The 72089-nt window shown below is 40.4% G+C and overlaps 1 protein-coding gene and 3 pseudogenes across 1 annotated transcript; 1 reads left to right on the forward strand and 3 right to left on the reverse strand.

Moving 5' to 3' along the window:
- Positions 1 to 12755: 12755 nt before the first annotated feature.
- Positions 12756 to 13345, reverse strand: LOC122487333 (annotated as a pseudogene).
- A 3088-nt stretch (positions 13346 to 16433) lies between these two features.
- CARTPT (CART prepropeptide) lies at positions 16434 to 19071 on the forward strand. Its single transcript, XM_043587834.1, has 3 exons — positions 16434 to 16965; positions 17410 to 17493; positions 18545 to 19071. Exons 1-3 carry the CDS (start codon positions 16807 to 16809, stop codon positions 18650 to 18652), a joined length of 351 nt encoding a protein of 116 aa, XP_043443769.1. The 5' UTR covers positions 16434 to 16806; the 3' UTR covers positions 18653 to 19071.
- Positions 19072 to 34799: 15728 nt separating this feature from the next.
- LOC122487426 lies at positions 34800 to 35117 on the reverse strand (annotated as a pseudogene).
- A 26220-nt stretch (positions 35118 to 61337) lies between these two features.
- LOC122487478 lies at positions 61338 to 68190 on the reverse strand (annotated as a pseudogene).
- Between the last annotated feature and the right edge of the window lie 3899 nt (positions 68191 to 72089).

A 72089-nucleotide genomic window follows, 5' to 3' on the forward strand; every position in this document is an offset into this window, starting at 1 on the left:
AATCCAGGCCTATCTCAAGAAACAAGAAAAATCCCAAATACAAAATCTAACAGCACACCTAAAGGAACTAGAAGCAGAACAGCAAAGGCAGCCTAAGCCCAGCAGAAGAAGAGAAATAATAAAGATCAGAGCAGAAATAAACAATATAGAAACTAAAAAAACTGTAGAGCAGATCAACGAAACCAAGAGTTGGTTTTTTGAAAAAATAAACAAAATTGACAAACCTCTAGCCAGGCTTCTCAAAAAGAAAAGGGAGATGACCCAAATAGATAAAATCATGAATGAAAATGGAATGATTACAACCAATCCCTCAGAGATACAAACAATTATCAGGGAATACTATGAAAACTTATATGCCAACAAATTGGACAACCTGGAAGAAATGGACGAATTCCTGAACACCCACACGCTTCCAAAACTCAATCAGGAGGAAATAGAAAGCTTGAACAGACCCATAACCAGCGAAGAAATTGAATCGGTTATCAAAAATCTCCCAACAAATAAGAGTCCAGGACCAGATGGCTTCCCAGGGGAGTTCTACCAGACGTTTAAAGCAGAGATAATACCTATCCTTCTCAAGCTATTCCAAGAAATAGAAAGGGAAGGAAAACTTCCAGACTCATTCTATGAAGCCAGTATTACTTTGATTCCTAAACCAGACAGAGACCCAGTAAAAAAAGAGAACTACAGGCCAATATCCCTGATGAATATGGATGCAAAAATTCTCAATAAGATACTAGCAAATCGAATTCAACGGCATATAAAAAGAATTATTCACCATGATCAAGTGGGATTCATTCCTGGGATGCAGGGCTGGTTCAACATTCGCAAATCAATCAACGTGATACATCACATTAACAAAAAAAGAGAGAAGAACCATATGATCCTGTCAATCGATGCAGAAAAGGCCTTCGACAAAATCCAGCACCCTTTCTTAATAAAAACCCTTGAGAAAGTCGGGATAGAAGGAACATACTTAAAGATCATAAAAGCCATTTATGAAAAGCCCACAGCTAACATCATCCTCAACGGGGAAAAACTGAAAGCTTTTTCCCTGAGATCAGGAACACGACAAGGATGCCCACTCTCACCGCTGCTGTTTAACATAGTGCTGGAAGTTCTAGCATCAGCAATCAGACAACAAAAGGAAATCAAAGGCATCAAAATTGGCAAAGATGAAGTCAAGCTTTCGCTTTTTGCAGATGACATGATATTATACATGGAAAATCCGATAGACTCCACCAAAAGTCTGCTAGAACTGATACAGGAATTCAGCAAAGTTGCAGGATACAAAATCAATGTACAGAAATCAGTTGCATTCTTATACACTAACAATGAAGCAACAGAAAGACAAATAAAGAAACTGATCCCATTCACAATTGCACCAAGAAGCATAAAATACCTAGGAATAAATCTAACCAAAGATGTAAAGGATCTGTATGCTGAAAACTATAGAAAGCTTCTGAAGGAAATTGAAGAAGATTTAAAGAAATGGAAAGACATTCCCTGCTCATGGATTGGAAAAATAAATATTGTCAAAATGTCAATACTACCCAAAGCTATCTACACATTCAATGCAATCCCAATCAAAATTGCACCAGCATTCTTCTCGAAACTAGAACAAGCAATCCTAAAATTCATATGGAACCACAAAAGGCCCCGAATAGCCAAAGGAATTTTGAAGAAGAAGACCAAAGCAGGAGGCATCACAATCCCAGACTTTAGCCTCTACTACAAAGCTGTCATCATCAAGACAGCATGGTATTGGCACCAAAACAGACACATAGACCAATGGAATAGAATAGAAACCCCAGAACTAGACCCACAAACGTATGGCCAACTCATCTTTGACAAAGCAGGAAAGAACATCCAATGGAAAAAAGACAGCCTCTTTAACAAATGGTGCTGGGAGAACTGGACAGCAACATGCAGAAGGTTGAAACTAGACCACTTTCTCACACCATTCACAAAAATAAACTCAAAATGGATAAAGGACCTCAATGTGAGACAGGAAACCATCAAAACCTTAGAGGAGAAAGCAGGAAAAGACCTCTCTGACCTCAGCCGTAGCAATCTCTTACTCGACACATCCCCAAAGGCAAGGGAATTAAAAGCAAAAGTGAATTACTGGGACCTTATGAAGATAAAAAGCTTCTGCACAGCAAAGGAAACAACCAACAAAACTAAAAGGCAACCAACGGAATGGGAAAAGATATTCGCAAATGACATATTGGACAAAGGGCTAGTATCCAAAATCTATAAAGAGCTCACCAAACTCCACACCCGAAAAACAAATAACCCAGTGAAGAAATGGGCAGAAAACATGAATAGACACTTCTCTAAAGAAGACATCCGGATGGCCAACAGGCACATGAAAAGATGTTCAGCGTCGCTCCTTATCAGGGAAATACAAATCAAAACCACACTCAGGTATCACCTCACGCCAGTCAGAGTGGCCAAAATGAACAAATCAGGAGACTATAGATGCTGGAGAGGATGTGGAGAAACGGGAACCCTCTTGCACTGTTGGTGGGAATGCAAATTGGTGCAGCCGCTCTGGAAAGCAGTGTGGAGGTTCCTCAGAAAATTAAAAATAGACCTACCCTATGACCCAGCAATAGCACTGCTAGGAATTTATCCAAGGGATACAGGAGCACTGATGCATAGGGCCACTTGTACCCCAATGTTCATAGCAGCACTCTCAACAATAGCCAAATTATGGAAAGAGCCTAAATGTCCATCAACTGATGAATGGATAAAGAAATTGTGGTTTATATACACAATGGAATATTACATGGCAATGAGAAAAAATGAAATATGGCCTTTTGTAGCAACGTGGATGGAACTGGAGAGTGTGATGCTAAGTGAAATAAGCCATACAGAGAAAGACAGATACCATATGGTCTCACTCTTATGTGGATCCTGAGAAACTTAACAGGAACCCATGGGGGAGGGGAAGGAAAAAAAAAAAAAAAGAGGTTAGAATGGGAGAGAGCCAAAGCATAAGAGACTGTTAAAAACTGAGAACAAACTGAGGGTTGATGGGGGGTGGGAGGGAGGAGAGGGTGGGTGATGGGTATTGAGGAGGGCACCTTTTGGGATGAGCACTGGGTGTTGTATGGAAACCAATTTGTCAATAAATTTCAGAAAAAAAAAAAAAATAAACATTTAAAAAACCCTATAAGGTCTACCACTCTCTGTTGCTTTGTACCTGGCCCTCTTTGGGCCTTTCCTTACTTGTTGTCCCCCATAGACACCTAGATTTACAATCTGTAAACTGGAACAGAGCAACTGATCCAAATGCCCAGTTCGGTGAATTAGGCACCGGAAGGGCCATACTGATCATTGAGAGTGAGATACCTCCATCTTATACCTGGGGAGCTTTTAAAGCACCCTTGCCTGGGCACCACCCCAGGCCAATTGAATCAGAATCTCTGATGGTGGATATTGTTTGAAAAGCTCACAAGGTGGCCTAATTAATTTTCAGCCCAGTTCAGAAACTCTTTTTAGGGTTTCCTAAATAACACTCGTACCTTGGGTCTCTGCCAGAGAAATGGGCTTAGGAAGTCTGGAATGCAAGATTGGTTTTCACTTATCTCCCAGCACCTTTTGGGCAGCTCATTCACTTGTCTTGATTTACTCATATGTAACTGAGACTTTAGGGCATTTATGTTCATGCCTCTAGAGCTTGGATGTGTTTTTACAAAATCCCGGAGAAAGAATAGACAAGAAAGAAAGAAAGAATTATATCAGAGTTTCCCTTTGAAAAGCTTGGACATCAAGACTATCAATCATATGGCAAATATTAAGGAAACAGGTAATGGCATTTTGAAGCTACTTGCTCTTTTTTGTGTGCCTGTGCTTTGGAAAAAAAAAAAAACAATGATAAAAAAAAAGTACAACAAACTTGACAGGTTCCTTTGAAGACTTTTTCATCCCCCGAGGAAACATTTCATTAGCAAGCCCTGGGAGAGATTGGTCTCTGTGGGTATCTGACGGCTGCCATGGGCAAAGCTATAGTTGTAGTCCATTCCAACCTCTCCCCCCACCCCTAGCAAAGGCTGTGTCCATCAGCGATGCCTTTATCCAGGGCTACCCTGGTCATCAGTGCAAATGGCAGAAAATGACATTTGCATCTGGGCAAAAAGCATCATAAATGCTAATAGCTGTGGCTTGTCAGGGTCTCTCCTAGTCAGTGAAGCGTGGTGGGTTTGTATCTGCATAGGGTGAGATCTTTGCTTTTCCCCTAGCCAAAGTGCCCTCAAAGCCTTGTTTGATTTTCTGGGAGAAGATCTCCAATGGGATGCACAGGAGGACCTCAGTCCAGAGTTCACAGTCTGTGTAATGAAAGAGAGTTTCAATCACAATGGGAAAATCAAAACTTGCACTTGGAAACTCAGCCTGACATTTTTGCAGCTTCCAATAAAAAATGATTTGGTTTGTCAGGGAACCATGGGGATCTTGACCTTTAGGGAATATCCTTTTATACTTGAAAATTTTCTAGATTTTAGTTTTTCTTTCTCTTTTCCCCCCTCTTTTCTCACCTCCTCTTCTAAAACAATGATAAAATTGACAAAGTAAAATGGAAGGACTAGCAAATAAGAATATACTGGGTTTTCGGATAATTTAGGTTCCGCTTCCTTCCCACTTGCTTGTGGATCCGGATCCAGTTACTTAAATGATCAGTTTTATCACCTACAAAATGGGGAATACATCCCCCTGTCCCATTATCCTGTCCAAAGTGGATAAAAGTGAGTCTTTCATTAAGGTTTAATTACTATTAAGCTTACTATTTGGGGGGCTTATCTCTGCACGTCAAGTATTCTTGGAAAGGCCCTTGGGGCGTGCTCATAAGACTTTAATTGAGGGGACAGTGGAGATCTCTGTTGATCTGAGCATGACTGGACTTCATCTTTCCATCCTGGATCACCTGTCAAGCTGTTTGTGTTTTATGAGAGAGGGTATTAACATCCTGAAAATACCTGGTCTTGGAGTTTTTGGTGGGCATCATATGCACCCTGAAACCTCACCAGATGATGCAAAGAGCCCCTAAGCAGTGCTTCTTAACCAGGGGTTTATATCAGAATCACTTGGGGAAACTTTTTCAAGCTAGCTGAGCTCCAGTGCCCTCCTCCACAGATTTTGGGGGTATAATATAAGCATATGTAGCTTGGCAAACAAAAATTTCTAGTTGATTCTGATACTTCTTCCTCAGGTTGGGTACCACTTCTCTAAGGATAAATTAAAGGGTCTGTCTGGCTTCACCTCTGATGCACAATGTTCCAGAGATAGCCTGTTTGGAAAATGTCTTTCACCTGATGAGTTGAGATTGAAGACAGAGGAGTAGGGGCATCAGCATTTCTGCATGATGCCTCAGGGTTCCCCTGAAGAAGGAATAGCATGGCTATTTCCTTGCCAAGAACAGTTTCGCCTTCTTTTCCACCCAAACAATTCTACCCTTCGGGTCTAGCTCATATTATGACCCACCTTTTTTATTGCCCCCAGCCTAACAAGCTTGTCTTTCTGCACTTTTAATTCACTCATTATCTGGATGATTTATGTGACAATTCAATTAGCAACTGATGGCCTAGCTTCTGTTTCACTTGAATGCAATTTGTCTTGTATTGCTATTTAATTTTTCTCTTATCACTGTCGAGCAGAAATAGCACTGATCTCAATTTTCATTCTGGCTTTACTTCTAGCTGCATAGCCTAGGCAAGATATTTAACCTTTCTGGGCTTCAGAGCCCATTTATAAGATTCTCTTTCTTATCTCACCACTCAAGCTTAGGTTCTTGAACAATTCTTGTTCATTTACTTTTATTTTTGTTGACAATCATTGTGATAGACACTTTCTAATATGGTTCCCATTAATCCCCGACTCCTGATATTCACTTCCTGCCTGTTAGAGTGGGAAGGACCCAGTGAATAGAATATGGCACAAGTGATGAGATGTCACTTCTCTGGCTTCTTGCCAACAACCACTGAGTTATCTTGGAAGTGGATCTTGATTCAGTTGAACTTTGAGATGACTGCTGCCCCCGTCAACACCTTATGATTACAGCCTTGCACTGACCCTCAAAGAGATGATTTAGCTAAGCCATGTCTGGATTCTTGACCCACAGAAATAGTGAGATAATAAAGACATGTTGTCTTTAGCCACTAAATGTTATGCAGCATAGATGACTGGTCCTATCTATGAGATGAGTTGATGGGTATGGTAATCTATCTACCTGAGTTGGCCTGGGTAAGCTAAATTATGCTGCAGTAACAAATGACCCCAAAAGCTCAGTGGCTTACATCTGCAAAGTTTATTCCTTCCTCACACTATATGTCTACTGAAGGCTGGTAGCTGTGTTCAACATTTTCTTCCCTCCAGAACTCTCCATAACAGGCTGACAGAGCTACCTCTTTCTGGAACATTGCCAATCAGCATGGAAGGGGAAAGAGAGCAGTGCAAAGTATGCTTTGGTTTTTAAAGTTTCCACATGAAAACAATTCCTCATACTTTTGCCTGTATTTCATTGGCCGAAGCAAGTCACATGATGTTGAAAAGGCTATGTTTTTGGTGGAGTCCAAAGTATAGTCCTTCCTGGAGGACTAAGTTTTTGTGAATCATACACAGTGTAACACATAACATTGCATAGTGTGTCAGAGGGAGCGGGAGCCACAGATAGCCCTGATGTTTGTCACAGCCTCAGATGAATGGGCATACAGGCCTTGGGGCCTATACGAAAGGAGAATATGATTGAAGATCTGTGTTTTCTAGAGAAGGGTTGAAAATTAAGGGAGTATTGGGCACTGAGGAAAATTGAGGTGTTTTTTTTTTAAGTATTCCCATAATCATTATTATCTCCATAAGGTCCCCCTAAAACAGTGAATACTCTATGGCAAATGCAGCTTTAAGACATCCCCCAGTCTGTACACCTCTTCTGATTGGATTGCCTTTCCTAAGATCTTTAACCTTCTTTTGTATAGAAATAGAAGAGCTTCATTTGTCGATAATCCCATTCATAAAGTTAAACTGGATTTCCAAACAACTGTCTTCCTGCAGTCAGTTGTTAGGAGAGGAAAACTTGACAGATGACCTTGAGCAAGTCTGCCATTCTCTGGGCTTCACTCTTCTCAAAGTTCCACTCTAATCTCACCTTCCGGTGTAATAACCACAGTCCGTGTGGGCTTTCCGAAAATATTAGGGGAGCTTAAGAAATGATTGCTACCCCATCCATCTCAGAGAACTTGTGAGGCTGGCTTTACAGAGAAAGTTTTATGGGAAGTGCAGAGATCTGAATGTCAATATATCGAGCTTGCAGAGCAGGAGAAGCTGGACCTGACTTAGCTGGTAATCCAAGCCCACATGATGGATCTATTGTTAAAACCAGAACCAGATTAAACTACTTCTGATGCACAGTAGAGAAATGTCAGGGCCAGAGATCACCTGAAAAATAAAGGAGAGACTCACTGAGGATCCTTCTTCCTATAAAATATACTTTTGCCCTCAGGCCCTGCCTCTTTGGATCATGCCAGATGTTATTGTTTTTCTCCTGAGGTTATAGTTTATGTCAAAAGGAATAGATTTCACTTTAGTGATTTCTCAAGGAGGCATAAAGTCCCAGAATCATGATTGTAAAAGTGACCTTAAATGCCATCTAAGCCAAGCCCTGCCCAGCACAGGAGTCACTTCTTCATGTCTGTGATCTGAGACTGTTGATCAGAAACAGGTTTTAAATTTCCCAAGATTCTTTAGGATTTGATCCTATCCCAGTTTTCTTTCCATATTGCACCATAGGGAGTGTGTGGGAAAAGCACTGAAGAAGTCTATAACGAGGATGTGGAAGCAATACCCTTCCTTTTTAAAAAAAATATAACTTACTGTCAAATTAGCTAACATATAGTGTATACAGTGTGCTCTTGGCTTCGGGAGTAGATTCCCATGATTCATTGCTTACATGCAACATCCAGTGCTCATCCCAAAAAGTGCCCTCCTCCATGCCCATCACACATTTTCCCCACTCCCCCCCCCCCCCAAATCAAACCTCAGGTTGTTTTCTATATTTAAGAGTCTCTTATGGTTTGCTTCCCTCTCTGTTTGAAACTATTTTTCCCCTGCCTTCCCCCATAGTCTTCTGTTAAGTTTCTCAAATTCCATGTATGAGTGAAAACATATGATATGTCTTTCTCTGCCTGACTTATTTCACTTAGCATAATACCCTCCAGTTCCATCTACCTTGCTGAAAATGGCAGGATTTCATTCTTTCTCATTGCCAAGTAGTATTCCATTGTATATATAAACCACATCTTTATCCATTCATCAATGGATGGACATTTAGGCCCTTTTCATAATTTGGCTATTGTTGAAAGTGCTGCTATAAACATTGGGGTACATGTGCCCCTATGAATCAGCACTTCTGTATCCTTTGGATAAATTCCTAGTAGTGCTATTTCTGGGTCATAAGGTAATTCTATTTTTAATTTTTTGAGGAACCTCCACACTGTTTTCCAGAGCAGCTGCACCATGCATTCCTACCAACAGTGCAAGAGGGTTTCTGCACATCCTCTCCAACATCTGTGGTTTCCTGAGTTGTTAATTTTAGCCACTCTGACTGGTGTGAGATGGTATCTCAGTGAGATTTTGATTTGTATTTCCCTGATGATGAGTGATGTTGAACATCTTTTCATGTGTCTGTTGGCCATCTGGATATCTTCTTCTTTGGAAAAGTGTCTATTCATGTCTTCTGCCCATTTCTTCACTGGATTATTTGTTTTTCAGGTGTTGAGTTTGGTAAGTTCTCTATAGATTTTGGATACTAACGCTTTATCCGATAAGTCATTTGCAGATATCTCCTCCCATTCCATCGGTTGCCTTTTAGTTTTGTTGATTGTTTCCTTTGCAGTGCAGAAGCTTTTTATCTTGATGAGGTCCCAATAGTTCGTTTTTGCTTTTAATTCCCTTGCCTTCAGAGACGTGTTGAGTAAGAAGTTTCTGTGGCTGAGGTCAAAGAGGTTGTTGCCTGTTTTTTCCTCTAGGGTTTTGATGGTTTTCTGTCTTACATTTAGGTCTTTGATCCATTTTGAGTTTATTTTTATGGCAATACCCTTCTTCTTAGTGACAGACCAAATTTTGCACTTGGCAAAAAATCTACCATTTTGCAACTAAAATTCCCTTAATTGTTGGAGGAAATGTTGAGAGAGGCCAGAGCTTGTACCCCAGAAATCCTACTCTGAAAGTGACTACCTGTGAAACAAATTTCCCCCTCTCTGGCATACTTTTTTCTTAATATGAGGGTGATAATGGTGTTTCTAAATAGTAAATTGACAGTGCTTTTAAACTGCTTGATGAATTTATTCTGTAATAAGTGTGTAATTGTTTGTATGGTCACCTAGTTAGTGTCTAAATATTATCTTTCATTTCATAGCACCTAACTTTCTCCTTCTCATCTGTGTATCGAGCACCATGTTAAATACTGGGAATACCAAGAGTATTCGAGGGTTTTTTTTTTTTTTTTTTTTTTTTGTCTAGCAAGTGAGATAGACATATGATAACATAATATAATGCATGTTGGGTGTTTTAATAAGTATTGTTTAAAGATTTATGGAAACAAATGTAAGGTAAACCTGTTGGTATGATTGCTAATGGATGAAGAAGGTGTCAGATAAGATAGGTCTTGAAACATGAGCTGTTTAGATGTTCACAGCCTGGGAAGGACATTCCAGGTGTAGAGAAGGGAATGGACAAAGGCAGAGGTATGAACATGCAGACGTGTATGGTAGTCTGTTCTAGGTACATGTTAACACTGCACTTCTTAGTCCCTTTTACGTTGGTGGAGCCATGTGACTAGTTCAGGCTAATGAGTTACAAACAAGTTAAACAGCACTTCTGGGCCAGAGCTGTTAATAGATTGTTCAAGATTACCCAGAGCTCTTCTTCCCCGGACTGCTCACCGCCACCGCCCCCCCCCCCCCCCCGCCCCCGAACACAACCAGCAATGTCAGACATGGTGGCTGTTTGGTCATTCTAGGTCCCCGAGACCATGATGAACATAGCACTTCATTAAACCCGATGCAGATGTGAGACGAGTGAGAAATAGATCTCTTTTTTGTCATGTCACTAAGATTTGGGAGGTGTTTGTTATAACAGCATAACCTAGTGTATTCCTCTCATTTAGTGCAAAGGTAAGAAATAAGTGTGGTGTATCTGCCAAATAAAATATAAGATGCCTGATAGAACTGGTTGGAAGTGGAGGAAAAGGAGATTGGAAATATGGGCGAAGATCAAACTATGAGAAACTCTGACACCATGCTGAGAAGTTAATTTAAAAGTATAGGCAATGAAAAGCCATTGAGGGATTCAAATTACTCTCTATTAGGTCATATAGTTCATCTCTTCGGGCATCCCAGTCTACTGCTTTAGTTCTAATCCTACACTTGTTGCAAGTTTAGGAGCTCTGAATCCAGAAAAATTAGAGGAGAAGATGGGATACCTCTGGCATAGGGAGTGTAGGTTAGGTGTGCCGTTCTTTCTGCTGCACTCCAGCTGTGTGGTGCAAAAGAAACCTGAGAAAGGTTTCTTTGTCCTGGAACAAGTATCCTTTCATTACTGATACCTCCCTATATCTGACACGGGCTACTTCTCTTAGACTAGACCTCTTAGGTAACAAAGCTTGCTTTTAGTGTTAGTATTTAAAAAATGGAAACCTTTGGGTTCATCTATGCTTTTTGTTCATTTTGGATAGAAATTTAGAATGATCTATTGCTACTCTTAATTTCCTTTTTCTGCTCTACTGTTCCTTTCCAGTGCTGTTTCCCCATCTCTTACATTCTCTATGTATCCTACCCTCCAACATCCCAGACCATTCAGTTTCCCCAGATGTCCTTGACTCCATGACTATGTGTACATTGCCTATTTACCCCCAAGGCCCCAGAGTGGGATGTTAGTTATTGTGGAAATTCTACACACCCTCTTAAGACCCAGAAACTCCTATGCTATTTTTTTTTTCATGAAACTTCCCCTCTCTAGTGGGAATTGATCTCTGAGTTCTTGGGGCTTTCCTTTCTCTAGAAGGACCCTGACCTCAATGAGATGTTACATTATGGGTATTTATGGATATGATCAGACCCAGAGATCAAGGGCAAGAATTGTTCTTGTTTAGTCCTCATAGTGTACTTAGCAGTGCTGTGAACATATTGAACATTGATATTTTAAAAAAATTGGTAGCCTTGCAAACCATAAGAGACTCTTAAAAACTGAGAATAAACTGAGGGTTGATGGGGGGTGAGAGGGAGGGGAAAGTGGATGATGGGCATTGAGGAGGGCACCTGTTGGGATGAGCACTGGGTATTGTATGGAAACCAATTTGACAATAAATTTCATATTAGAAAGTAAGAAAAATAAAAAAAATAAAAAATTGGAAGCCTTGAAATTGACAGTTTTTAAATTGAAATCTTTGAAAAAATAATGGAAAGCCTTGTCTTATTTCTCTACTTTATTCCTTCTGAGGCTGTCTCTAAAATACATAGTCTTTCATATGTCTCCAGCACCTCCCAGTTTAGCATCAACTCCAAGTGTGCTTCATTTGCAGATTGTTTTCTTCTATATAGTGATAAAGATGTTTCATTAGAACAGAATGACATCAGTTCCTTTGGAAGGCTTTGGATTGAAAGTCAGTAAATACAAGATGAATGTCAATGGAAACTCATTTCTCTTCTGGAGATAGGGAAGGTGGGGGAGCAGATAATGTAGAAGTGAAAAGTGTGCCACCCATGAGATTATAAATGTGTACCAAAGAGAACAGAGTGATGTTTAACCTGGAGGGAAGTGCAGTGAACATAAGTAAAGAGAAACACTTTTAAATACAAATATCTAAGAGGTCAGTGAAACTGAGGATTTTTTAAATTCCAATATAATTAATATACAGTGTTATATTAGTTTCAGAGGTATAGTGTAGTGATTCAACAACTCTATACATCACTCAATGTTTATCGTGATAAGTACTTTCATTGCCCTTCACCTATTTTATGTACCCCACCCACTCACCTCCCTTTGTTCTCTGTAGTTAACAGTCTGTTTTGGGGTTTGCCTCTTTTTTCCTTCCCCCCCCCTTAAATTCCACATATGAGTGAAATCATACAGTATTTGGCTTTCTCTGACTGACTTATTTCACCTAGGTTTATACTCTCTAGACCCATCTATGTTGTTACAAATGACAAGAACTTATTCTTTTTTTATGGCTGAGTGTGTGTATCACATCTTCTTTAACCGTTCATCTGTTTTTTTTAAGTTTATTTATTTTGAGAGAGAGAAAGCAAGCAAGAGAATGCAAGGAGGGGCAGAGAGAGAGAGAGAGAGAGAGAGAGAGAGAGAGGGGGAATTCCAAGCAGACTCCACATTGTCAGTGCAGAGCCTGACATGGGACTTGATCCCACAAACCATGAGATGGCAACCTGAGCCAAAATCAAGAGTCGAATGCCCAACCAACTGAACCACCCAGGTGCTCTTCCATTCATCTATTGATAGACACTTGGGCTTTTTCATAATTTGGCTATTGTAAATAATGCTGCAATAAACATAGGGGTGCTTGTATCTTTTTGAATTAATGTTTTTGTATTCTTTGTGTAAATACCCGGTAGTGGAATTACTGGATCATATAGTAGTTCTATTTTTAATTTTTTTGGGGGGGCAGATAAGGGTTTGCTTTATTGAATAATTGACCTGTGTAATTGCTGAGGCCACTGTATACAGACAAAAGAGAGGAAGCTTTATTTCTTTGTCTCTTGCTCCTTGGACAGAGTCTGATGATTTCCTCCTTCTTGGCTTGGAGGTGCTCTTCACAGACTTTGTGTGCTTCCTTGGTCCTTGATCTGTGGACCTTTTTCAGCAGAAGCCTTTTCAGCAGAAGCTTTTTGAGAGCCTTGTCTGCCTTCAGCTTGTGGATGTGTTCCATGAGAATCCGCCTGTTTTTGAACAAGTTGCCCTTGACTTTCAGGTACAGGCTATGACACATGTGGCAGTCAGTCTTCTCAGAGTCATGGTGTCTGCTGAGCAACTGGCACAGAATTCTCGTTCTCCTCATCCAGGTCACCTTCTCAGGTATTCGAGCCTTGGCAGTACCTTTTCTCTTACTGATGCCCATATGCCTACCTTTCTGGCAGGCCAAGTTGTTTTTCTGGTACTGATCCTGGGAATGGACAGTACAGGCTTCTGGATGACCAGCCCATCCTTGATCAGTTTCTGGATGTACTGATGGGTGTTGGCACTGGTGATTTCCTTAGACTCATTGGGGTCCAACGAGGCCTTTTTTGCCACAGTGGAGGACCTTGGAGGCAAGCCTCTTTTGAAGCCTGAACATACTTATGGCTGCCACCGTGGCAGTAAAAGGAAAGTATTTTTAACTTTTTGAGGAGCCTCCCTATTGTGTTCTACAGTGGCTGCACCAGTTTGCATTCCCACAGCAAGAGGCTTCCTTTTTCTCCACATTCTTCCCCACACTTGTTGTTTCCTGTGTTCTTGATTTTAGCCATTCTGGCGGGTGTGAGGTGGTATCTCATTGTGGTTTTGATTTGTGTTTCCCTGGTGATTAGTAATGTTGAGCATCTTTTCATGCATTTGTTGGTGATCTGTGTTTCTTCTTTGGAGAAATGTCTGTTCATGTCTTCTGCTCATTTTTAAATTGGATTCTTTGTTTTTTGGGCATTGAATTGTATCAGTTCTTTCTGTATTTTGGATACTAACCCTTTATCAGATATGTCATTTGTAAATATCTTCTCCTATTCATTAGATTGTCTTTTAGTTTTATTGATTATTTCCTTCACTGTGAAGAATTTTTTATTTTAAAAAAAAATTTTTTTTTCAACGTTTTTATTTTATTTTTGGGACAGAGAGAGACAGAGCATGAACGGGGGAGGGGCAGAGAGAGAGGGAGACACAGAATCGGAAACAGGCTCCAGGCTCCGAGCCATCAGCCCAGAGCCTGACGCGGGGCTCGAACTCACAGACCGCGAGATCGTGACCTGGCTGAAGTCGGACGCTTAACCGACTGCGCCACCCAGGCGCCCCAAGAATTTTTTATTTTGATGGAGTTCCAATGTTTGTTTTCCTGGCCCAAACTGAGGAAGTTTACTGTTGAACAAGACTTGTTTGGCAGAAGGATGGAGAGGGGGTTAATGGATAACAAAGTAGTTTGGTATTTGAGCAATATGACAATCCAAAAGGCCAAGTGTTATTCTGGGCCATACTGGAAAAGAAATTACTCAAAATTTGAAGGAGGGAGTGAGAGAGAAATAGGAAACCTGCTTTATCTTAGGAGGAGTGGTTAAGAGAGGTTTGTCCATAGTAAATCAGTAAATTGTGTCTGTCCACAACATGAGAGAAATTACTGCATTGGGAATATCCCCATCTTTGCAGAAGGATGGACTAAAACCTTACTTTCTTTCTGAAATTTAGAATACCTTCATTACTGGAGATCCTTTTTGCAATGAGTGCCAATATGTCTCTGTAAGGTTTAAACAGTAAAATGTGCTGTCACTGAAGTATTATTGTGTAGGATCTAAAGGTATGTTTAAGAGGCAGACCTGGGGTAGGTATTAGATTAATTTTCAAGTTAGATTTATCCCAAAGAAAAATACTTTGATACTGTTGATGTGTGTGCTACTCATCAGGAGAGATAGTATTTCTTGAATTGCTTCCCAGGATGCATTTGAGTAGCAATTAAATACTTGATAAATGAAATAACAGACACATATTTTGTATTAATTATCCCAGTGACCTACATCACATGGCAAGCAATAAATCTGTGGGAGCATAAATTGGTGGATACTTTAGATTGGCTTGTCAAGGACATTTAAACCGAGATTTAAATTACAAGAAGTATTCGACTATTTAGAAACACAGGAAGACCTTTCCAGGTAAGGTAAGGGCAAAAGCTTCAAAATGGGAATGAGCTTGACCTGTTAGAGGACAACAGAGAAGGCCACTGGGGCTGGAGTGGAGGGGCCTGGGGCAGAGTGGTAGGACATGAAATTGGAGAGAGGTACAGATCATGTAGTACTTTTTAAGTCAGGATGAGGAATTTATTTTATTTTATTTTTTTTTTCAACGTTTATTTATTTTTGGGACAGAGAGAGACAGAGCATGAACGGGGGAGGGGCAGAGAGAGAGGGAGACACAGAATCGGAAACAGGCTCCAGGCTCCAAGCCATCAGCCCAGAGCCTGACGCGGGCCTCGAACCCACAGACCGCGAGATCGTGACCTGGCTGAAGTCGGATGCTTAACCGACTGCGCCACCCAGGCGCCCCAGGATGAGGAATTTAGATTCAGTGCTTAGTAAGATGGGAAGCCATCAGTGCATATTAAGGGTAAAAACACTCTGCCTGGTTGTCAGTTATGGATTAGAGGAAGGCAAGAGAAGATGGGGTGGAGTTGGAGGAAGGCAAGGTGTAGGTTGGGGCAATTGTCCAGAACTGGGGTGGTAGTAATGGGGTTGGAGAAAAGTGAATGGGGTTAGGAGCAGTTGAAAGAAAGATGACGTGGTGAAAGAACCCAGGTGGTCAGGCAGGGTTAAGCCTGCCTGAGTGATAAGCCTCTAGGTCTAAGTAGGGAAAATATCACCTCTCCTACAGAAACTTTGATTTGTATTCAGGCCATAAGGACCCCCCACCTTTTAAAAACCAGTCTTCCCAGGTCACTAAGGACCTGGCTCATCATTGACTTCTGATCTCTAGAGATATTTCCATAATCAGGGAGTTGAATTTTTCATCCCCTTTGCTTTCTTTCTAGACAGGCTTCTTAGATATCACAAATGGGTAGTGGGTAAGAGGGGTTATGAGGATGGTGAGTTTGCCCAAAGGAAAAACTGAGTACTGCACACAACCACTTACCTGGGTAGCCTCATAGTTTAAAAGAAAGAGGCAGGGAGGCTTAGTGCTTATTGTGTTAAGGGCCAGGGATTTTACATACCTATTCTCATTCCTCGTTTTGATAACTTTGTAAGGTGCATTTTTAAATTCCAGTTGTATGAAAGAGAGAGAGAGAGAGAGAGAGAGAGAGAGAGAGAGAGAGAGAAAGAGAGAGGCTCAGATAGATTCTTTATTTTGCCTAAAGTCACACAGCTTGTAAGCAGCGGGGCCAGGACCAGAATCAGAATGGGGCTCTCTCTGTACCCTCCATACTGCCCCTGAATTGAGGTTAGTCTGTCTTCCTTCTTTTCTCATTACCACGTAGATTCTGTGAACTCATCCTGGGGAAGGCCATGATTTCTCTTTGTTACATGTACTATGTTTGCCTCCCCTACCTGGCATCAGTGTCTAGTAAAATGCTCAGCAAACATGCCTGCACGGAGGCAACACCTCCTGCTTGCTGCCACAGGCTGGGGTGAGAGGCGAAGCAGGGCTGGTGAGGTGGATTGCTTTGCCACTGCTGCTAGGGATGGGGAGCGACTCTACAGCCTGTGCCTTGCCTCCAAGGCATTTTCCATTTCCTGGCCCCCTCCTCCTCCCCATCCCTCAGCTTTCGCCCCTCCGCCCCTCCATTTCAGCTCTGGCCCCTAGGGGAGCGTCCCTTGCCGCGGGGCTGACAGCACTTAGGGGTGCGGGGTCCCTGTTGTCTGTGCGCACAGCTTCGTTCATGGGTGCCTGGTGTCCAGCGGGCATTGATGTCAGGCGGTGGCGGAGCGCTGCCTACAGACGGTTGACCTGGACCCTCCTCCACACTCACTTCCTTCGTCGCCCCCTCCCTCTTCCCTGTACTCAGGCTCTGGCTCTCTATAAAAGGCGGGAGCGTGGGGTGCCACAGCAGCGCCGAGTTTCAGCACCATGGAGAGCCCCCGTCTCCGGCCGCTGACTGTCTTGGGTGCCGCCCTGCTTTTTCTGCTACCGCTGTTGGGTGTCCGTGCCCAGGAGGATGCTGAGCTCCAGCCCCGAGCCCTGGACATCTACTCCGCCGTGGAGGATACCTCCCATGAGAAGGAGCTGGTGGGTATCTCCCGGATATCCCTTGGTTGCCCCCCAGTCCCTCTGTACACGCGTCCGTCCTCCCTCCCTCCTTCCCTCACTTCCCAGCGTCCGGGTGCGCGGGGATGAGCGCGGAGATGAGCGCAAAGGTAGTGCTCCCGCTGCCATTTGAAAATCGTCTGGAGCCCCACTGCCTGCGGGCAGTTTATAGAGCGAATCCCTTGTCCCGGGCCCTTGGAGCAACAGGAGCCTCAGCAGCTAAGGGACTTGCGGTCAATACAAGAGACCGTGCTCGCTAAGTTACTACCCCTGCACCTTCCCTTTCTGTCCTTGGAGTCCCGCGGCGGAGTGTGTGTGTGGTTCTGGGGCTCCTTGTAACTAGGACTGGAGGGGAAGTGAGCACCCGAGCTGGGCTTGCAGCCAAGGCGGCAACTTCGGCTCCGGGGTGGGGGCGGTGTGTTGCAGATCGAAGCGCTACAGGAAGTCCTGAAGAAGCTCAAGACTAAAAGTATTCCCATCTATGAGAAGAAGTATGGCCAAGTCCCCATGGTAAGGCTTTGGGGTTCCCCTTCCCCATGTTTTTCTAGGAGGAAATATACCACCTTGAGTCTTATAGGTGACCTTTTCCCCAGGATGTGGTAACTATCAGTTTGTTCTCTATAGTTAACATTCTGTTTGGGGGTTTGTCTCTTCTTTGTTTTGTTTCTTAAATTCCACATATGAGTGAAATCATACAGTATTTGGCTTTCTCTGACTGCCCTATTTCACTTAGCTTTATACTCTCTAGATCCATCTAGGTTTGCAGGTAATGGGTTTGCAGAAGTCTGTAGGCTTCCCTTTGTTTTACATCCCCAAACGTGGTCCTTGGCCTCTAAGGCCATTTCAGAAGACCCAATAGCTTGTGCCAGGAATCAGCTCTTGGGTGTCTGTATGGAAAGGAGCATTTCTTGAGGATGAGGTTTTTTTTTTTTTTTTTTTTCCAACTCATGAAGAATTCTCTGAATTGGAAGAGCCCTTAAATCTATTCAGATCTTGTTCCTCCAATTTTCTTCTTGCCTTCTGGAGCACTGCCAATTTTTTTGATCTATGTTTTAAGGTCAAAATTCTTGATTCCCGGCTCGTCACTTTCCTTGAGGGAACACACACATGCATGTGTTCCTTCTCTCTCTCTCTCTCTCTCTGTCTCTCTGTCTCTCTCCCACACACACACACACATACACACACACACCTTCCTTGGGATGAGGAGGCTGAAAGCAGGGAGTAGAGACTGTGAGAAATAGGTCTATTGTTTATTTCTTACAAAAATGTCTGATTTTCTTTCTTTTGGATAAACTATCAAAGGAGCCAGAAAATGTGGCCCCCACCCAAAAAAGGTGAAATAAAGTAGGAATGGTTCGATAATTTCCTTTTATGTTCTCTCACTGACATTATAAGCACAAGGCTCTCTGTGTTTCAGGCCTGACTATACTTGGACCTCTGGGGATGGTGATAGGTTCCACCTATCCCTCCCAGGAGTCGGAAATTGTGTTGATGGGGAGATGCGGCCATTGGGAGCCTGGGTTTGCATATGTGGGAAGACTGCACCTTGTGTTGTTCGCAGTGCCACGCTGGGGAGCGGTGCGCAGTGCGAAAAGGAGCACGGATTGGGAAGCTTTGCGACTGTCCCCGAGGAACCACCTGCAATTCTTTCCTCTTGAAGTGCTTATGAGGCTTCCACCCTCCTCCATAAATCCCCACTGCCTCTGCCTCCCTTGAGAGGACCACACTTTCATCCCTGGAGTTCGGCTTTAGCAACAAAGTTTGCGTTTCCCTCTGACAGTTAAAGGGGCTCTTGTCCTGCTGTTCCCAAATAAAAGAATACATTAAATGTTACTGTGTGAAGGATAACGCCTTGTACGGTGTTGATACATGTGCAAAGTATTCTTATTCATCTGACAAACTCTTACCCATCTTTGTGTAGAGAAGGGGAACTTTGCTTTGAAAACTGTATTTTTGTATGTGGTGTGGCAGGATGAACATTAGATTTAGTTAATCATGGTAGGTGACATCACAACCTGGAAAATAATCCCAAATGACACAAATTGCAGCATGTACAATTATACATAATAAAGTGTTTTTAATAATTGCTCTTACTGCATCATTGTTTCTATGTTGTACGTAATGTAAGTGAGAATGGTGGAATTAATCATGCTGTTGTTTTCAAAGAGATGGATTTTAGAAATAGCAGTCTATTGGGAGAATAGTACCTTGGCTCCAAGGAGTTTTGATCATTAATTGGGAGTTTGCCACACAAACTTTGGTGTACTCTCTTTTTCTTTGATTGCAGTGGTGTGTGTGGGAGGGGTGGGGTGGTGGTGATGGTGGTGTTGGTGTTGGGTGTGTGTGTGTGTGTGTGTGTGTGTGTGTGTGTGTGTTTGTGTTAATTGGAGATGGTTGGGATTGAGCTGATGTGACATTGTTTATTAAAACCTTTAGTAGACTCCTTAATTTTCACATAAGACCAATAAAAGATCAATTGTTTCAGACTTTAGCCTCATTAAATGCAGTTTGAAAAATTGGGACTTTTGTTTTGCTTATTCTTTTATTAGTAAATATTCATTGATAAAAATGGATTATTTAGGGCTTGTTGTTTATCCAAAGGAAGGGAAATAGCTGTATTAGGTACTTTAAGGGTGTGAGACCTAATCATTCCCACTGTTTAATATATAAACTTGGAAAAATTATCTGTTCAAAGGAAAATTAGTCATTTTAGTAACTAGTTTTGAGGGGAACAAATGAAAACTGATAGGGGGTAGATTCAACCCAACAAACATAAAAATCTTAAAGGTAAAGGTTAGTAGCCTTTAAATGTTTTTGAGCACTTACCCAAGGTCACATTTCTGAGGGTTTAAACCAGAGTAAACAACATTTAAGAAGGAACATCAAGAGAAAAACAGGTACTTACAGTTTCCCAATGCAAACTCAAGAGGCTGCTGCATAATATAAGCATTAAAAAAGAACATCCCTCCACTGCTTCCTGGGGAGATAGAGTATGCTGATAGGAAATATTCTCATACACAATTGCTATTGGCAGTATTCTTATTCTTACTATTACCATGGCTCATTCCCTTAGTAATCTTGCAAGATAAATATTATTACCATTTTTCAGAGGAGGAAGCAGAGGCTAAGAGAGATGATGGAAGTCATGTTGATCAGATCACATAATCCTAAATTGTGATTTCACCTCTACTCCCTTTGACTCCCAAGATTTTTTCGCCTTTTCCTTCCATGTCACTCTGGGCAATTGAACAGGTTGTTTAGACTCCCACATTCCCCAGAAGCACTTCTTTAATAGAAATGAACTCCCTGGGGTGCCAATGTATTCTGGGGGGGGGTCACATTGAGATTTGAATTCCTATATGACAGGCTTAGTTGTGACTGAAATGTGTTACATTTTAATCTTGAAAAACTGCCTAGAGTTCTTTAATGGTTTAATTGTCTGCTGCTTTTCCAGATATTATTTAAGATAAAATCCTGACCACCTTCTTGAGTCCCTCAACTGTTCCCATTTGTGTCACTTTTAAATAAGATCAGGAAATTGCTTTAATCATTGATTAGTGTACAGGCAATATCCCTGGGGATAATACTGAGAAGTGCTTCTGATTACAGCTTGGAATGTTTTCCCAAAAGGAAGAGCTGCTGGAGGATTTTGTTGTTCAAAGACAGTAATAAGAACTCTGCTCCAAACCCCTTTAACTCCTTCACCCCTACTTCTAGGTCACCCTTTTCTTTCTTGTTTAATTTGACTGAAGGATATGGACTTATGGGGAACTGGTGATGAGGAATCTGTGGGCTGGGTATTAAAGGCTTCTTCCAAAAGTTTTGTCTGGGGATCCAAGTTTTAAAGTCATGGTGGTAATGACATTCTCTACTAATAATGAAAACATTTAATCTGATGTGGCTTGGTAGAAGTAACCTTGCCTTTTCATTTAATCAGTGTTAGACTGCCTCTTCAAATAGAATGCCTTAGTGTGTTTAATGACTGAAGATCTCTGTGGTAGAGGATAAGAATGTTAAATATCGAAAAAATTTTAATGAGAAAAGTAGTTATCCATGTGCAGTCACCCATGTATGAGCCCCAGAGATATTCTAAGATTGGCTGAAGGATCAGGGGTCTGAGAGTTGACAGGCATCTATAGCTAAAAATCCAGAGAATATTACAGGCATAAGAGCGGTGTTTCTAGAGCAGTGGTTCTCACAGGGTTTAGAGGTGATGAGTGAAAATTAACCAGAGGAATTTTCTCAACTACACACAACCACTACCCCTCCTACAGTAATTGCTGATGTTACACCCCTCACCCTATGACAGAATCTGGAGGCCTGTGAGGGACACATGTTGTACCTAGGTACCCACACCCCCCTTCCAATCCTGACAATGGTACATCTGATTGTGGATATTGACAAAGATTCTTTTTTTTTCAACGTTTATTTATTTTTGGGACAGAGAGAGACAGAGCATGAACGGGGGAGGGGCAGAGAGAGAGGGAGACACAGAATCGGAAACAGGCTCCAGGCTCTGAGCCATCAGCCCAGAGCCCGACGCGGGGCTCGAACTCAAGGACCGCGAGATCATGACCTGGCTGAAGTCGAACACTTAACCGACTGCGCCACCCAGGCGCCCCGACAAAGATTCTTTTTTGATCAGACTTGAGTCAGGCTCCTGAACCTTCTTCTGGGCCTATCTGTGCACTTCCTTATAAAATCCAGTTTTAGCAAGAACCCTGCTAAATCAATTTACCAAGAGTCCCCATCCTTCTCATTTTCCACCATTCTTTAGGGGATGTCTGAGCACTCTGGCCTGTCTTGAGTGAAGATCATGTCCAGTCGTGTAACTGGAATTCCTTGACCCCTGATATTTCCCATTGGTAACTTCCCATCCACTGACTCACTCCCCTACTTCTTACTTGCTCATTTAATATTAGGAATTGAGCCCTGTACTGTACTTTCTTTCCCCTATTGTGGTAGTCCTGAACAAAATCTATTTATATGGCTTTAACTACTGTCCAACTGTGGTTTTTCTTTGACAGGGAAGTATAGTTAGGGAAGACTATTTAGGAATGCGTGGTTTAAATAAGGTTCTCAGGTGGTTCTGCTGAGTGTCCAACATTAGAACCACTGCAATCCTGAGCTAGTTGTTTATATATAGTCCCATTCATTCTGTACTTTTTTGAGTGCCTTCCATGTGCTGGGTATTTAGAACACAATGATAAACAAGATAGACAGAGTCCTTGTTCTTAGGGGGTCTACAATCAAGTGATTTATAACCTTTTGTGAGACTAGATAATAAGAAACAAATAAAAATGATAAGCCATGATAAATTCTTTGAATTTTTTATCTCTGAATTTATGTTGACATGATTGAGGCCATGGGTTCTTAGAAAATGAAGAGCAGATAAGAAGAGGTCCAAGTGACCTTCCCTGTAAATAGGTTTTTGGGTCCCCTCAGGTGGAATTCACAGATGTTTGTAGATTAGGAGTATCTCAGGGGAAATCAACACTGAGCATAAGGAGGGTGGTGGTTCTGGTGTCAGCATTCAATATTCTTTACTTCATGGATGGATGGATGGATGGATGGATGGATAAACATAATTCTCTCTTGTCTGGCTAATGTGTGTTTATAATTTGTTTCCCTTGCCTTTGTAGATGTAGCTGCTCTAGTCTTGAGGGTCTATCAGCACAACTATTTTGGCTTAAGAATAGTTTATTAATAGTTCTAACTGGTGTTCCCTGAATTACCGAGAAGAGGAATCAGCAACAAGAAGGAGGTCAAACCTTTAGAAAAAAGAAGAGGTAATGGATAAAGTGAGGTTCTTGTCAAGGATGAGAAGGTGGGATTCAGAGCCAGGAAAAAGATAGCTTTGGGAAGGAAGGAGAAGGCAAGAGAGCACATGATATGTAAAGATATAGGGGACTTCATACATGTTTTGGCAGGACGTCGGGGGTAGTTATTTCATGGCTTCTGTTTTCCAAGGGAAGTAGGATATAAATTCATCTGCTGAGAAGAATGTTAAGCAAATTATCTATTTACTAATTATATATACACAGTGTACAAATTGATGATAGGCAAACTCTACTAGAATGTGACAGATTCACCATAGGAAGTGATATGTTAAGGACTACAAAGAGAGGAAGATGAATTTAGGAGGCACAGTGGTGAATTATCAAGGCCTGTAGACAAAAATGATATTTGAGTGTTATTTGAAGAATGTGTAATATTTTAAAATGGGAAGATGGGGAAAATTTTGTTTAAGGTGTAGGAAATAGTGTGAATGAAAGTGCACAAGGAAAAGAATGCAATTAGAAATAACCTGAGTGCTGAGTCCATGGGGTGTAAAATGGTGAAAAAGGAGATAAGGGTTGGTACGATTGTGGGTGAAGAGGCCAAGGCTTTATTCCTGATGGCTCTAGGGTATAATCAGAGCTGTGCCCTAGGAAGCTCATTCTGATACTCCACTAAAGGCGGGACCAGAAAGGGGAACATTGTACAGAAAGAGCAGGCAGGAATACACTGCAGCGGTCCAGAGAAGAAGTGATGAAGGCCTGGATGGATAAGGGTAATGTGGATGGACAGGAGGAATGCAGGAGACATTGTCCCGGAAGAGCCTGAAGCAGTAGTTTTCCCAAACTCTTCTTGTCCATGATGGTGTTTCCCCTCAACTGTGGTAAAATGGTCTGGAGGCAGAGAAACCAAAGCTAAATATATCCAATTTGATCTAATTCCCGGTTCAGCATACCTACATTTTAAGAGCCTACCTACGTGTGTCTATTGAAGTACAATTAATATATAATAAAATTCATTTTTTTTCAAGCATATACTCTTTACATTTTCAGTGCTAAAATTATAGTGGAAATGGGTGGCAGTTGTTTTCCTAATGTTTCCATTAACAAAATGAAATTAGGCATTTCTGTTTTGAGATGTTAGAACTTTGGGGGAAACTTGACTGGTCTGGAAAATCTAAAGGTGTGGAAACTATTGAACTCAGGGCAATTTATGGAACTGGTGTCTGACCAGCTGGGAGGATGGTATATACCAGAGAAAGGGAACAGGCACAGAGGCTTGCAGGGGGGGAGGCTGAGGTTTTGAATATATAAGGGACCTGGAGCTTCTCTAGGTTTTCCTAGATTCCAGTCCAGAGGTGGCTTCACCAGAGGGAGGCAAGCACAGGACAGTACTGCAATGGAAGCGGGACGCCTGGTTTCCTGTCAAGGCTCAGCCACTCATTAGCTGTGTAACCTTGGGCAATTTGTGCAATCTTGCAGGTCCTCAGACATGCAGACATCGAAGAGGCCCTTTCCAGTTGAAATATTTCAACTGACTTCATTCTACATTATTTGATCATACCTAACATTCTGTGTTTGAGCAACTGGGAAATAAAGCATAATGCTCCAGCCCAAGTTGATTTTGGCTTTACGTGAACTGCAGGCTTTAACAAGAAAGAATAAACCTAAAATCACCTCAATTTTTTAAAGTGTGGATTTCTTGGGGCTCCTGGGTGGCTCATGGATCAGTCCGTTAAGCATCCAACTTCGGTTCAGGTCATGATCTCGTAGTTCGTGGGTTCGAGCCCCCTGTTTGGCTCTGTGCTGACAGCTCGGAGCCTGATGCTGCTTCGGATTCTGTGTCTCTGTCTCTCTCTGGCCCTCCTCTGCTTGTGCTCTGTCTCTGTCTCTCAATAATAAATAAACATTAAAAAAATTAAGTTTCGATTTCTTAAACACTAAACAATCTTGTGGAGAACCCTAAGCATTTGGAATTTGAAGATAATTGCTTTAAAATTACATACATACATATTATACATACAAATTTTATTTATATATGAGAGTTATATTTAAATTATAAATTATATAATTATAATTGTATGACTATGTATAGTTATAATAATACATTATTGTAAATTATAATGTATACTATATTATTAGTAAATAATACTAATATTAAATATATAAATTATATAGTTATATATTTTTAGTAACTATATATAATTATATATGTAATATATAACCATATATATTACATATATAATGTATGGTATATATAATTAAATATAGTGTATGATTATATATCATATATAATTTTAAAATTATGTGTATATATGGCACAAAAACAGACACATAGACCAATGGAATAGAATAGAAACCCCAGAACTAGACCCACAAACATATGGCCAACTCATCTTTGACAAAGCAGGAAAGAACATCCAATGGAAAAAAGACAGTCTCTTTAACAAATGGTGCTGGGAGAACTGGACAGCAACATGCAGAAGGTTGAAACTAGACCACTTTCTCACACCATTCACAAAAATAAACTCAAAATGGATAAAGGACCTGAATGTGAGACAGGAAACCACCAAAACCTTAGAGGAGAAAGCAGGAAAAGACCTCTCTGACCTCAGCCATAGCAATCTCTTACTCGACACATCCCCAAAGGCAAGGGAATTAAAAGCAAAAGTGAATTATTGGGACCTTATGAAGATAAAAAGCTTCTGCACCGCAAAGGAAACAACCAACAAAACTAAAAGGCAACCAACGGAATGGGAAAAGATATTCGCAAATGACATATCGGACAAAGGGCTAGTATCCAAAATCTATAAAGAGCTCACCAAACTCCACACCCGAAAAACAAATAACCCAGTGAAGAAATGGGCAGAAAACATGAATAGACACTTCTCTAAAGAAGACATCCGGATGGCCAGCAGGCACATGAAAAGATGTTCAGCGTCGCTCCTTATCAGGGAAATACAAATCAAAACCACACTCAGGTATCACCTCACGCCAGTCAGAGTGGCCAAAATGAACAAATCAGGAGACTATAGATGCTGGAGAGGATGTGGAGAAACGGGAACCCCCTTGCACTGTTGGTGGGAATGCAAATTGGTGCAGCTGCTCTGGAAAGCAGTGTGGAGGTTCCTCAGAAAATTAAAAATAGACCTACCCTATGACCCAGCAATAGCACTGCTAGGAATTTATCCAAGGGATACAGGAGTGCTGATGCATAGGGGCACTTGTACCCCAATGTTCATAGCAGCACTCTCAACAATAGCCAAATTATGGAAAGAGCCTAAATGTCCATCAACTGATGAATGGATAAAGAAATTGTGGTTTATATACACAATGGAATACTACGTGGCAATGAGAAAAAATGAAATATGGCCTTTTGTAGCCACGTGGATGGTACTGGAGAGTGATATGCTAAGTGAAATAAGCCATACAGAGAAAGACAGATACCATATGGTTTCACTCTTATGTGGATCCTGAGAAACTTAACAGGAACCCATGGGGGAGGGGAAGGAAAAAAAAAAAGAGGTTAGAGTGGGAGAGAGCCAAAGCGTAAGAGACTGTTAAAAACTGAGAACAAACTGAGGGTTGATGGGGGTGGGAGGGAGGAGAGGGTGGGTGATGGGTATTGAGGAGGGCACCTTTTGGTGATGAGCACTGGGTGTTGTATGGAAACCAATTTGACAATAAATTTCATATATATAAAAAAATTATGTGTATATATAATATATTTGAAACATATTTCAATAAAATTTTAAATATATAAATATAAAATATAAATGTAAAATATAAATAAATATAATTACATTATAAATTATATGTATATAATTTATATACATTAGTTGCTTCCACACACAGTATAGTTTGCTTCCTTTTGTATTCTCATTTTTCAATTTTTTTTTGGTGGTTAGGACCCAGCTGGGGCTTTCCAAAGAGGAACACATATGCAGGCTTCATAAGGACTGAAAACCTCTGTAAAGGTATAAGTGGAGAACATTTTTAACATGGAAACGTTATACTAGAAAATACTTCTAAGTCTCTAAAATCTTAAAGCCACACTTCTGATGGATTGAGCTCCTGTATCTCAGGTGATGTTTTGGGTGTTCGAGCTTCCACTTTCTACATTCTGTTGTCTTTAGTGATTTATAGTGTCAACATTAAGGTTCTGGAGCAGTTTGGGCTTTGTGAGTTTATTAGGAGTTTGCTGTTGATTCTTACTGTAGAGTTTACAAACCTAGTTTATACATTGTCTTCATTTTGGGATTGGTCACAGAATTTCAGAATTGAAAGGAAACTTTGAGGTCATTTAATTAAATCTCATTTTATAAATGAGGAAACAGAGACCTTAATGGTAAAGTGACTTGTCTATTCCTGTGATGACCAAATGAAAATTCTGTGAGGCAAGCAATATATATTTGATAAATTGTGGGACATTTTATCAATAGAATCCCTCTTAGGACAAGTTATCCTCATTTGGGAGACTCTCTTGACAACTATTAGGGGTGGAAGCGAACCTTCCTTGATTAATTTTTATTTATCTTTCTATCTCCTGTTACTCTATTTTAAAATGTGATTTACTTTTTTAAAAAGTTTATTTATTTATTTTGAGAGAGAGAGAGAGAGAGAGAGAGAGAGCGCACAAATGGGGGAGGAGCAGAGAGAGAGGGAGAGAGAATCCTAAGCAGGGTCCATGCTTAACCCAGAGAGCAACATGGGGCTCGATCTCACAATCCTGAGATTATGACCTGGACTAAAATCAAGAGTCAGATGCTTAACCAACTGAGCCACCCGGGGGCCCCCATATAAGCCAATTCTAATGAATTTATTTCTAAAGAGGGAGTTTGTTATAAAGTGATCAGAGGGCAGGAAATATAGGTGAAGAAAGAAACTGGATACCTAGAGCCAGTAGGAATCATTTCTTCTCTTTTGTTCTCTTTCTCTCCCTCATTCTCTCTCTTACTTTCTTACCCATACATGTTTCTCTCTCTCTCCATATTACTTTGCATAGGTTTATCTAGGGTCTAGTAGTGGAATTGCTGGGTAGGTTGTACAGTATGCTCATTTTCAATGTTAGTAGATAATGCCAGATTGCTCTCTAAATTAATTAGAGAAATAATGGCTGTACCAATTTATGTTCCTACCGGTGGTGTGCAAGACTTCCCATTACTCCACAGGGTCACCTATGCTTGGAATGGTTAATTTAAAAATTTTGCCAATCTGGGGTGTCTGGCTGGCTCAGTCAGAAGAGTGTGTGAGTCTTGATCTTGGGGCTGTGAGTTCGAGCCCCACGTTGGGTGTAGAGATTACTTACAAAAATAAATAAAACTTAAAAAAAATTTTCTTTTGCGAATCTGATATCATTTTTGCCAATGGTATTTCACTGTTATTTTAATTTGCATTCTTTTGACTACTCAAGAAGACCATATTTTTATATTTATTCGTATTTTCTCTTCTGTGATTTGTTTCTTCATGTACCTTACCTATTTTTTAGTTGGGTTGTTTGCATTTTTCTTTTGTTAAATGTTTATTTATTTTTGAGAGAAAGAGTTTGAGAGAGAGAGATTGTGAGTAGGGGAGGGACAGAAAGAGAGAGAGAGAGAGAATTCCAAACAGGATTAGCACTATCAGTGCAGAGCCCAGCTGGGGGCTTGATCTCATGAACCATGAGATCATGACCTGAGCTGAAATCAATAATTGGACCCTTAACTGACTGAGCCACCCAGGTGCCCCTGTTTGTTTTTTTTCTAATCAATTTGTAGAAGTTCTTTATATATTTTGAATACTACTTATTGGCTATGTAATGTTGCAAATATCTCCTAATCTATGGCTTATCTTTTTACCATAGTATCATTTGCTGTGCAGAGTTATAAATTTTAATGTAGTTAAAATTTTTCCTTCCATGTTTGTGCTAAGTGTAAGACATAATACTGGTTCAAATCATAAAGACATAATACTGTTTCTCCTATAATTTTCTTCAAGATTTGTAATTTTGCACTTTAAGGTTATTAACCCATAATTTTTGTGTATGGTGATATGAGATTTCATATTTTTTAAATGGAGAGTCATAGTCTCATCTCATCTTTATTGAAGATAAATACCTTTTCCCACTGATGTATAATACCAACTCTGTGAATTTTCAGGATTTTTTTTTTTTTTAATTTGTGGGTCTGTTTCTAAACTCTATCCTGTCCCATTGACTTATTAGTTTATTTGGACACCACAACCACCCACTATTTACAGAGTATTTGGGCATTGATACCTCTGTCCGCAACCTCAAGCCAGTACGTCCAGGAACATACCTGCAGTTAACAAATTAGGTTTATTACTAGTTTCAGTTTGGGTTAGGGACCCATGTGGCATCTCAGTAAGACAGTGTGGAAAGACCAAAACAAAACAAAACAAAACACTCACACAAGCACCTTCTTGTAGGATGTGGGCTTTTGTTGAATGATTCTGGGAAAGGCCTGAGAGAGAGGGGAGTAACTCTGGATTGGGTGTCTTCAGAAAGTGGGGACATTCGATGATTGGATATCTCCATAAATATTATCTATAGGGAGAGGAGGCTAGAGGGAGGACAAAATGATACTTGGTAAAGAAGTAGCAGGCACTTGTTTAGTGAGAGACAGGAATGCTTGGTATGTTGTGCGTTGTATGGAGGTTTTATCTGTGTTTATGCAAAATTATCAAGTGGCTTTGTTTTGACTCAGTTTATTTTGGTTGATGAGTGACCTTGTCTGAGGTGGTCTTCTGTAAGATGGTGTATGGCCTACACGAAGCACCAGGCCAGCTTCCAACAACACTGAGGCCAGCTGCAAGCCTCAGACTGGTTCCTGATTGGTTCATCTGGTAGAACAACCCTCCTCTCACCCATGCACAGTTCTTCAGAATACTTTTATTCTTGTTAATTTATGGTTACATATGAATTTTAGTATCAACTTACAAAGTTTTACAAAAGGTCTGTTGGATTTTGCTTGGATTTGCATTGAACTTACAAATTAATGATGGAAAGAACTGAAATGTTGAGCTTATTTCATCTTTTGATTTATTAACATGGTATGATTTCTCCACTTATTTAGATCTTTAAAAATGTCCTTCAATAACTTTAATAATGTTCTTCATATATGTTCTGGATTTACTAGGTTTTAGACTTTTTTAGGTTTTAGATTTATTATTTGGATTCTAATTTTTTGTTGCTGACATGTATGCTTTTTAATTCTATCATATTTTATAATTGGTTTATTGACATAAAGGAATGCTATGTACCATGTTTATATATTGATTATATCCTGTAATGTTCCTGAGTTTTCCTCTTGGTTCTAAGTATTTCAATATGTTCTTTTGGACTTTCTATGTAGACAATCATGTTATCTGAAAATAAGGAGAGTTTTTTCTTCCTTTCTCATTCTTATAATTATACTTATTATTTTATTACATTGACTATGTCTGTTAGTATGTCAATGGTATAGGGGTGATGGTAGACATTCTTATTCTTGACTTCAGTGGCAATTTTTCTAAAGTTTCATAGGAAATTATTTTGTTAGGTTATTTTTATTTTTTATTATTTATTTTCTTATTAAAAATTTTTAATGTTTATTTTAGAGAGACAGAGAGAGACACACAGCATGGGTGGGGGAGGGGCAGAGAGAGAGGGAGACACAGAATCCAAAGCAGGCTCTAGACTCTGAGCTGTCAGCACAGAGCCCAGCGTGGGGCTTGAACTCACAGACTGTGAGATCATGACCTGAGGCAAAGTTGGATGCTTAACCAACTGAGCCACCCAGGTGCCCCTTAGTTTTTCAAGAGGAGATAGCAATTTCGATTAACAAAAAAATTTTTTAATGTTTATTTTTGAGAGAGAGAGAGAAACAGAGTGTGAGTAGGGGAGGGTAGAAAGAAAGAGAGAGACAGACTCCAAAACAGGCTCTAGGCTCTGAGCTGTCAGCCCAGAGCCCAATGTGGGGCTGGAACTCATGAACTGTAAGATCATGACCTAAGCTGAAGTTGAATGCCCAACTGACTGAGCCACCCAAGCATCCCTGTTTGGTCATTTTTAAAATACATGCTCTTAAATTTGAAAAAAAGAGGGGGATACCTGGGAGGCTCAGTCAGTTAAGTGTTCAATTCTTGATTTTGGCCAGGATCATAATCTCAGGGTCATGGGATCCAGCCCCCTGTTGGACCCCATGCTGAGCATGGAACCTGCTTAAGATTTTCTCTCTCTCTCCCTCAGGCCATCTCCCCTCCATGCTCTCTCTTTCTCTCTTGAAAAAAAAAGTATATATGTATATACATATATATGTATATACACATACATATAGATACATATATATACTCTTTCTTAAATTAAGGAAATTTATTTCTAATTCCTGGTTTGATAAGTTTTTGCTTTGCAAACATGAATGAGTACTGAATTTTGTAGAGCTTTTTTCTGCATTTACTGATACAATTCTATTTTTCTTAATTTTTTAAAATATTTATTTGTTTTTGAGAGACAGAGACAGAGGGCGAGCAGGGGCGGAGCAAGAGGGAGGGAGACACAACCTAAAGCAGGCTCCAGGCTCTGAGCTGTCAGCACAGAGCCTGACATGGGGCTGGAACCCACAAACTGGAGATCATGACCTGAGCCAAAGTGGGACACTCAACCGACTGAGACACGCAGGCGCCCCTATTTTTCTTAATCTATTAATAATCTGACTTAATCTACAGCCTAGAGAAGTGGTCACCCTCCTGCAGAGCTCCATGGATACATGCTAGTGGTGGAGCAATCAGTCTTGGTGGAGTGCTGAGGTGGACGATCAGGGCTGAAGCCCACGCTTCCGCCATGTCCTACAGCCATAGTCCCTGAGCAGCCAGGTGTGCGGCTGATACTTCCCACAACCCAACAAGCTAATATCTGATCCTTCTATACCCTGGGCATGCAGTGCAAAACCACATGCCTGCTCCTGCTCTTGTTTCCACCATGAGTTTCTCCTCACATGCTGCTTGTGCTGCTTGGTAGTTCACCTTGTCTGCTTGACATGGTATATTTACTGATAGATTTTTTTTTTAGGTTTATTTATTTACTTTGAGAGAGAGAGAGAGAGAGAGAGAAAGAGAGAGAGAGAGAAAGAGCATGAGTGGGAGAGGCGCAGAGAGAGAGAGAGAGAGAGAGAGAGAGAGAGGGAGAGAGTGAGAATATCAAGCAGCCTCCATATGGAGCCTGATGTGGGGAGATCTCATGAATCATGAGATCCTGATCTGAGCTGAAATCAAGAATCAGACGCTTAGCCAACTGAGCCACCAAGGTGCCCCAATTGATAGATTTTCTAATGGTGTTTTTCCTTTTATGGGATAAACTCTACTTAGTTATGACGCATTTTATAACACATTTTGGCTTTGATTTGTTAATTTATAAACTAAAACTTTTATGTCTATGTTTCTAAGAAAGATCGGTTTGTAATTTTATTTTCTTGTCTTTATCATTGTCCAATTTTGGTAGTAGGCTAAGTTGCCTCAAAAAATACATTAAAGAGTTTGTTTTCTCTCTACTTTCCCGGTCCTTTGAAGCACTTTGTAAAGAAGGATTATCTGTGGAGGTTTGGTCAAGTCTTTTGTCAGTGGGAAATTTTGGTGACTAACTCCATTTCTTTAATGATTTTTAAATGACCTCAGAACTATGAATGGAGAAAGATGAGACATGAGAGATTCCAGTTGGGCTTAATTTAAATCTAGTTAGGTAGGAAGGATATAAAAAGATCTAGGAATAGGACAAGAAAGGACTAAGTTTTTGAATTTGTAATTTTGATTAATTAAAGGCTAAATTTAAAAACCAAAGTAGCACTTGAATAATCTTTTGTGTTACCTCTCCTAAGCCTCTCAGGCTTTCAGTCTAGAGCCAGGCTTTACAGTGGAGGTTTGAGTCTCCTGGTAAGTGGTAATCGCAGATAGTCAGAGGGTTGCATGGCTTTCCTACCAGCTGTTTTCTTTCTTTTTTTTATTAAAAATTTTTTTTACATTTATTTATTTTTGAGAGACAGAGTGAGACAAACTGAGAATGGGGGAGAGGCAGAGAGAGAGGGAGATACAGGACAGGAAGCAGGCTCCAGGCTCTGAGCTGTCAGCACAGAGCCCAATGCGGGGCTCGAACCCACAGACCGTGAGATCATGGCCTGAGTCGAAGACAGACGCTCAACCAACTGAGCCACCCAGGCGCCCTCCTCCTTTATAAAAAATTTTTTTTTTGCTGGCTGTTTTCCGAGAAGTGACTCCAGGATTTAGCCAGTTATGTGTTCAGTTTCTGTTTCCTAGGCCGTAGACCTGTCCTCCTTCCCTGGGTTTATGACTTGGTGTAAGCTCTAGACCCAGGCAGCCTTCTAAGGCAATTAAAACAAATGTAGACTTGTTTCATGATTGGAAGAACTCCACTCCAGCTTCTGTTTTGGAACAGGTTTAGTCCTTTTACCCTGTAGAAGCCAAACTCTTAGCTGCCACTACCAGCGTCTGAACCCTGGGTCAAGCAAATTCCCAGCTGCAATCTGTTCCTGACCTTGAATTTATGGTCCACTGGAATCCTTATCTTCCTTTCTGAGGCTAGCTGTATCTTTTCAGGTTTTTCTTTTCCAAATTTATATTTTTCTATATTTTTACTTTAGGGAGAATTTGTTAATATTTGTATAAAAGTTGTCAACCATATAGCAACCAGTGCTTTTGTTGACTTAATTCTAAGTTTCATTGGTTTATTACTCATCATTGATTCTTCTATAACTGGTCCTAATTGTTGAGTTCTTCTTCCCACTTCATTGGACTCTTTCTTCAGGTGAATTTTTGGGGACTGGTACTTGGGTATTATGGTTCTGAATCCTTGCATACTTGAATTTGTATTTATTTTGCTCTCACAGGGAACATACTTTTTAGACATAGATATAGAAAGTTCTTCTCATGCTGTTGCTCTTCTCTTTTCTGGCATTGGGCTAAGAAAGGGACACCTTTTACTATAATTGTCATTTTTAAATAAATGTTTGTTTCTTCTTTAATATATGAGTAGATGTTATTTTATATATTTGAACTTCAGAAATGTTACCCACGGTGCCTTGGTGTAGATGGTCTTTCTCCACATTCTTTCTTGAATCTCATTGAGTCCTTTTGACTGAAAGAGTAAAGATTTTCTTAGGTGAAGTGTAGATATTTCTCTCATTTCTTTATTATTTCTCTGGTGTACATTTAGTTCTTTTTCTGGGATTCCTTTTGTATAAATATAGAATCTCTCATATATATGTGTTATGTGAACTATATCTCTTCTCCTTTTCATCTTGATCTTTTCCCTCTGAGTCCTGAGCCTATGAATCTAATTCATAGATTTGGTTCTATTCACTAACTAACCTAATTACCACAAATGGAGCTTCCTTCATACTCCTTTGTCCTATGGTACTGGTATGAAAAACAAATGCTCCTGAGAGGTAGAGACCATTCTTTCACTCTGCTTCTGTTATGGTGGATTTTTCACCTTCTCTCTTTTGAGGACTGCAGAGAGGCTGACGTATCAGAGCCCCAAGGGGAGACACTAGGAATAGCTTTATCTACCTCACACTTGGTAAAACCTGTCTCTGGCTGGAGATCTCAAAGGCTCAACATACACCCCAAAGGGTGGAAGAGCACCAAGGACTCTGAGATGCCATGTGGGAGTGGCATCTCTCATTCTTCAAGTCACACTATGATTATAAGAGCAGTCATTTTGTTTTTATACATGCAGTAATAGAATCTTTTTTTTTTTTTAATTTTCACTTAGGGAGTTAGAGACAGAGATAGAGATACAGATAGAGCCGGCGAGCAAGAGTGCCTTTGTGCTGTGTTGCGGGGGAAGGGTTGAGGGAGAACACATTTGGAAAAGGAATTTAGGGAAAGAACATAAATATCAAATGAGCATTTATTCCATTATTTGCTGGGTGGTGGTATATATTGGAAACCTCTCTTTCTGATCTTCAATGAATTGTTCAGTAAATTCTTTGTTACTCAAAGTAACAATTGATGTGATTTTATTAAAAAATATTTATCAAGACTTTTTTCCATGCCATAAATTTATTTACAAACATATCAAGTATGTTGAATTCAAGAGTTTGATCCATTTTTCAGACTTTGTATCTCTTAAAATGCTCCTTTTCACATCTGTTTAATGGATTAATTGAAACATCCTTATTTCTTAAGCAGTTGGTGTCTTACTATAAAAAAAAGGTTCAGCAAATCCAGATCCAAAGTACACAGTCATCTTGTTAGTTGCTGCCACTTGTTTTCCACTGAAAATGGCAAATTCTTTCCTGGGCCCTCCTCACAGTGGCTCCTGCAGACTTTAGGGGTTGTCAACCTCCAGATGCTCAGTCCCAACATAGTGATGTTGGAAGTTTGTGAAAGGCGCAGAGACCCAAGATGAAAGAAATGGCCTCAGTACTTCTTTTTTATCTAATATGTGACATGGTAAGATAGTTGTATCCATTTATTCATCTCTTTTTTCATTATTCATCAAATATTTTTGAGTACCTACTCTATGTCTGGTGCTATGCAGGCTCTAGGAATATAGCAGAGAAGAAAACAGTAAAAATTGCCACCCTCAAGGAGCTTATGATGTTATGTAACAAGAAGGCTCTGTTTAAGTGGAGCCCATATAAATAAACTTATGGAGGGAGAAAGATTCGTACAGTGGCTTTGAATCCCTCCTCCCTGGAATTTGTCTGTGTCATCTCTTCTTTTACCTGTTCCTATATGATACTCTTCACTCTCATATTTTCAGGTTGCCTAGAATTCCTTTTATCTGTGTATCTTAGCTTCTGACATTTGTTTCCAACCCCCTTTGGCTCCAATGACCTATTTTGCATATACTCTCCAACTACACTTTGGCATTGATCTCGTAATGAGTTCTCAATTTTACCCTCTAACCCCTAATCTCTGTGGTTGCTGTAAAAGACCCACTGCCTCCTCCTCCTCAACTTTTCAACAGGTCCCCAGGACCAGGCCTAATTTCTGTTTAGGCATTCTATAAGGAGGATCTGATAACATTCACCATATGCCAGAGGGACATGCTCCCAGTTTTAATCCACGAGTATTTCTGCATGAAAACCCGGTTTATTTGGATAAGAAGTCTGAATCTGTGTGTGCAGAAGCACACACACTCTGCGCTGGTTTTCTGTCCATCATCTGTTTCCCCAGAGCACTTCCATGCTGTCACCAAGGACAACTGCACACAGGGGCTGTCTGCTCTCAGGATGATTGAAGCCATTAATAATTTACCAAACTCTGGCTGCTGCCTTTCATTAATTATCACTATGCTAATGATGTCCCTCAGGAAAAGAGAAAAGTAATTCCTCCTCCAATGCAGGCTCAGTGGAGACAGCCCATATTTCATAAATAAACCAGGGGTAGGCGTTTTGCCTTGAATCTTTTTGAATTCTTCTTTTGCAGAGATAGAGGAGGTATAAGTAGACATAATCAGATAGAATAAGGCAGGTAAAGATTCTGTTTGAATACCAGTGTCAATGTGCTGCCACTGTAGCTCTGATTTAGCCTGTCTGTTCTTTCATGTAGGAGATGGAGCCACTTTTTCTGAGATGTGTTCTTAGTACAGGTAGAGACTTTCTTAAAATGTGGCACCAAGAACTGAATATAATCCTCTAAAATGAGATTGCCTCAGGCGCCTGGGTGGCTCAGTCAGTTAAGCATCTGACTTCAGCTCAGGTCATGATCTTATGGCTCATGAGTTCAAGCCCTACCTTGGGCTCTCTGCTGTCCACACAGAGCTTGCTTCAGATCCTCTGTCTCCCTCTGTCTCTGCCCCTCCCTCACTAGCACGTGCATGCACTCTGTCTCTCTCTCTCTCAAAAACAAATAAACATTAAACAAAAATAAAATGAGATTGTCTTATATAGCCATGGATTACCTGTTCAGATCACGATTCTTGGTAACTAAGAAGGCAGTTTTTTTCCCCATTTGGTCTGACTTGTTGACCCAGGGAGGATTAAATGAGCTAAAATATATGAACAGTACCTGAACACAATAAATATTCAATAAAGTTTAACCATGCCAAAGAATAAAGGCAAGTCTGCCTAATTTCCTAGGCACTGTGTGTTTTTGACTGGTCTCTATAGAATTTGTTTCCAGACATTGTGGAACATAACAGAGAAACTTTATTATTGCATCAGAGCAACTGTCAGACCATTCCTGTCCCCTTAGCAAAAAAAGAGCAGTCAGGTGCCTGGAAGTAGACTGCCAAATAGGGTGCCCCATTTTAAAACAAAGAGAGAGTTTAATGCTAACTGCACCCAAAATTTCACTAGCTTTTTTTGACCTAGTGTAGGTATAGGATCCTGAATCTGTTCTGGAAGCCTGGCTTTTCTTGGGTGGGGAGAAGGGAGCATGCGTCCATCCAAGTAGTTGAATGAGCACTGTCCTGGGTGCTGACATTTTCTTTACAGTTTTCATTTCAATTTTATTACTATTATTCACGAAAATCGAGTAAAGGAGGAGATGGGAAGAAATTCACCACTTCTGTTAATTGTTCAAGTCTTTGGGTTTTTTCTTTTTCCTTCCTGGACTTTCTCCATGAGGCTGTCTCTTGTGTATGTTCCAGCTGGAACTGTTTTCTGTGGAATGCTCCCTTTCTTCATGCAGAAGGTTGGAGCCTTCTGCCTCTTAAGAGGCTTCCTCTTCCTCTCTGCTCTAGGAAGGCTTTAGGGTAGGTAGCTTTAGATCAATACTGAGGAGCTTTGGGGGAAGACTCCCTGCTTTGGGGTATAGTTTTCTGCAGGTTTATGTTTCCTTGTCTCTTCTCATCCCTGATGAGATCTTTAAGACTAAGAGAGTGTATGGGCCTAAAGACAATGGAACAAGGAAGCCACTCAAATGATTTTTGACTCTGGCTGCTTAGGTCAATCTAAACTAGCCAAAGCAAGACCCTCTGAAATATGGCCCAGTCTGCCCATCCAGGGTTTCTCAGAAAAGGTTGGGGACAAAGCTCTATTTGGTAATCCTGTTTTACCTTTATCCTCTATGTTCATTTCTTTTATAGGGAGCTAGTTGGAGGTCTCTTAGGCCTTGTCAGGCAGATGCTGGAGAATTGAGGGGTCTCATCACTTTTTTCTATTTCTTTCCTTCTGAGACACCCACTGGCATGTTCTGCAGACTGAGCTGAGTATGTTCTCAGGGGAAAAGTTCTCCAACAGAGTGGGGCATATACACTGGAATAGCCCTCTCACAGTGATACTTAAGACTTAAGACCTGCAACTGATGCTGTTGGATACCGCTTGCCATAGTGTTGCTCATGTTTGAGTTTTGAGAGGAGAGGAAATGGGTCTTTGGCTAAGAGCAGGTTTCTTAGAGAGCTCATACTGTAAATGCAGTTGTATTTCCTTGTAGGTTAAATTTGTAGCAGAGATCAAGGCTCTTGCACTAGGAGAGAATGTGATAAGTGGAATCTTTTTCTGATGAGGTCAGGAATCCGTTTTGGGGCCAGAGAAGGCTTATCCACAACTGTCATCTGCAAAGGATTCACACTTCTCTGGGGCAAGGCCCTTGCAAATGGTACAAAGTTCTGATGTCTGATTAGTGGGTTCCAATACTGGTATTAATTTCTAGTACTATAACTGATTCTTCAGATTCCTCTGAAACTAAGTTAGGCTTCTGGTGTCAAGCATTTGACCCTGATTATTTTTTTCTTTGTCATGCTGTCTGATAATCTTATTTCTGGTCTATCACTCTATATGAAATAGATCTTGCAGCAAAAGAAAAATGGGTATTACAGGCAATGTTTGTATTCTTAGAATCACAAAGAGGTAATATATTGAAAAGGCTGAGAACACATAATCTGAACACTGATGGCCTGGGTTTGAATCCCAGCTGCACTTCTACTTGGATGGATAATCTTGGCCAAGATAGTTAACCCCTCTGAACTTCATTTTCCTACCCTTTGAAATAAAGGCATAATAACAACCTCCAGGATTGTTGGGAAAATAAAATGTTAATGTGTGCTAAGTACATAAAACAATGTGTAAGTATTGGTTTGATGTTTTTATGTGATTAATTGTTTACTATTTCTTTCAGTAGCTTCACATAGACAAGGACGTTGTTGATTTTGCTCATCATTGGAATCCCAGAGATAGGCACAATGTTCAGAACATAATAGAAATGCATTTAATTTGTTGTATGAGAGAATACTTTCAAATGGTTCTTCAAAGTCAGAGAAATCAGATAGTTGAGGAAATGTAGCATTTTGGAGTTAAGCACATGGCCAAGGATATTTTGTTTCTCTAGGTCCCTGAGGGATGTGTTTAGCATGGACCAACAGCTACAGCAAGACCTTTTTGTTCTGCTTCGGAGAGCAAAATTTGGAGAAGTAGAGAAACAAAGAAAACAACAGGAAATGGGGTGGTGGGAAATGCTCGTTTCAAGTGGTTTGTGTGCATGGCTCACAAGAAAGTGTGGATAATGTTTGTAGGCAGAGTCTAACAGTCAATTCACAAAGTCCATTTTGTTACTTTTTTCAGCTTCTGGAGACAATCATTTCCTTGGGTTATAGCCCCTTTCCTCCATTGAAAAAATTTTTTTAATGTCTATTTTTGAGAGAGAGAGAGAGAGAGAGCGCGGAGGAGGGGCAGAGAGAGAGGGAAACATAGAATTTGAATCAGGCTCCAGGCTCTGAGGTGTCAGCACAGATCCCAACATGGGGCTCAAACCCACAAACTGTGAGATCATGACCTGAACTGGGGTTGGACGCTCAACTGACTGAGTCACTGGGGTGCCCAGCCCACTTTCCTTCATTTTAAGGCCAATAAGATGCTGCCGTCTCTTTGGTTCCCTCTTCCAATTTTGTCTTCCACTTTTTTTTTTTAAATTTTGTTTTTTAACGTTTTTTTATTTTTGAGACAGAGAGAGACAGAGCATGAACGGGGGAGGGTCAGAGAGAGAGGGAGACACAGAATCTGAAACAGGCTCCAGGCTCTGAGCGGTCAGCACAGAGCCCGACACGGGGCTCAAGCTCACGGACCGTGAGATCATGACCTGAGCCGAAGTCGGCCACTTAACCGACTGAGCCACCCAGGCGCCCCTGTCTTCCACTTTTAAGGACCCTTGTGATTAAGTTGGACCTATTGGGTACTGTTTTCTCTGCCTAGGCTATCTTCTGTCCTAAGCTGCTGGACTGAGGTGTGGTATTGCCCTTCCTGGCAGCTGGCCCAAGCTGTCAGCTTCCATGGTCACTCTGGGCCTGGTGAGATCCAAATTCAGGCAGTCTTGTGTTTACAGATGTACCCACCTTTTGCTGCCATCATGGATTTAAGATCTTGGGCTTTCCAATAAGATGCTTACTTTCTTAAAATGAAGCTAAATAGACAGTTTTTGTCTACTTAGGGTAGAAGTTGGGGCTTTTAAATACTCTAAGTTATTATTGTGGTATGAGGAAGGTAGAAACAGAAAAAAGGCAAAAATAGGAATCTCCCAAGAGGCCTTCATAGTAGGTTTGGTAGAGAAGGTGATGTATTTGGAGATTTTATTAGAATAAAATTAAGCAAGATGTTTGGTGATGACTCAGGACACTTATGGTTAAAAGTAATGTTTGTGGACCGTTAAGGCCTCAGTATCCCAGCATGATATTGTCAGGAGAAATCAATAGCGTCTATTTTCCTTTGTATTTGTCAAGTATGATAACTGATTATCTCAGCATGAAAGATGAAATACATATGACATGGAGAGTGAGGGGAATAGTCACTGAGATTTTCTCTAGCACTTAATAGCATGACAAATGCATTTTAGGCTGTTTTCTTTGGAAGCTGAGCCAGACAGGAGGAGTCCCAAGGCCTGATGACGCTGAGGGCTCTTTTGACTCTGACCACTGCTGATGTCATCCAGGTTTCTGCTTGTCTTGATTATACTGAGAATAGCCAAGCTCTGCTCATTGAGACAGATACTGATTTTCGCCAGGAAGTTCTGTCATCAGCAGTAATTACAATTGCTGTTTTCAAATTTATTAGATCAGGAAATCTAATACACTTTCCATGAGTCCTCTCACCACTTTTTGTTGATATGTAGAACAATCTCACCAAGTTATTTCTGAGAAGGCGAGGCCTAAAACAGAACTTAGATATGAAATGCAAACTTTTGCTTTCCTCTTTGCTGATACTGATGGAAAACCACCTTCTAAGCTTTGCGGACTTGGGGAAGCAATTTATCCAAGCTACTTAAGGAAGAACTTCACCTCCTTTTGTATATTTGTAAAATGAGAAAACCAATTACACTTAGGTCTTGGATTTTTGTAAGGCTTAACCAAAATTACTTACTTAATACTTAGAACATGAGAGCACATGTCCTTAATCTATGTCAACTATCACTGTTACTATTATTAATAAGATTGTGAAAAGGCATCTGAGATATGTATCATAGCAAACAGAATTGTGTTTTTTTTTTAAATATTTTTAAACGTTTATTCATTTTTGAGAGACAGAGAGAGATAGAGTGTGAGTGGGAGAGGGGCAAAGAGAGAGAGAGAGGGAGACACAGAATCTGAAGCAGGCTCTGGGTTCTGTCAGCACAGAGCTCCATGTGGGACTTGAACTCACTGACCATGAGATCATGACCTGAGCTGAAGTTGGACCCTTACCTGACTAAGCCACCCAGGTACCCCTCAGAAATGGATCTTTTTTTTTTTTTAATGTTTATTTATTTTTGAGAGAGAGAGGCAGAGTGCGAGCAGGGGAGGGACAGGGAGAGAGGGAGACAGAGAATCCAAAGCAGGCTCCAGGCTCTGAGCTGTCAGCACAGAGCCCAACGCGGGGCTCGAACCCATGAACTGCGTGTTCATGACCTGAGCCGAGGTCAGACGCCCAACCGACTGAGCCACCCAGGTGCCCCAGAAATGGGTCTTTTTTAAGGTTTGTACTGTGGTGGTACAGAAATGAACAGAGGGTTTGGAGACTAACTGAGTACAACAAGTTGAATTCCTTATGTGTTGAAGATAAAAAGAAGCAAACTTGTTTAATTATAAAGCATTGCATATTTATAGTAGAGAACATACAATTATACAAAAAGAAAAAAATATATCCAAACTCCACAACCCAGAAATAACCATTATTAACATTCTGATATTTTTTCTTCCGGACTTTTTTTCTGTGTATCTATAAATACATTTATTTTTTAAACATTTTTGGGATTATGTGATTTACAGTATTATTTACATTTTATTTTCTTTATAATGTTTTACATATTTTTGATATGTAAAAATGATATAATAGGATATGTATGTAATTTATAAAGCGTAATAATATGAACACCTATGACTATCCTCTCTTATCCCTCCTCTCTAGCCCCTGAGGGAACCACTATCTCAAATTTTCCTTGCTTTTAAAATAAAAATTGTTTCATTAATTATGTCCCAATAATATAATGTTTGTTTTTGAGTCCTATAAAAAGAGCATTTACACCATCTATAGTCTTCTTGGAATTGCCTTATTAAAAAGATCAACATTCCATTTTCTTTTTTAATGTTTATTTATTTTTGAGAGAGAGACACACACACAGAGTGCAAGTGGAAAAAGAGGGAGACACAGAATCCGAAGCAGGCTCCCGGCTCTGTGCTGACAGCTCAGAGATAAGTTGGATGCTTAACCAACTGAGCCACCAGGCACCCCTCAACATTCTGTTTTCAAAATGGATACAGTTTGATCCATATTGTTTCATTTTAGAACAACACATCATTTTCAGTTTTGTGTAGTATTCTATCGTGGGCTTATACCATAGTTTACAGAAACCCATTCTTGTGTTGATAGACATGTAGGTTATTTCTAGTTTTTGCTATGACAGAGTTGCAGGAGGCTTTCCTGTATATACCACACATGGTGGTGTCAGTTCTCACCGGTTATCAGAAACTCTAGGATGGTCCCAGAAATCTGTGTTTTAACCAGCCCTTCAAGTATTCTGAGGCTTGCAGTTTGAGAACCCCTGTTGTAGGAAATTTGTTTAGGAGTGGACTTACTGGTTCAAAGGGCATATGAATGTTCTGTAAGACTGTGATTGTTCAGGGGGGTGGGAGGGAGGGGAGGGTGAGTGATGGGTATTGAGGAGGGCACCTTTTGGGATGAGCACTGGGTGTTGTATGGAAACCAATTTGACAATAAATTTCATATATTGAAAATAAATTTAAAAAAATAAAAAAATGATTTCTGATCACAAAAAAAATAAAAGACTATGATTGTTCAATAAGGTGGCCACATGTAGGAACTGAGCACTTGAAATGCAGCTAGCATGAAAGAAGAACTAAAATATTTAATTTAATTTTAATTTAGACACTGAAAACTGATGCAGTTATTGGAAAACTTTTTCAACTATTAATTTTATAAAATTTAAATAGAGATCAAGCATTTCCAAGTTTAGCTTCTGGGTTGAAATGTGCTATATAAGTGTACAATACATAGAGGATTATGTAGCGGGGTGAAAATACTTTTCCTCTACCACTTAGGTTGTATGATTAAGCACCTATAAATTAAATTCACAGAAGACAGATTAACAAAAGGCATACATATTTTTTGATGCTAATATTTTTACATGCATGGGCATTTCACCGGAAAGAATCAAAACCCAAAGTGATGGTTAGAGCCAGGGTCTTGTAAACCTTTTTAAGAAAGGGTGGTAAATTATGGTGAAATGACTAGACAAAGATAAAAGGAGTTTGGACTACAAGGAGCGGTAAATTGTGGGAAGAAGACTAGAAAATATATCCTAGATAAGGGTTGGTTAGTAAGATTTGTTGCTCAGTCTCAAGTTGTCTCCTGAGATTAGAATGGTTCTCCTCTTTGTGGTGCAGGAGATGGGGAGGTAGGCTCCTTTACAAACAGAAATTTATGTAACCTTTACCAAGGGATATTTGTGCCCTACTTTTAAGCAGAAAAGGGGAGGGAAGAGAGCTCTTCATTAGTCTGCTGTTTCTTACTTGCCTTTAGCTCAAAATAATTCTTATGCCAAAGTGGCGTGTTTTAGAGTGGTATATATACATTTTAAGGATTTAAAAAATTTTTTTTAAAGTAATCTCTACACCCAACGTGGGGCTCAAACTCATAATCCTGAGATTAAGAGTTGCACGCTCTATTGACTGAGCCAGGCAGATGACCCTAGAGTGGTATATTCAGACCTCCTTCATTATGAAAAAAGAATATATTTCATTAATAACTCTTTTATGTTGATTCCATGTTGAAATGATAATGTTTTAGATATAGAGAGTAAAATTTGTTTCCTTTTACCTTTTTTTAAAGTTTATTTATTTATTTTGAGAGAGAGAGAGAGCAAGTGAGTGAGGGATGGGTAGAAAGAGAGAGAGACAGAATCCCAAGCAGGCTCTGCACTGTCAGTGTGGAGCCCAGTGTGGGGCTCTAACTCACGTACCATGAAATCATGACCTGAGCTGAAATCAAGAGCCAGACCCTTAACTGACAGAGCCCCCCAGGCACCCCTTCCTTTTTTAAAAAGTATGCTGTACACCCAATACGAGGCTTGAGCTCACAACCTTGAGATCAAGGGTTACCTGCTCTATTGACTGAGCAACGCCTGGTGCCCATTTCTTTTTACCTTTTAAACATGGCTACTAGAAAATTTAAATACCGACATATAAGATAATGTCAAAATGTTTTTCAGAGTGGTTGCATCAATTTACACTTCCAGTATCAGTGTAGGAGAATTCTCATGAATTTATATTCCTCTTCTAACACTGAGAGTTGTTAAACTTCATAATTTTTGCTAATCCACTAGGTGTAAAATGCTCTCTCATTGTGGTTTTAATCTGCATTGCTTTAGTTATTAATTAGAGTGTTTTTCATATGTCCGTTTGTATTTTTTGTGAAATTCCTATTTGTGCTATTTCTCCAGTTTTATTGGATTTTTGTCTTTTTAAAAAATTGATTTGAAGAAATTAAAAAACATATATTCTGAATACTAATCTTTGCTGCATAGTATGTGTTGAAAATATCCTCTCCTCATTTATGGCCTGTCTTTTCACTGTGTGTGTGTGTGTGTGTGTGTGTGTGTGTGTCTTCCGATGAAGACAAGCTCTTAATTTTAATGTAGACAAATCTGTTTCTGTTTTCTTTGTTACTGCTTTTTATGTCTTGTTTGAGAAAGTTTTTCATATCTCAAGGTCAGAAAGATATATTCCTGCCTTTTTTTTCTAGTAGTTTTGAGGTTTGGTCTTTCAGGTTCCAGTCCTTTATCTGTGTGGAATTGATGGATTCGAGAAGCAGAAATGCTGTTCCATCCCTACTCCCCGACCCCATGGCTAAGCAATTGTTCCACTCTCATTTAGACAAAAGGAATCCATTTCTCATGGCTTACAGCACCATCTTTGTAACATACTCAAGATTCCACATACGCATAGATCTGTTTCTGGGGTCTCTGTTTTATTTTATCGGTTATCTGTTTCTGTGCTGATGTCACACATGTTTTAATAACTAAAGCTTTATAGTAAATCTTACTATCTACTGGATCAGTTCTCCCTAATCTTACTGTCTTCAAAAGTGTCTTGGTTATTCTTGAATCTTTGTTTTCATAAGTAAATTTTAGCATTGGCTTTTTGAGTTCTCTTAATTAAAAAAAAAAAAGAAAATCTGTTGGGATTTTGATCAATTATATTGAATCTATAAATTAATCTGGAGTAAACTGACATCTTTATGACATTGTTTTCTTATTAATAAACATGCTGTATCTCACAAATTCTTCAGGCTTTCTTTAGTATTTTCCAATGAAATTTAAATATTTTCTCCGTATAGGTTGCACCTAATATTTTCAGATTTATTTCTAAGTATCTTTTGTTTTTTGTAACCCATGCATTTAGAATCTTTTTAGAGGTCATGTTTTCGGATGCCTGGGTGGTGCATTTGGTTGAGTGTCCAAGTCTTGGTTTCGGCTCAGGTCACGATCTCACAGCTTATGAGATTGGGACTTGGAACCTCACTGGAATTCTCTCTCTCTGCTCTTCCCTCACTTGTGTGCTCTCTCACAATAAATAAGTAAACTTAAAAAAGTCATGTTTTCTAGATTTTAGTTTCTGGTGTAAAGAAATGTAAATAATTTTTGTATAGTGATCTTTTGGTCAGGCTTCTTGCTAAATTCTTTTATTATGTCTAATATTTTTTCTGTTGAGTTTTTGAGTTTCTAGATAGATAATTATCTTATCCTAAATAATGACAGTTTAAATTTATTCTTTCTAATATCTTGCATTTATTCATTCATTCATTCACTCATTTATTCTTGGTCTAACTGTTGGTTAGACAGTGCTGCACAATGCTGAATGAAAATGACACTAATGAGGGGCGTCTGGGTGGTTCAGTCACTTATGTGACCCACTCTTGATTTTGGCTCAGGTCATAGTTTCATGGTTTATGGGATCAAGCCCTGTGTCAGGCTCTGTGCTAACAGTGAGGAGCCTACTTGGGATTCTCTCTCTCTCTCTCTCTCTCTCTCTCTCTCTCTCTCCTGTTCCTGCTCTTTCTCTCTCAAAATAAATGAACATTTAAAAAATTTACAAGGGCGCCTGGGTGGCTCAGTCGGTTGAGCGCTGACTTTGGCTCAGGTCATGATCTCACATCTCGTGAGTTTGAGCCCCACGTCAGGCTCTGTGCTGACAGCTCGGAGCCTGGAGCCTGCTTCTGCTTCTGTGTCTCCCTATTTCTCTGCCCCTAACCCACTCGCATTCTGTCTCTGTCTCTGTCAAAAATAAATAAACATTAAAAAAATTTTTTAAATTTACAAAGAAAGAAAATGACAGTAATCAATATTCTTGTCTTGTTCCTTTTCATAAAGGTGATGCTTCATTAAAGTAATACAGTGGCATTTAGGAAGATATCTTTTAGTAGATTTAAAAAGTTCTCTTTTATTCCTAATTTGCTAGGAGATTTTTTAAAAGATTGTAAATACATACTGAATTTTGTCATATGCTTTTTCTGAACCTATTGCAATGATTTCTTTCTAATTTAATCTGTTAATAAGATTAATTAGAAGTAGCAGAAAGAGAAATTAAGAAAACAATGTCATTTACAGTTGTACCCAAAATAATAAAACACTTAGGAATAAACTTAACCAAGAAGATAAAAGACTTGTATGCTGAAAACATTAATAAAAGAAATCGAAGATGATACAAACAAATGGAAAGATATTCCATGCTCATGGATTGGGAGGGCTAATATTGTTAAAAAGTGCATACTACCCAAAGCATCTATAGATTTAACACTATCCCTATCAAAATACCAACAGCGTTTTTCAGACCTGGAACAAATAACCCTAAAATTTGTATGGAATCACAAAAACCCCATATAGCCAAAGCGATATTGAAAAAGAAGAACAAAACTGAAGGTATCACAATCCCAGATTTCAAGCTCTTCTACAAAGCTGTAGTAATTAAAACAGTATGGTACTGGTACATAGGCACTGGTAAATAGGCACATAGATCAGTGGGACAGAACAGAGAGTTCAGAAATAAACCCACGAATATATGGTCAATTAATTTATGACCATAGAAGGTAAGAATATGTAGTAAGAAAAAGAGAGTCTTTTCAATATATGGTATTAGGAAAATTGGACAGCTACATGCAAAAGAATGAAACTAGATCAGTTTCTACACCATACACAAAAATAAGCTCAAAATGGGTTAAAGACCTAAATATGAGACCTGAAACCATAAAATTCCCAAAAGAAAACAGACAGTAATCTCTTTGACATCAACTGTTTAAACATTTTTGTAGATATGGCTCCTTTGGCAAGGGAAACAAAAGCATAATTCAGCTATTGAGATTACATCTCAATAAATAGCTTCTGCAGAGCAAAGGAAAACCATCAACACAACTAAAAGACAACTTCCTGAATTGGAGAAGATATTTGCAAATGATATATCCAATAAGGGGTTAATACCCAAAATATGTAAAGAACTTATACAAATCAACAACAAAAACCCCAAATAATTAAATTAAAAAATGGACAGAATAGACATTTTCCCAAGGAAGACACACAGTTGGCCAACAGACACATGAAAAGGTGCCCGGCATTACTAATCATCAGGCAAATGCCAATCAAGACCATGATATAATGTCACCTCACACCTGTCATAATGGCTAAAATAAAAAGGATCTACTGTTGGTGGGAATGCAAACTGGTGCAGCCACTGTGGAAAATAGTATGGATGTTCCTCAAAAAATTAAAAATAGAATTACCATATGATCCAGTAATTGTACTACTGGGTATTTACCCAAAGAAAACAAAAACATTAATTCAAAAAGATATATACATCCCTAAGTTTATCACAGCATTATTTACAATAACCAAGATATGGAAGGAACCCTGTGTCCATCTGGAGATGAATGGACTTGGACTATTACTCAGCCATTAAAAGGAATGAAATGCTGCCATTTGTAACAACATGGATGGATTTAGATGGTATAATGCTATGTGAAATAAGTCAGAGAAAGATAAATACCACACTATTTCACTTATATGTGGAATTTAAGAAACAAAACAATAAAAAGACAAACAAAAACCCCAACTTAACTATATAGAGAACAAACTGATGGTTGCCAGAGGGGAGGTGGGTGTGGGGACGGGTGAAATGAGTGAAGGGGATTACGAGTACACCTATCATGGTGAGCGCTTACTAATGTATAGAATTATTGGAAGATTTTCCTGTACATTTGAAACCAATAAAACGTTGTATTGAAGTCATACTGTCATCAAAAAATCTGGTAAAAATGAATCATATTTTTAGATCTTAGCATTAATACACTCTTGCATTCCTGGCATATGTACAACTTAGGTTTGATGTTTTATCTTTTTAAATTCTAAATTTCATTTGCTAATATTTTGTTTGACATTTTTTATACCTATGTTCATGAAGGTGATTGGCTTATAGTTTTCCTTCCTTCCTTCCTTCCTTCCTTCCTTCCTTCCTTCCTTCCTTCCTTCCTTATGTTTATTTATTTTTGAAAGAGACAGAGACAGAGTGCAAGTGGGGAGGGGCAGAGAGAGAGGGAGACACAGAATCTGAAACAGACTCCAGGCTCTGAGCTGCCAGCACAGAGTTCAATGTGGGGCTCGAACTCACTAACCATGAGATCATAACCTGAGCCGAAGTGGGACGCTTAACTGAGCCAACCAGGCGCCCCTAGGTTTTCTTTCTTATACCATTCTCATCTGGTTCTTATATCTTATTTGGTTCTTAACATCTTATTCTGATATTGAAACTATGCCTGCCAATTTAAATTGAGGAGTGTTCTCTCTTTTTCTATTACCTGGAAGAGTTTGCAATGTTTCCTAGAAATTTGATAGAACTTTCCTATAAACTACCTGGGTTTGGGGATTTCTTTATAGGCAGTTTTTAAATTACTAATTTAAAAGCTTTAATATTGGGACACCTGGGTGGCTCAGTTCAGCTCAGCTCAGGTCATGATCTCATGGTTTGTGAGTTTGAGTCCCACATCAGGTTCTGCGCTGACATTGCAGAGCCTGCTTGAATCCTCTGTCTCCCTCTCTCTCTGCCCCTTCCTCTCTCTCTCTTTCTCAAAAATAAATAAACATTAAACAATGCTTTAATATTTATGGAAATATTAAGGGTTTAAATTTCTTGTTGATTCAATGTTAGTAGTTTTCTTTTTTTATGAGTTGTCTACTTCATCTAAAATTTAAATTATATTGTCATAAAGTTACTCATAGTATTATCTCTTCAATCTCTGCTATAGATGCAGTTATATTCACTTTTCATTACCAATATATAGCTTTAATTTATTACTTTTTAATTTATTTATTTTGAGAGAGTGTGCGCAGGGGAGGGACAGAGAGAGATGGAGAGAGGATCCCAGGCAGGCTCTGCACTGTCAGTGTCTAGAGCCCAATGTGGGGCTTGATCTCGCAAACTGCAACATCATGACCTAAGCTAAGACCTAGAGTCAGATGCTCAACCAACTAAGTCACCCAGGCATCCCAGAACTTTAATTTTAGTCCAGATTAGTTTCTCCAGAGAAACGAAGCAGTCTTTTCAAAGAAGTAATTTTTGGCCTTGTTAATGTTGTCTATTGTTTTTTTCTAGCTCACTAACTTCTGACCTTGTCTTTTATATTTTGTTGATCCTGACATACACAGTTTTTCTTATTTTCATATAACTGAAATGTGGACGAGGCTTTTAATTGTTGTTGGATAGGTAGCAGTTATAACATACTTGTCATTCTTCTGCATGTGCATCAGACTTGTAGAGTGGAACAGTATCCCTAAGGCAATAGTGGTACCTTCACTTAAGAAATGCTGCACTGAGGGGCACCTGGGTGGCTCAGTTGGTTGAGCGTCCAGCCTAGTCTCAGGTCATGATCTCACAGCTTGTGGATTTGAGCCCCACGTCGGGCGCTGTGCTGACAGCTCAGAGCCTGGAACCTGTTTCGGATTCTGTGTCTCCCTCTCTCTCTGCCCCTTCCCACTTGCACTCTGTCTCTGTCTCTGTCTCTTCAAAAATGAATGAAGATTAAAAAAAATTTAAAGAAATGCTGCATCAACACAATACCATGTGGGAAAATCACAGACATTAACAAGAGGAAGTTGAAAAAAAATTGAATGATATATGGGAAAAACTGTGACTAAGAAATTCTAAGGATAATTTTTTCGTTCTTTTTTTTTAAGTTTATTTATTTATTTTGAGGTTGGGGGCAGAGAGAAAGAGAGAGAATCTCAAGCAGGCTCCACGCTGTCAGTACAGAGCCCTATGCAGGGCTGAATCTTACCAACTGTGAGATCATGACCTGACCTGAAATCAAAAGTCAGACACTTAACTGACTGAACCACCCAGGTGTGCCTAATTTTTTTTGTTTCTAACTGATATATAAAACAGCAATGCATATATCAGTAGCTTCTTAAATTAAGTGAAATCTCCTTCATTCTACTTGGATTCATTTTGCCATTCTTTTCAACTTTCTTATGTTGAATGCTTAGCTCATAAATTTTTAGCTTTTTTATTTTCTAATGTAAACACTAAAGGTTATTGCTAAGTAAGAAGCTGTGAGGAGTGTGACACACACACACACACACACACACTCTCTCTCTCTCTCTCTCTCTCTCTCTCTCTCTCTCTGATAGGAGACATGCAATTCCTGGGTTAGACACAAACACTGTTTACTATTTACAGCAAAAGCATCTGGAATATCTTCATGGTACTGGTTCCCCAAGTCCAAATCCTCATGGAGTGAAATGGTAAGGGTCTGGTCATAAATGTACACACCACCCTGAGGGCTGGAATGAGAAAGAATCGAAAAAAGAATAAAAGATCATGGCTTCCTCTACTCTATTTGAGTTCCCTTTTCCTACTCCTCAGACCAGAAAGAGAGGGTTTCTCTTAGCTTTTTTTCTACTCCTCAGCCAACTTTGGGCTGCTATTGAGTCCAGGCCAGGTGCTGTTGGAAAGAAGAAAAGTGGGAAAATCACTGCCATTTGGTTCTTAAAATTTTGACCTCTTTACCCAGGCTTCCTGTTAGCAATCAGTTATATTTTAGATTTCTCTGAGCACTGCTGCATGCATGTTGTCCATGGTTGAGAGCTGCATTTGGTGAGAGAGACCGAGTCAAATGTGTTTATTCCATCTTGTCTGGAACCAGGACCCTACTCTCATTCTGGAAGGATGGTTTTGTTGGGAGTACAGTTCTAAGTTGGTAGTTATTTTTCTCCCTGCTAACTACTCATCATTGCTATTGAAAAATTTGCTCTCAGACTTCCATCACTTTGAAAGTAATTTGTCAGTTCTCTGGCTACTTTTCAGTGTCTTGTCTTGTCTTTCTGCTTCTTTTCCACCACAATGTATTTAGGTGTGGATATCTTTTTTTTCTCTGCCCTTTTGGGGGTATGTTGTGTTGTCTGGATTTGTGGAGTCACAATTATCACTAGTACTGGACATTTTTCAGTCGTTATTTCTTCAGATACTATCTCTTTTCAATCTTCTTTATTCTTTTTCTTCATACTCGTATTAGACATTAGTGTCTAATTACTGTATTGATCGTTTATTTTTTTTTTTTCTGAAATTTATTGACAAATTGGTTTCCATACAACACCCAGTGCTCATCCCAAAAGGTGCCCTCCCCAATACCCATCACCCACCCTCTCCTCCCTCCCACCCCCCATCAACCCTCAGTTTGTTCTCAGTTTTTAACAGTCTCTTATGCTTTGGCTCTCTCCCATTCTAACCTCTTTTTTTTTTTTTTTCCTTCCCCTCCCCCATGGGTTCCTGTGAAGATTCTCAGGATCCACATAAGAGTGAAACCATATGGTATCTGTCTTTCTCTGTATGGCTTATTTCACTTAGCATCACACTCTCCAGTTCCATCCACGTTGCTACAAAAGGCCATATTTCATTTTTTCTCATTGCCATGTAATATTCCATTGTGTATATAAACCACAATTTCTTTATCCATTCATCAGTTGATGGACATTTAGGCTCTTTCCATAATTTGGCTATTGTTGAGAGTGCTGCTATGAACATTGGGGTACAAGTGGCCCTATGCAATCGTTTAAAAATTTTTTTAAATTTGCTGATACTTCGACATCTTGGCGCCTTGCTGATACTGAACTTAGAGAGGGCTCAGCCAAATCTTAGAGATAGTAAATGACTCTCTTGGAGTCATTTCGTGAGCAAACTAACCAATCCAGAGCCCACACCCTTTACCGCCTCATACTCAGGGCCAATATCCCCCTGCCCTAATCATGCCAGTGTCAGGTACCAGACAACTAGAGTCAGCCCCTACACTCTAGAACCCAATGCCATTATTCAAAATGGCCAGTCCTAAGCCTGCCTACCCTGCCTTGCCCATTCATTTCCATGGTAACTACAATAAACACTCTTGCCCATGTTTTCCCCTTGCCCCCCCTACTTCCTGACCAACGCTGGGCACTGAACGGTGTGCTGTGCCTCCTGTTTCTAGGGATCTGTGAGAATAACAACTTTTTCCTTCATGACAGTCATTTCTGTACCGGCATTGCTTACCCTACTTGATTCAAACAAATCCCAGGCCTATTTTAGAACACTTAGATCTTCTTGGTGTATCCTGCATAGCTCTTTTCTTGTCATTCATATTTTTATATGCTCATTTAGTATCTCATTTCTTATTTATATTTTGGATTTATTCATTTGTTTTTCTAATTTAAATATTTTCTATATATCTATTCTTATTCTGCCAGTTTGAATATCTGCAGGCTTTACTGATCTAAAGCTATTATTTGTTTCTATTGGCTCTCATGCATGGTGGCTTAATTTCTCAAGTGCTTGGTTCACTTTGTGAGCTTATTGCTTGACCTTAATTCTGCTGGCCTAAATTGAAGATGCTGGGGGCTAAGGGGTACCAGTGACATGGGGCTGCTTTAACCTTCCTGTGTAGTGAAGAATTAACCTAAAGAGACATCTGGCCTTTTCTTTCAGCTACTGGAGGGTGATCTCTAGAGCTTTGTAATGTCCTGCTTGATAGGAGTGTGTTTATTTGTCTAGGGGCCTTGGCTAGCAGATAGGCTAACAATGTGATTTATAATGGGAGTTTTGGGCCATGTGGTATCAGTTTTGCCTCTTGAAGGGATTAGAGAGTAAACCTCAGAGAGGCAATGGAGACTAAAGGTAGCCAGATGGGCTATGTGATTGAGCCTAAATAAAAGCTCTAGATACGAAAGCTTATATGAACTTTCCTGGACAGCAGTACTCCATAGGTATTGTTACACGCTGATGCCAGGAAAGTAACGCATCCATGACTCCAATGGGGAGAGGATCATGGAAGCTCCTCCTTTGGTACTTTTCCTGTATGTACTTCTTCCCTTGGTTTATTTTAATTGGTATCCTTTTCCTGTAATAAAACATAACTGTGAATATAACAGTTTTCAGTAAACTCTGTGAGTCCTTCTGGAGAATTACTGAAATGGAGGGTGTTTTGGGAAACCCTGAGTATTTACCACTGGTATCAGAAGTAAGGGCAATCTTGTGTGCACACTGTGTGTCCTCTGACCTCACAGTTGGCTTAATATCACATTTGGCATAACTTTTCACTTCGTCAGGTGTCTGGGCTCAATAGAAGGGAGTCTGAGGCTCCATTTCCCCACCTTAGTCTTAGCCCAAGGCTCTGTATCTTTGTGGCCACCTGCTGTAGGCAATACCCTTCTCTTCCTGGGTAGTCACTGCTAACCATTTGCACACAGATCTCATATTTATGTTTGTTTTTGTGTGCATGTATGGATCCTTGGAGACCTTATGTATTTCTTTTCATAACAACATAAGAATATCATTCAATCTGGGATCTAGTTGTTCTTCAATTGGAATGTTCTTAGAATGTTAATCTACCAAGTAGGTGAATGTGGCAGCTTAATTCTATATTTAGTTTTATATTCCATGTTGTCACTTAATATGTCATTGGTATTTTCCTCTGTTGAACTAATTCTGGCAAAAGCAACTTACAACCTAAGCTATGCTGGTCGCAGCTTGACATAGCTCAGATCACAATTATCTTTTGTCTGACTTATTTCAATGGCTGACTGAAAGGCACAGTCATAATCTCCTCCAAATCCCTCTTTACATTGCAGGTATAGCAATTGTCCAACATGGCAAATCTGATCACGTAACTCTCCTTAATGCAGATGCCAAGGCAAGAGGTCAAGTAGCTGTCTTGGAACATTAGGCTACTCACCCTTTAAGTACCAGAATAAGTTTCTTAGCTAGAGTTTCCCCCATAACCTGAAGCTGAGTGTCTGTTCTACAGTGTATGAAGCTCTATTCCCAAGGCTTTTGGGACTTCTCCAACCGGTTTCAATGAACCCTTCCAATCCCATTTGCATCCTGAACGTATTGTCTAAGTTAATAGCTTGTCTTAAGTTATACCCAGTGAAGAGAGCTCTATTTGGGTTGTAGAGGGTGTTGCATTATGCCTAGAACATAGGAGAAGCCCAGTAAATAAGCACTAGTTTCCTGGAATGGCTGCATAGATGTGGGAATGTTTGTCTAGGCTTGATGAAAACAACAGTAATGATGTTAGTTGAAGGGGAAGGGACACTGCTCCCTCTTTACCCCACTCAAGAGCACTGACCTCTGTCTACCTCCTCGAGGGCTGAAGACTTGCTGATCTGATGATGGAACAGAGTCCCAAATACTGGTGGGTGGGGCAATGTGCCTTGAAAGGTGCCATCTTTGGGTCTCTCACCTCTTTCTTGTTCTTTGCCATTACCTTAATTTGTAGATTGGTAAACTGTCACTTCTTTCTCTTTCAACTAAGAAGTTGGATAGTTGAACCCTGGGGGTCCTGAATGTTATTCATCTCTTTATCCCTCTCAGTAAGCACATCTGAGTTTGTTACTCCCTAAATTCAAATTTAGAGAGGGGGTATTAAGTCATGTTAAGGTCTCAAGCAGAATCTATCTGTTCTTTCTTTTTTTAGAAAGTTTATTTATTAATTTTGAGAGAGAGAGTGTGAGTGGGGGAGGGGCAGAGAGGAGGAAGAGAGAGAATCCCAAGCAGGCACCGTGCTGTCAGTGCAGAGCCCAATGTGGGTCTTGATCTCACTAACTGTGAGATCATGACATGAGCCGAGATCAGGAGTTGGATGCTTAACCAACTGAGCCACTCAGGTGCCTCCAGAATCTACCTGTTCTAACTCAATGTATCTTTTTTATTAAACTTTTTAAAACATTTATTCATTTATGAGAGACAGAGAGCATGAGCAGGGTAGGGGCAGAGAGAGAGGGAGACACAGAATTGAAGCAGGCTCCAGGCTTCGAGCTGTCAGCACAGCACCCGACATGAGGCTTGAACTCATGAGCTGAGAGATCATGACCTGAGCCGAAGTCAGATGCTTAATTGACTGAGCCACCCAGGCCCCATCTAACTCAATATTTTTAACAGACCTCTTTTCATAATGTCAGGCATTTGAACACTATTAATTAATTGGTTTTTGATTTTCATTCTGCTACTGCGTGTTGTGTTTACCTTCTTAAAATCTTGCTGTTAGAAGATGTGATTGCAGGGCAGGATTGTCATTCCTGGGTTTCTGATCATGACCATGAATATAGTGAAAACAACCTCACCCTTCCTCCTAGTAATCACTATGAAGTAATAACTCATCATGCAGTTATAATTCCCAGCACTGACTGTCTTCTGCTGCTACTTCTGAAGAAGGAATAGGGAAGGAAAAGAGGAGAGACATGGTGAGCTATCAGAGGTGAGGTTCTTGTAATCAGGATGCAATCCATTACTGGATACTTGGTGCAGGTTCCATAGCTGATTCCAAGAACATTGTTTTGTGAACCAAGGTAGGTAGAATTTCACCCAAGTGAGACAATTTCTTTTAAGTGACTAAAGCAATATGACTAGTGTAGACAACCAAGTTAAAAGACTGGCCGAAGAGCTGAACATTTCCCACTACCGATCACCCCCACTTACTTCCACTGGCCTTATGCCTTTCTTTACCCCACCCTGAATCAAAATATAACTCCACACAAAACCTTAGCAGTATTAATAGAGTGAATTTCACTGTGTTTGGTGAGCCAGTAATGAGGCAATGATGTCTGGATTTTATTAAATATCCTAAGTAAGTCAATTACCATTAAAGGAAATAGAAGCACACACATTATTTGTTTTGAACAGTGATAATACAATGAGTGGCCCCCAGATCATGCAGGGGTTCTCACACAACTGGCAGGTCTGTAGGTGTCTCTATCCTTGGAGCTGCCCAGTGATGTCTCCAGGGGGGAGGCGGATGATGTGGGCTAACAAACATATATATTCCACACAGGGCAGCTGTCAACTGCTACCAAATCCCTCATTAGGGTCTCTAGAACCTGTCCCTCCCTGGGAGGCAGACAGTGTTCTCATTCCACAGAGGAGGAAGATGGGGTAGAGAGAGAACAAAGTGTCAGAGTTAACCTGGGACAAAATCAGGATTGGGACTCCGTGTTCTCACTGTCTTTTACTGGCTCTTTCTGACTCTTGGAAGCAGTTACCTGTGGGCAGTGAGCAGCATGTTCTCTGCCATCACTCAAATCACTTTTTCCGCTAATGAGGCTCTGGCCCAGGCAACTCAAAAAGTAATTGGCAAGTCTTTGGTCCCCATGCTGAACTTCCTGAGATGGTAAGAATAGATGGTTTGTGCGTATAGTTTAGTATGGTTTAGTAAGGCAGACTACCTGGGCCATGTTATCTATATTTTTGTATAATATTGTATCTTTTACTTACCTAAGGTTTATGGAATAGGTCAAGAAAAATAGATGTGACAATAAAAGATCAATACCCAGGACCTGAAGAAAAAAGTATAATCTGACTAATGGAGGTAGTTAGAAGCATCCAGATTTTGAGAAAGGAGGCCCATTATCATTTCTTGAAGATACTTACATTTCGATCAATGGGTTAACCATTCGTGGCTATTCTCTTGGAATGGAGTGGTTAGGGACAGGTGCACATCTGCATAGAATGGTATCAGTACAGAAATATGTTGCCTCTACTCCAAGCTGCATTCATTCTTAATCCCAGTGGAGAAACTGAGGCAGGTTAATAGTTTTGCCAGAGCCAGAGATGATCATATCCTTTCTTGGTGTTCAGGTTATCAGCAAGGCCCTGGTTTGGATTTCATTTCTGCCCTATTTGTGGGGGACAGGTGGCAAGAGACACAGGGCTCATCTAACTATCCTTGGAGTTGGCTGCAAACAGGGCTGAGATACCATAACTCCTCCCCTGCATCCACTAAGGAAGGTTCAATACCCATCTGACCTCAGGGGATTGTCCACAGGCTTAATTACATAGCTCTGTTTCTTTCATCTGAGCATATCAAAGGATTCTATAAAACTGAAGGAGTGTGGTGATGTCTCCTTGTGGGCTTTTTTTTCAAGCCCTCTTGCAAATCACTTTAAAAAAAATTGACACCAACAAATTGTTCCCTGATATATGACGCACAGCATTTGCTAAGCTCCCTGATCATTCATCACAGATCAGGCCACAGGCAGCGTGGGCTCAGCTTGGTCCGGAAACTTACTTCAAGTCTAATTGTTTATTCATTGGTGGGATCATTGGGGTCCAGGAGTGACAGGCGATTGGCTCTGTGGGAGGATGTGGTGGGAGGGAGATGATAGGTTTGTTATGTCTGTGTTCCAGCAAGATTATTGCTGCCGGGAGACAGCTCTCATATTGACTCTGTTAAGTATTTGAATATTTTCTGTTGACTTGTTATTGAGAAAAATGGGTTGATATGTCTGTTCACATTATTAAAAAAGAAAGTGATGAAAGTGTTCTTATATTGGCATAGGCATCATGCACCCAGAAAGGCCAGTTAGGACAGCACCTTGGAGCAAAGTGTGAGTGCGTGTGTTAACAGTGCCATGACCTCAACTCCATGGTATGTTTGGGGCTGCCACAGTAGAAGAAAAGCAGGACAGGGAAAGAGTAAACTGGCCTGGGACAGTGGGATAGGGAAGGGGACCAATGAGGACCAATGGGATGGTGGCCCCAAATCCTCAGTGCAAGGGGGCATATTGATATTTCTGATCTTGCTGCCAGCCTAAGATAGGATGAAATCAGGGCTTCCAAGAGATAGCTATCACTCTTGGTTGTGTCGGAATGTCCAAGGTATAAACCAGAGGTTTACCTAAGCTAGTATAGGGAAGTAAGAACTAGCCCCAAGAAAGGGAGCAGGAGAGAGTCAAAGGAGTCCAGGCTCCCATTTCGTTAGGATGGAGTAGGAAGGTGGCCTCCAGCCTCAATGGGGGTAACATCTCATAACATAGGACATGAGCAAAAGGCCATCCCCAAGTAGTTTTGGGAATGAGGTAAGCACTGTTTGCTTCTTCTGTGGACTCCAAACACAAGCATCAGACCATTCTATTATGATAGACCAGCTTGTGCAGATGGAGCTTCTAATGTTACCTTCCAGCCCAAAAGGCTTAGTGCCATAGCTCAGCTGATCAAGTCCAGGCAGGGAGCTCTATAAGAAGAAAAAAGAAAGCTTCTTCTGAAATCTTTTGTATGCTTCTCTCCCTGGCCTGAAATTGTCTCTCTGAGGTTACCAGTGACTTCACTGCAGATTGGAAGGGCTTCCCTCCAGTTATTCTACATGGCATCCTGTCTTCTTCAAATCTCTTCTCTCTTGGCACATCTCTAGTTTTCTTTCTGTCTCTCTGGTGGCTTGTTTGTACTTTCTCTGGATATCTTACATGTAGGATTCCCCGAGGTTCTACTGTAGAAGCATTTCTCTCTCACTCTCTGACCTCCTTCTGTTCCATTCTGGTTCCATTCCCTTGGCTCTTGTGATAATCACTTTGGGCTGCTGTGACAAACACTATAACAAAACATTGGTTTAAGCAGTAGAAATGTATATTCTCATACTTCTGGAGGCTAGAAGTCCAGGATTGAGGTGCCAGCATGCTTGGTTTCTGGTGAGAACTTTCTTCCTGGCTTATCGACAGCTGTCCTCAGTGTCCTCACATAGGGGTGGGAGAGAATGCTGACTGGTGTCTCTCCTTCTAGGAACACAATACCCTCATGAGTGCTTTACCTTGTTACTCTGTCTCAACCTGATGATCTCCCAAGTCCCCATCTCCAAATACAATCACATTGTGGGTTTCAAAATATGAATTCTGGGGGGATGCAATTCAGTTCACAGCAGCTCTTGGTCATTTCCTAATGCACATTCCTAGCCCAGAGTTTTCTCCTGAGCAATTCGTCTCTATTTCTAACTAAAGTAAGCTGACATGTAATTAGCCTACATACTCATGGGGGTCTCACACAGAACACATTATCTTCTGCTCAAACCAGTCACTTCTGTTGTACTTCCTAGATTAATTAATGGTACCATCATTCTAGGTGAAAGACTCTTCCCTTCTGGTGTTTGAGTTTGATATCCCTCTCAGGCCTGTTCATGGGTGGCCCAGAACCGCTCTCCATCCAGGCTGGGCTTCTGAGCACAGGAGTTAATAACGTATACAAGATCGGGGCCACTTCTCTTCCTTTGACTCCAGTGGTTTAACTCTTTAAGCCTATGATTCTCAAACCTGGCTCTAGGTTAATATGAGAGGTTTTAAGAAATACTGGTGCCTGGCCTCCACCCTGGGCCAATGAATCTGTCTCCAGGCAAGGGGCCCAGGCTTCCCTGGGTTGCATAGGGAGAGTTAAAGCTTAACGGCTGTAAGCCACTCCATCTGAGGACTCGTGGAAGGTGTCTCATGGCTCTTACAGTTGGTTGGGGACCTTCTTCTCTGGAACAGGAAGCTTCTGAGGCTTATCTTGCTTCCCCTTTCTTTCCAGGTCCATCCATGTCCTAAACCTTAGCCTAGCTCCTACCTCTGACCCTGTTCCTGCCTTTTGGGCTCATCACCTGTATCCTATTTCCTGGATTGACCGTGGAAGTCTCTAAAAGCTTCAACTTGGACCCCTTCTAGGATCTGGTCTTGCTTAGCATCAGTAACCCCTTCCCACCCACCCTTAGGAGGGTCTAGAAAGTTCCTTGCTATATTCTTAAGGAAACACCTGCATTACTGAACACACACAGGATGTTTAACACATGCTGTTGCTGTCTGAGCCCCAAACTGATTTTGGCTATTACAGAGTGCTGCTGATAAAACCAGCAGCTGTTTTTAATGATCAATTTCCTTCTTTCTTTGAACAGCTTATTTAGAAGAGGAAAGAAGAGGCATGTGGCATTTGCTGGAGGAGATACCTAATTTATCATCTGGCAGTTTTCTGTGCTTTATTGTGGGTATACAACACAGACAAGGGGCAATGTGCTAACCCCAGGACTGGCCTGGACACGACTTTAATTTAGATTTTTGCATCAGATTGTGTTTGCTCTCTGAAAACTGACTGCACTTTGAGACCCCTAAACAATAGTAAATCTTAAGAATTCAATATTAATAAGAACAAGATACACAACACGTTAGAAAAACTGGCAAAAGATATAAAGAGGCAGTATGAAATACTGAGATAAAAACTGACTAATAAGCATTAAAGAATGCTGAACTCCTCTATTAATTATGGCAATATGAATTAAAAGATAATGATATCCATTTTTCAGTAAGCCAGAGATATCAATAGACAACAGAAGAAGAAATGAACATGACCAGTAAATGTGAGAAGATGCTCCTTGTCACAGTACCCAGGAAACTGCATTTTTTTATATGTGTAGTTTTTTTTAACGTTTATTTATTTTTGAGAGACAGAGAGAGAGAGACACACAGCATGAGTAGGGGAGGGGCAGAGAGTGAGGGAGACTGAATCCGAAGCAGGCTCCAGTCTCTGAGCTGTCAGCACAGAGCCTGACATGGGGCTTGAAGCCACGAACTGTGAGATCATGACCTGAGCTGAAGTGGGCAGCTTAACCGACTGACCTACCCGAGGTGCCCCATGTGTGTATTTTTAAAAATTTATTTATTTAAATTCAAGTTAGGTAACATGCAGTGTAGTATTGGTTTCAGGAGTAGAACCCAGGGATTCATCACTTATGTCTAACACCCAGTGCTCATCCCAAGTGACCTCCTTAGTGCCCATCAGCCATCAATCCCACCCCCCCACCCACCTTCCCTTCAGCAACCCTCAAGGGAACTACAGATTGATTGATTGATTGATTTTTGTTTTCACATTTAAACTTTTTAATCAGCTCCATGAAAGACATCCTAAATGGTAAGTGAAACACAACAGAATATTTTTTCTTCCCTTATTAAAGAAAAGGACATTTGCAAGTTCTAAGAAATTTCTGTGTATCAGGGTGGTGACCTTGAATAAAAAACAAAACAAAACAAAACCCAAACCACCTCTAATCATGTTCTTGCGGCTGCATTTAGAAATTGCTTTCTAATCATGGTAAACATTGTATACAGGTTTTTAAAATGAACCTAAATGCACATCAATTGAAAAAAAAGGTGACCAAACATTTTTTGCCATAGCCCGTAATTCTGAGAGCCCAAACTAAAAAACTGGTAAAAAGAAAAATACCCAGAATCTACAAATGTCCCAGGACTTGTCTTTAAATGGGAGAAAAAACTTTAAAAGACATATGGAACTTTCTACAAGGTCTTTGTAACAAGCTACCTTGGGAGCTCAATTCAAAAATAGAAGTTGATGTACTAAACAGATTTTTCAGTGCAGCTCCAAAAATCTTTATAAATACAGCCATTTGGAAGGATGATCCTGGATCAGAAGTTTTATTCCTTGTGTATCTACATTAGGTGCACAAGCTTCATCTCAGTTGTCATAATTGTCTCTGTAATTTCCTCCTGAGTAGCAGTCATAAACGCCCTGGCTGCCATCATAGTCTCTGGACCTTCCATATCCATATCCATATCCATACCCATATCTTCCAGGACGACTGTCATATCTACCACTCCCATAGCCCTGGTCCCCACCACCTCTCCATTCAGGCTCTCATGGCATCTGAGGCATGCTCTGGGTTGGTGAAGGTGATGAAACCAAAACCCCGGGATCCCTGTGTCTCCCGGTCTTTGACAACGACCACTTCAGAAATAGGACCGAAGCTGCTGAAGTGGTCTTCCAGAGCCTGCTCATCGGTGTTGAAATTGAGCCCTCCCATGAAAAGCTTCCCTTCTTCAGAAGACATGGTGGTCAATTCAGGTACTGCAAGTTAAGCAAAAGGACTAGAAGAACAGCTACTGCTGTGGAGAAGAGAGACTGGGGGAACTACAGATTTAAAGATACTGTTTTTCACCAATCATATTAGTAAACATTGCTATGCTGCAAGGTGTGGGGAAATGGATATATACAGAGACAGCTATCATATGTCACACATGGGGTTATAAATTGTATTATATTCTGGAGGGTGACTTTATCAACTTATACTAAAAATTTGGTCAGTGTATGTTAACATTTTGTCAATTTAAAAGTTTACTTTGATTCAGAACCATTTTTATAACTTCATTTTGTCCTGAAACATCTTATCAGAGCAGACTAGAGCAACTTTGAGACTGCAGGCAACTGTTAAGTGGTCCAGTGCAAGATTCTAAGTAACATCTCTTATTAACCCTTACTTGGACATATTCTAGACAATTGTTGGCCAAAACCATGAAATAGAGCCTCTTGCTTATTTTAAGCTTATTAAAAAAGGCAACCAATTGGCACATTTTGGCTTGTCTGTTTTATATAAAGGGCCTATACAATGTTCTACATTGATGTTCTACAATGGGGATGAACAAACTTTTCCTGTAAAAGGCCAGACAGTAAATATTTTAGGCTTTGTGGAACACGGAGTTCCTGTCATCACCACTAAACTTTGCGGCGGTAGCAAGAAAGCAGCCATAGGTAATATATCAGCTAATGAGTGAGGTGGTGCTCTGGTAGAACCTTATTTATGGACACTAAAAATTGAATTTCATAAAAACTTCACAGGTCATAATATTATCATTCTTCTTTTGATTGTTCCTCCCAAGCATTAAAAAATATAAAAGCCGGGGCACCTGGGTGGCTCAGTAGGTTGAGCGTCCGACTTCGGCTCAGGTCATGATCTCTCAGTCTGTGAGTTCGAGCCCCACGTCGGGCTCTGTGCTGACAGCTCAGAGCCTGGAGCCTGCTTCGGATTCTGTGTCTCCCTCTCTCTCTGCCCCTCCCCCGCTCATGCTCTGTCTCTCTCTGTCAAAAATAAATAAACGTTAAAAAAATTTAAAAAATATATAAAAGCCATTCTTTGTTCAAGGACTGTACAAAACAGGCAACGGGCTGGATTTGGCCTGCAGGCCTTAGTTTGCCAAACTCTGTGTTACATTATCACTTGTTTCTTAGAAATTAGAAATTGCTGCAGCACTATTTTATGTTATCTAACATGCCGTAACTATATTAAGTAACTATATCTTAAAAACTAACCATTGTTTTCCAAACAAAAATTAAAAACCACTTCAATGCAAGCAAAGTCAGGTCCATTGTCAATATTTAAAAATTATTATTTTGTTAAAGGCTAGGGTTTTAATAATCCCTCCTTACGATCCATTCTTGTGCATTTTTCCCCCCTGCGGTTAGGCCCCAAATCTTTCGTATTGTCACTCCTATGGATACTTCAGAGGTCAGCATCAGACCGAGACAGCCGTTGGTGGTCACCTGGGGTAGCCCATCCATATGGTCTGATGCATGTCCTGGATCTGGCAGCCAAATAGCTGGCTTGTTAGCATCAGGATAGTAGTTATGATCTCATGTTCCAACATGGGCCCATCCCCAAGGTATCCATAGTCAGAATCATCCTGAAAGTAGCCAGTTATGTCCAGCACCAGTAGCCTCATTTAAAGCCACTGGCTAAGTTCTGAAGAGAGAGAGAGAGCTAGTCAGTTGAACTGAAAGGTGGTGTATCCTTACCCACTGGGAAAAAAACTAGCTTCTTGCCACTACATCCGTATGTTAGAGTGAAGGAAGAGTCAAAAGAGTGATAGCTCCCTTAATTTCAATAGTCGGTGCAGCTTCCTTGTCCTGAGCAAGTGCAGAGTTTGCCTTGCCCAACCAAATTAATGTTACGTTTTTGGTTGTTATGATAGGTTCCAGCTTAGTTTTGCTGTAAAAATCTTTGCAACAGGCGTCTTTGCGGTAACTAATTGGCTATTTGGCTATAAGGCAGTTTTCCCGTAGAAGATATAAGAATGAAAAATAAGAGAGACACGTTAAAGAGGACACAATGAAACATGAAAAAAAGTTAAAAATCTTAATTATTAACTTCTTTCATTAAGAGAGGTATCAATTTTTCAAATACCGGCACGCATATTTGTAACTGAGCTCTGTATTGTGTGTCAAAGCCTTCCATACTTGTTCCCTTTTGGTTTATTGTTACTTGTCTGTTGTTAGAGATTCCAAAGTTCTACGGGAAAGTGTTAAATGTTGTAATTCATTTGTAACTGAACTTGTCACCACTGCAGCTGGTAGGTTACTTTCTAGATAGTATGTGATCTGGTTTGTACTCTCTTATTCCACACTTCCAGTGTGTCTTATCATCATATTTTCTACCAAGTCCATAAAAATGTAGTTGTTATCACTATTTTAAGAGTATCACATCTACTTGTCATGGTATAGACAATTATGAAGGCTGGCTACGGTTTATATAATATAAAAATTGGAACTCTGTCAATGGGGAAATGAAACCAAACTGTGAACCACTTATCTTTTACGGCAAAATTACCTTATGGCCAATTAGTTTTGCAGTGAAAATATTTGTGGCAAAAATGCTTACAGCAAAGATAGTAGTTATGGTTATGGATGGTAATGGTGAAAATACCAGACGCAGTTGGAAGAGACTTCTAGATTTTTTTTCGTATGGCAACCAACAATGCAAGCAGATGATTCTGGTTATTGTGGACCCCAGGCTCTAATACATATACCAAGGATCTACATTTCCAAGGAACTCTGCAAACCACAGCCAGGATACCAAGGAAGCTATTTCTCTTTTATTAATAAGCTAGTATGAAGACAGGTGGAATGTAAGCTGTAGGATTCTACCTGAGGAATTCCAAGCCACAGCCTTCTTCAGAAGTATCTGAACTGAAACAAAACAAAAAAGAACTCTCTGAACTTTGAGCCACCTTTCAGATGGCGCAACTAAACAGGAAGGAATGGAATATCTTCATGGGATGAGTGTTAACTTTCTGGGTTTGTATGTGTTCAATCTGTGCAGCTGGAATCCTTTCTAGCTTCACTTGCAAGAATTCAAAAACAATATGATTGTATGCCAAGTAGATGTAGATGAGCCAAGAAGCTTTTGTGTATTCTTCTCTTCATGCTGGTGAGTGGGAGGACATCCTTGAGTCCAATCTGTAAGCTTTATCGTATGACCAGCTAACAGCAAGAGGCAGAGATGGCCCAGAATGTTCTTTATGATAATGGTGGACTTTCACTTATGCTTAAACTTCCACATCTACCATCTCATTGATCTTGGATAAAAGCTACTGTTGAGCTTGTATGAAAACTTGCCTTTTGTCCAAATCATGAGCCTTTATGTGGGTAGGATACCAGTCCACAATTTGTTCCCTTACTGGTTTGTGCTTGTTATACTTCCATGACTGGAACACAGCAGGAGCTGTGGAGGGCATGCATTTGGAAAAAATAGTTACAGGTAAGGAGCCCTTCCCATCCTGGCTACAAATGTCCACTTTTGAGTCATAATGTGAGACGAAATACCATCCCATTGAGCGTGCAGCTGATTGCTTATGCATCCTTTTGACACTTTAATTGGTGTTAGTTAGTATTTTGACTAGTATTTACTTAGCATTTTGATAGTTTAATTAGTGTTACAATGACATGTTTCATTACCCGTAAGAGTGCAGCCAAGCACTGGACGTTGATTAGATGAGCTGCATCAGGCTGTGTGCATGAGGTCTGTATACTCTCATCTAGTGTCTCTAGGAGGTTAGCTGCTGTATTCACTTCACTTGGATCATTGAATGTTGTCCATGACTCAGCTACTTCTTGAGTGAAACACGGAGAAAACCCTTGTTTCCTCCTCTTCAGGACTTAGATGGTGTCCACATCTATTCGCCCAGGATTACCTTTATCACTCAGAGAAGGAGCTGCAGTTGCAGTGCTGGAATGGATCCCAGAGCGGAGGTAAGTTTGTTGCTGCCAGCAGCATCATTCCTGATGACCTCCATGGCCGTGCCCAACTCAATCAAATCAGCTTTGAGTAGCCTTTGTCCACGGAGGGTTTTAAAAAAATCCGTGGTGTAGCCCCTCTCAGTTACGCTCAAGGGGACAGGCTCTGCCTATCATGGGAGTCTGAGTTGTCTTTCACCTGTTGTAGCTGGGCTTCTTAGACCTTTCTCCATGTCAACCGCCCCTTCCTCATCATTCCCAAAGCCAGTCTGAGAGAGGTTTAAAACCATATTAAACTTTTGAATGTGTATATCTTTTGCCCAGAAATATTACTTTTTAGAATTTATTGTAGCAAAATACTCGTCAATACATATCTATTCTATTCCATTGTTTATAATAATAAAAAAATCAGAAATAACCTAAATAGCCTTCAGTAGGGGAATGCTTGTGATAAACAATGTGAATATACAGTGCTGTTATACAACAGGTGCAGAGTATGAGGTAGGTCTACAGGTCTATAAAGTTGCATGAACAGTATCTGAAACCTACCATTGAATGAACAAAAGGAAAGTCACAGATCGGTTGATGTCATTTCTATAGGGTAATAATTAATGACAACAAAAAGGAAACTATGTATTTTCATAAGTATGACTATGAGTATCTGTGCATGGAAACATGGCTAGAAGGATTCAGGCCAAACTGGTAATGGTGGTTTCCTCTGCCGAGAGACTGGGATGGGGGTTCTGGGAAAGAGGCGTCTACATGTAACATTTAATATATTTACTGTGTGCATGTATTTGTGCTCACTTGTGTAATTAAAAGTAAATAATAATTTTTCACAGAAAAAGAAATAAAATTAAAGAGATGGATTTTAAAAATTCAACATTAAGAAATTAGCAGTACTGTGGTCTGTACTCTGGATTCCGCACGTGCAGATAGCTTCATGTAGATGACCTGGGTGCCCGAGAACCCTGCCACTGACACTATGCAGGGCTGTTCAGGAGCCATGTTCTTGCCCTGGGCACAGGGCTGCAAGTTCTGGGCTAGAGATTTAGTGAGGAAATGATAATGATCAACTCTGTTTAGCATGAGGGATATGATAGTTGGGAGGGAGATGTAGGGAAGGAAAAAATTTTCTCTACCCATTCTAAGTTCATTGACTGGGGTTCTGCAAATGAGACCAACAAAAGATAGATTAAAGGAGAAAAATAGAAGTTTATTAATGCGTCCATCTGAGCATACACATGGGAGGACTCCATGATGAATACCTCAAAAGGATGGTAAGAACTTGGGCTAATACAGCTTCTTAGCAAAAGAGCGATGAATTTGTAGAGAAGTGGCAAGCTCAAAAGGACTTTGAGCTTCTAGAGAAGGCAAATTGTGGGAAGGTAAAGATATAGGAGAAAATAATGGAAGATAAGGTTGTTTTTAGCAAGGTTTATTATGTAGATCCCTTTGATGCCATCTCTGGATTGATGAGTCTAGAGTTGTCTCTGGTGATTAAGTATCGTCCTGTCCTTTCTGGTAGATATGGGGTGGGCAGAGAGTTGTTATTGTGTTTGTTTCTTCTCCACTGGCTTCAAGCTCAAAATAATCCTTATACCAGAGTGGCATATCTTGGACTGGCATTCTCTGAACCCCTTCAGAGATATTCTAAGGAAAGGGACTATAGCTACAATCTTATGTGTGTAAGAAGGGAGTAAAGTTATCACACTCAGATGTGAAGATTGTACCACAGCCAGGAAGCAGGAAATCTTCCCGTCATATCTTTCCCAACAAGTCCCTCCCACCCCAAGCCCAAGAGCCTTAAGATTCACCACTTCCAGAATTACAGATCTTGGCAGGCCTTGATTATGTTTATTTCACCAATTCTTGCTCATTAAAGTCTGACTCACATAGGAAGAGCAGGAAAACAGGCCCAGTCTTTGGGTTCATAGAAGTTTTTAACCTCATCATAAATCTGCTGTGAAGAGGGTCATCACTTTGAACAGTGGCCTTGAAACACTGGTGTGGTTTGAGTCGTCTTATTCTCTTAAAGTCCTGTAGCTAGCACTGAAGAGACCGGTCCTTCTCTGCCCTCTTGCAACAGAAAGAGGACACTGCATGTTGTCTGGGAGCTTATCTTTTCTAGGCAACAACTGTTCCAAGGAGAGATCTACTGAAGCCAAGGGGCTTTGGTGGGTTTTAACATCTCCTATAGATGTTTCAGCTGGTGATTTTTGTTATTTGAAACTTCTTTGCTTTTCTAGTTCTGGTATGCTAACTCTTTTGTATGTAATGCCTGATTACAGCAGTAGACTGAATGTGTCCCCTCAAAATTCATATGTTGAAATTATAATGCCATGTGATGGTATTAGGAAGTGGGGCCTCTGGGAGGTAAGTAGGGTGTGAGGGTAGAGCCCCTATGAACAGGGCCCTTAGAAAGGAGGTCGCAGGAGCTCTCTTGCCCTTTCTGCCTCGTGAGGATGTAACTAGAAGGCATCAGCCTGCAACCTGGAAGAAGGCTGGCACCCTGATCTCAGACTTGCTTCCGAAACTGGGAGAACCCAGTTCTGAATTTCTGTTGGGCGTAAGCCACCCAGTCTGTGGTAGTTTGTTGGACCAGACTGAACTGACTAAAACAGTCACTTCATTAAGGACTCTTGAATAAGTATCATGCCCATGACACCTGGATCTCTCTCTCTCTCTCTCTCTCTCTCTCTCTCTCTCTCTCCCTCTCTCTCTCTCTCTCTCTCGCATCTGCTTCATCCCTGACTGTGTACTTGGGATGTTGTTTCAGGACCATCCAAGTGCGTGTGGGTTGTAGGATGTGTTTTGGTGATGCTGATCACCTGGCTTGGCTTAGCATAGGCAGAAGTGTTACCTTCCTTAAACTTTTTTTTTTTAGTTTATTTATTTATTTTGAGAGACAAAGAGAGAGAGCATGAGTTGGGGAGGCAGAGAGAGAGAGAGGGAGAGAATCCCAAGCAGGTTCCACACTGTCAGCATGGAGCCCGAGGTGGGGCTTGATATCATGAACCATGAGATCATGACCTGAGCCAAAATCAAGAGTTGGACACTCAATCAGCTGAGCCACCCAGTCGCCCCAACTTCTTCAGTCTTGGTAGTGGCTGCAACTGATGAACGAGTATAATAGTGTACATGGCTGAAGAGGGAATGGAAGGACCTGGCACCCACCAGTTCAAAGGACAGTTTGTGCGTAGCAGTGGGATGTCCGTTATTTTTTGGTCAGTGGAATCTTTCTATGCCTAACAGTAGAGTAAGGCAGAGCCTTCCACTTTCTGTTAGAGACTGTGGGTCTGCTGAAACCCACAGTTGATTTTATTACTCAGTTGATCTCTACTGATGATGCAGCTGTACTTCCATGAATGTTTTTTTTCTTATGATTACAGTATTATTACCAATATAGTACTTTTCTTGTTGCTGGTTGTTTTATAGGACATTGGGAAGTGGGGTATCAAGCAGTGCTGGTCTGACATCATGATACCTTGTATATCATCATGGGCTTTTTTACCACAGCAATTGAAGTATTTACAGTCTAAATCCCAAATGGCATTTGGAGATGCCCATATTTAGTGCCCCAGCTTTCCTCCCTAAAGTGACGTCAAGTAGTCGTCAAGGTCCACTGACACACACACTGTCAATTGTGCTATTGGTGGGAGAGACCCAACAGGGGAGCAGACCTACACTTAAAACAGTAGGCAAAAGTTTTGGTGGTTACCTAGTCTATCCTTAAATATAAATGCACAATCAAAAATCATATGAATTTTGGGTATAATTGACCATTGGAAGAAAAACACATGGTTGGGGCACCTGAGTGGCTCAGTCGGTTAAGTGTACGACTTTGCCTCAGATCATGAACTTACGGTTTGTGAGTCTGAGCCCCGCGTCAGGTTTTGTGTTGACAGCTCAGAGCCCGGAACCTGCTTCAGATTCGGTGTCTCCCTCTCTCCTTGTTCCTCCCCTGCTTGCGCTCTCTGTCTCTCTCTCAAAAAAAATAAACGTTAAACAAAAATTTTTTTAAAGCAAACTGCATGGTTGACAAAAGGTAGGGAGTGGAATAGTAGAGGGACAGAGGAGAAGGGGAAGGGTAGGGCAGCTGATATCTTCACTTTCCCTGGTAACGTGTCAAGAGATATATCCTCAGTATATATCTATATCTAGAAACAAGGACTAGAGGTTGAAATTTATTATTTAAAGGCCTAGGGGCACCTGGGTGGCTCAGTCGGTTAAGCGTCCGACTTTGGCTTGGGTCATGATCTCGCAGTTGGTGGGTTCGAGCCCCACGTGGGGTTCTGTGCTGACAGCTCGGAGCCTGGAGCCTGCTTCGGATTCTGTGTCTCCCTCTCTGCTCCTTACCCGCTCACACTCTGTCTCTCTCTCAAAAATAAACATTAAAACTTAAAAAAACGCAGAAGGGAAGGAGTGCTAGTTTCTGGCTGAGTTTGCTGTGCCAGAGCCACATAGAGAGAGATAAAAAAGACTTAGGAATTGTTTAAAGGCAAAAACTGTTATGTCACTGGGATGTCACTTCCTCATCAGTAGATGAAGGTGCTTAGGTCTTCTGTTACTTTTAATACCCACTGTAGCTGTTTGTAGAGTTGTGGCATAATGCCAGCTGGGTGTTCAAATACACATTTTTCCGTTTCCCAAAGAAAATTTTTTGGGGCTTCATGAAAATCTGGATCATTTTTTGGAAAAGATATTTGAGTAAGCAATTAAGCAAAGAAAGGCATAAAAACATCCTTTCCCCGGAGAACCAAGGAAAAGGAGGCCTTCTGAGAGACCAAGTAGTTGCTTGTTTTGTTTAAGAGGCTGACACTATCTAATGGATTGAAATGAACTTGCAATTGGACATTTAGTTAATTTCCCTCTGCTAACCAGTAATGGGAGATTATGGTAGGAAGACCAGATTCATCATAGACAAAAATAAATCAGATTTTTTCCCCATTAAATCCAAGTTGCACTATGAATTAACCGCTACTCCATTATATTATAAATTTCTACAGACACACACAGCCACGTCAGTTTTGCTGGTCAGCAGTGGAAGAAAAAAAGTTGTGAGCAGGTGTTTTGGTTTCAACCTTCTGTGGTATAGCATCCTACAGGCTGTGTTGGCTGATTGTAGAGATGTTTTATAAAAGTTGTTTTTAACACTGCCATGTCTGAAAGTGCAAAGGCAAAGAGGGTTAAGCTTTCTGGTGAGAAGAGGCATAGGAATATGATGGAAATGAAAATCAAGATAACTTCACAAATTCAAAATGGTGAGCAAAGGACAAGCTGTACATGTAAATAGGAGATGATTGTTGAATAATAGAATGTTTTCAACGGATGAGGAACACATCATACAGAATATTTAAAGCATTATGCCTGTGCAATGGACAATAATGAACAGGAAGTAAAGAAAAAGTATAAAGGGAGTAAGGAATTTAGGGGGAGGGGGAATGAATTCTGCCTGTACAGATTTTCAATGTAGATATATAATGTACAACTCAATTTTAGACACAGATGCCTGATGGGATGTAGATAAAGCACGGAGAGTATATCCAATTTTAAAGTTTCATAGGACCACCTCATACGCTAATGGTCATCCATCTAGGGGCTGCAGGCTTGTATCCTTCTTGGTTACTTTTTGATTCCTGGAAGACTTATAAAGAGCCTCTGGAACTAACCTGTGTCTAAATAGAGCTGCTTCTGGGACGGTGGAGTAGAGGCAGGAAGAGGCTTGGAAGCCAGCTATTAGACCATCCCTAATATCTGCAGGATCCAAAGGAACAGAAATGCAAGTCTATGTATCATATGTCTGA

This window comes from Prionailurus bengalensis, chromosome A1 (genome assembly GCF_016509475.1).
Source record: "Prionailurus bengalensis isolate Pbe53 chromosome A1, Fcat_Pben_1.1_paternal_pri, whole genome shotgun sequence".
NCBI lineage: Eukaryota > Metazoa > Chordata > Mammalia > Carnivora > Felidae > Prionailurus > Prionailurus bengalensis.

Excerpts from the sequence above, each read along its gene's own strand:
- CARTPT (XM_043587834.1), top strand. The coding sequence starts at position 16,807 with ATGGAGAGCCCCCGTCTCCGGCCGCTGACTGTCTTGGGTGCCGCCCTG. Across the intron at positions 16,966-17,409 it reads CCTCCCATGAGAAGGAGCTG|ATCGAAGCGCTACAGGAAGT; the intron begins GTGGGTATCTCC and ends GGTGTGTTGCAG. Across the intron at positions 17,494-18,544 it reads AGTATGGCCAAGTCCCCATG|TGCCACGCTGGGGAGCGGTG; the intron begins GTAAGGCTTTGG and ends TGTTGTTCGCAG.